We start from the raw sequence: 63,344 nt of genomic DNA, 5'->3' as shown, positions 1-63,344 counted from the left end.
CCATGAGTAAAGCAATATATCTGCAGGACGAAGAGCTCCATCACTCTCACTAGTCAGCCCAACATCAACCTCCTTGCGAGCAGAAATCCCCGACCGATAGCAAATATCCAAAAGGGTATCACGAACAACATTATGTCGATGTTTGATACCCACAATCCCAGCACAAGACACGGCATGATCCCCATAAATTTCCCCGTCGAAAACCCGAGAGCAAGCAGAACACGACGTCGAATCAGAGAACAACGGAATACCCAACCGATAGCAAAGAACCGAACGATAAGTCTTACCGTTCATAGTCTAGCCTAACCCCGAGATAGGGACTGCCCGCAACCAAGCTGAGGAGTGATCCCCCTACTGTGATTACCATAGGGCAACAAGACGTGAAGATAAGGAGTAGGCGGATTCCGCATCAGCAGTAACCTTCGTGAAATATATGTCTGCCAATTTCTTCATGAGTCTGGGGACAGCGATCTCACTAGGGATACGCATAAGGTCGGTCTCCACGGTCCTATTGAAAAGACCAAGAGCATCATCAAAGGCCGGTCCCGGACCATCAACACCTGAAAGCCGAAGAAGCGAATCCTGCAAACCAGAAGACTGCAAACGGGATGCAAGAAAAGCATAATGTCGAACATCACCAGCTGAATAAACACCCAATCCTCCATAAGAATAAGGCAAGGTGGCAAGGCGCCATTGCCAGTCACCGAACCCAGGTCCCGAAGCATTCACGATGCGCTCTAAAGAAGCCCGCAGAGCCATATCAAAAGATAATTGGGCCGCTTCGAAAAGATGCGGCGGACAAGTGCGCATAGCAAAGTAGAGTTTAGAAACTCCAGTACACGCACGAAGAAGCAACAACTCACACTGGGGATCATTAAGCTTGGCTACAACATCCATCAACACAACAGTCTTCGACACACGCTGCGAAACCAACTCCTTACAAAAAGAGGAATCCGTACTGACTGGGCCACCAAGCAACTTAACACCAAGCGTAGGACGAGCAATATCCGTAGGAAAGAGACCCTCTAGACGACTACGTGGGTCCTCCGAAGGCCAGAAAACCTCCGTCTTCTCAACATTAACATGGAGACCTAAACGAGGACCCTCCTCCAAAATCAACTCCAAGACCTGTCCAACCACCAAAGTGTCACCAACGATAGTTCCATCGTCCAAGTACCAAGCCTGAAGAGATAGATCAAATGAGTCTCTAATTCGACACACCAATGGATGTAGAACTAGAGAAAAAAGCAAAGGGCCGAGAGGATCCCCTTGCTGCACACCCTGACAAGACCACAAGGTATGCTCCCCATAATACAACCGCGCTGGAGAAGAGTAGTAGAATTCAACCCAACGCGAAAGAGCAGGACAATGGAGCCGAACCTCACGCAACAAAGCCGATCGATCAACTAAATTGAAAGCATTCTGAAAATCCACCAACAACATAGATAGGCCAACATCGGCCCCACGAGCCTCAACCAACCGATTGACAGCATGGAGAATGGCCTCACCACCTGCTGGAACCCCAACTCCAAACTGAAGACCTCCAAAGTAGTTTCCTAAACGTCGACCAATCAAAGCAGCCCCGACCTTAGAAACAAGGCGCCTCCAAATAGTTCCCACAGCAATAGGCCGAATACCCCCACCAGGCTTAACCAGTGGCGTAAGAGGAGCACTAGCAATGTATCCTCCAAGCTCAGCAGGACACTTTCCAGCAAGAAAGAGATTAACTACCTGAATAATAGCATCCACCAACTCATCAGAAACAGCTACAGCAGCACCACCCAAGCAATCCAAAAGGTGTTGAGCACGCAAGCCATCTCTACCGCATGAAGTACCACGCGGAAAGCCCATAATCTGCTCCAAAACAACAGCGGAGGAAGCAGTAAGGTGATAATCAACAGGGATATCCGGTAAGGTAGGGACCGGAACGGAAGGGTGCTTTGCTTGCAAATCTGCAAGAGTAGCATCATCGTAAGGGACAAGACCTGAGGAAGAAAGAACCCTAACGACAGCAGTGTAGTGACCGTCAGAAATCTTTCTCTTGCATTGCTTAATATTACGCTCCGCCAAATCATGGTCTTCGTCAACATCCAATAGAGGGGGAGACACGCTAGCCAATGTGTCTATGACAAGTTGCTCAGAACCACCCGGCACACCCCAAGAACGAATAGTAGAGGTGATACACTCTTCCTGTTGTCGCCGCCTAACACCGGAGGAACACTCGCGATTACTTCATGGAGAAAAAGTCTTGAGGACACAAAGAGGTAACACGAGCAACTGAACCCAACAAGCGATGTCATCTGGTCTGCAAATCACCTTATCAAGCGCCCCTTTCAGAACTCGTGAAAAACCCAAACGACATTTGGGAGGGATGGATTTCACAGAACGTAACCGCTTAGACCATAAAGCGTTTAGAAGAGCAACATCAAAAGAAAAATGATGTTCTCGAGGTGCATCAGAAGTAGACAGCTCGGAAGTAGGAGTTTGTGGTTTTTGAATACCGTAGAGAGTAAAACGAATAGTACCATCCCCAGAATCAGGTGGGTCCACAAAAACCGTACTAGAACCACTGCCATGTCGACACCTAATACGATGAGTATGCATCTTGAAACATTCTCCACATAGCCAAATTCCCATACGACGAAAGGTCACCTCAGCCGTAGTAAAAACCTGCAAATTGGTAGTAAGGGAATGACGGGTTACATCCCGCACACCAGTACAACAATGACGATCCCGTAAGTGAGTGATCAGAGAAATCCTCACCAGACCACGCCCACCTCCATCCTGGCACCCGCTAAGACACACAAAAGAGCAATGAAACTTCTCCACGAAAGTAGCCATATCAAAGCACTTCAACCAAAAATTAACTCCAACGTACCCACTACCAAAACTGTCGTGGAAACCAAACCAAAAACTGAAACATAACCCCGCCGGGACAGCACCACCACACCGAAACACCACTGAAACAACAACGACCACCCGCAACAACACAACACACCTGCTGCACCAAACGAGGTTGACAAACCCACGCACAACCACGCTGCCCAACTGCACCCTGCCCAACTGCCGAATAACCACCACCGTCACAGCAACACCCCACTGCCGAATAACCACCACCGTCACAGCAACACCCACCACTGATACAGCAACACTTACCACCGTCACAGCAAATACCGCCACAGCAACAGACCGCAACACCTACAAAATAACGTTACAACACCTCCACAACACCCCCACAATGCCGCCACAACAATACCGGCCCAACAACACTTCACCACCGTCAATAACAACACCGTCAATAACAACACCGTCGCATCAAAACCCGTCAATAAACAATTACAAAACCCCTCTGCCGGAATCGCTGAGTTGTGTCGCCGAAACTGCTGAGTTGTGTCGCCGGCAAACCCTTACCGTAGATTGGTCGCACCTTCGGTCGGTGTGTCGTCGGTTGGCCGGTGCCGAGAACCTTGCAGCACCACACGGCCGTCTGCCCTAGTGCACCCGCAATCGAGAGGATTTGCGAGAGGAGTGGGGGCCCAGATTGTATCTCGGCTGCCCACTAATTATTTGTAAAAAAAAAAAAAAAAAAAAAAAAGAGCAAATAAAGTCAAATGCTAATAAAGTCAAATATTTTACAAATAGTTAGTGGAAGCCTAGATACAATCTGGGACCCCACTCCTCTGGCTATAGCAAAACCTTCCCTGGTGAAAATATGAGCAGCAGCACGAGCTCCAATATCCTGTGTCCTAGAAAACTTTTGAATCCGCTTCAACAACGCAACATCATCCTTATCCAGCTCCCCCAAAGAAGAGAAAGAGAACGGAAGAAAGCCATAACCAATGGCCCTGCAACGTGCTTCGTACTTGACCCGCTTCCGAACAGCCGCATCAGTCACAACCCGGCCAGGAGCAAAGCCAGACAACCCAGATTGTGTCAAAGGAGATGATCCTGTCAAGTCAACACACACATCACAGCCCCGATCCCAAGAGTAGAGCAACACGTCTGCTGGTCGGAAAGCTCCATCGTTCACTCCAGATTGACCAATATCAACCTCTTTCCGCGCCGAGATCCTAGACCGATAACAAACATCAACAAGGGTATCTCGAACCACATTATGCCGATGTTTAATACCCACGATGCCATCACATGACACCGCATGATCACCAAAAATGTCTCCCGCAAAGACCATGGAGCAAGCAGAACATGGCGCCGTAACAGAGAACAAATTAAAGGAACCCCCAACCGGTAACACAACACACATCGGTAAGCCTTAGCATTCATCGTCTGTCCTAAACCTGATATGGGGACCGCACGAAGCCAAGCAGAGGTGTGATCTCCCTGATGCGATTTCCACAACGTCGACTGTCGAGAAGATAAAGAGAAGGTGGATTCTGCAGAGGTATTATTATTATTATTATTATTATTATTATTATTATTATTATTATTATTATTATTATTATTCATTTTTATTACTACTAGTTAGTACTATATTTTTTATTATATTTATTTATTTATTATTCATTATTCATTGTTCATTAGTCTTTGTTTAATACGTATTATTTATTTCTTATTACTTATTACTTATTATTTATTTTAATTCAGTAATATCTGGTTCAGTTCAATTCAGTTCAAAATCAAGAACATGGCCTAAGAGGAGGACCTATTATAACTATTATGCCGAAACCAAACAAGGAAAATCCTACTCTAGAAGTGTTCCACTATGCGGTTCCATCTTGGCACCACTTATATATTAACTCATTGAACTTAGGCTTTCGCGTTATGGGTTTATTGGCTCCGGCCACTAATTACACTACAAGAAACCTCCGTCTTTCCGACCGGTAAAAGTAGTCGGTAAAATGGGCAAAATAGACAGTAAAAACTTTTCCGACAGAAAATAGTCGCTAAAGTGTGGCCGGTGCAACCATGGTCGGAATTTGGCAAATTTTTGACTAAGAAGTGGTCGGTAACTTTTACCGACTAAAAAAAGTCGGTAAATTAACGACTACTAAAGTAGTCGTTGATTTGCCGACTACTAAAGTAGTCGATAATTTTATTTTTATTTTTTTCAAAAAATGCAACTAGTAACTGGACATTCCAGTTACCAGTTTCCATTTGAAAATCTACGACTTCCAACCGAACAAAAAAGCAAATATTTTAATCAAATAAAAAAAATAACCACTTTTCATATTATTACAAAACTACCAATACTTATACCAACAACTTAGATCTAATAATAAAAAAAAACTATAATACTTGATCTAATCTAAAAAATTATAAGACAAGATTTTTTTGGAGCTCCTTGTTTGAGATCTTCGATTGCCTCCACCACATAAAAAAATAAAATTCAGAAATATCAAATTAAAAAACGAAAATTAAATAACAAAAACGAAATCAGATAAAAAACATAAAAAACGAAAATTACATAAGAAAAATGAAATCAGATTAAAAAACGAAAATCAAATTAAAAAGCGAAAATCAAAATAAAAAAGATTATGTAAAATTAAAAAACAAAAATCAAAATAAAAAACGAAATCAAAATAAAAAAGAAAATCAAAATAAAAAATATTTTGTCAAATTAAAAACCAAAAATCAAAATAAAAAACGAAAATCAAAATTAAAATTAAAAACAAAATCAAAATAAAAAACGAAAATAAAAACCGAAAATCAGAATGAAAAATATTAATTTTTTAATGGTATTCAGTTATACGTCACAATTTTTTTTGTTTATGTTGCCTAGAGCTATAAAAAAAATTGAAATAATTTAAACTACTACTCCCTGTGTTCTCGAATACGAAGTACTAGCTAGTCTCTTTTGGAATCTTGACACTATTCACAATTGAATGGAATTTTCTAATTTCTTTCCAATACTTAATTCAAACCATATTCATGTGATCTTATTTGGTTTGTCTTAATGTGTAGTTTAACAATATCAAATTTTTATATTTTTCTAACATACGTATTTGGATATATTTACGTTTAAATATTGAGTTGAAACGAGTTGAAAAGTCAAAACATGACTAATATTTAAAAACAGAGAGAGTACCTACCAATTTATTTATTTATTTATTTTCTATATAGTACAAAATACAAAAACTTCTAGCTTAATGTAGCATTAAATAATGCATAAGAGCATCTCCAATGGTTGTAGCTAGGGACTAGCTTGACATTTATAAAAGTTTCAAGCTAGTAGCTACACCATTGGAGTGAAAATAATAAATTAGCTTGGTCAACCTAATTAGCTTAAACAAGCTAATTTGCTTGACAATTAGCTTCAAATGTTGCCAAATAATTAATTGACAAGTGGGATATGTGAGACAAATTTAAATAATAAGTTAGAGCATCTCCAATAGTAAGCTAATTTGATAATTAGCTTGTTATGCCACATAAGATTTCAAGCTATTTTATTGTTTAGCTAATTTGTGCTCCAATGGCTAGCAACTAGCTTATTATTTAAATTTGTCCCACTTGTCCACTTGTCAATTAATTATTTGGCAATTTTGAGAGCTAGTTGTCAAGCAAATTAGCTTGTTTAAGCTAATTTGCTTGGCCAAGCTAATTTATTAGTTTCACTCCAATGGTCTAGCTATTAGCTTGAAACTTTTATAAATTTCAAGCTAGTCACTAGCTACAACCATTGGAGATGCTCTTAGTAGCTAGCCATTGGAGTACAAATTAGCTAAACAATAAAATACCTTTAAATCTCATGTGGTATAACAAGCTAATTGTCAAATTAGTTTACCATTAGAGATGCTCTAATGCACACAATTTGTTCTAATTGAAGTAATAAAAATACAAATTTCATTAATTAATTAAACTATTCAAAAAGTGGCTAGATGGGATACCGGTGATATTTCAGAAATAGTTTGTATGCACTCTTTTCCAAAAAGTATTACGTAGTACTACTTTAGTGCAGACTTGCAATAAATTCATGCTTATCTTTCCCCTAAAAAAAAATTAAACTTTTCAAAAATTTAATCTTCAATTAGGTTTGCTAACTCTTTTTATAAAAAACAATATTAAAATTAAAATATTACATAAAACTAATTAATAATCAGTTCAAATTACATAAAACTAATAAGCAGTTCATGATTTTTATCTAAAACTATGTATTTATACATGTAAATAAGTTTACATGATTTTTATTCAGATCAGCTCTCAAATTATTTAATAAAATGACTTGAGGCATATCGTTACCAATAAGGAAATAACTAGATAGTTTTATATCCCAAAAGTGAAGCAAAAAAGAATTTTTAAAATAACTTCATATCAAGATCTTACACAGTTACACACTTACACATATCGGAAACTTTTGTGTGAGACCGCCTCACAGGAAAGACCGCCTTGTTGGCAGTCTTGCTGGCAGCCATGTTGGCGCATGTGCTGACGTCATGCTGACGTCAGCATGTAATTTTTAAAAAAAAAAAAAAAATTTCAAAAATTTTTTTAAATTTTTTTTTTTCGATTTTTTTGTTTTTTGATTTTTTTTCCAGGTTTAACTAATTGGACTTCAGGCTTAACTAATTGGACTTCAAGCTTAACTAATTGGATTTCAGGCTTAACTAATTTGATTTCAGGCTTAAATTATTATTTTTTTATTCGAATTTTTTAAAAAAAAAATTTGAAAAATATTTTTTTCAATTTTTTTTTTCCAGGCTTAACTAATTGGATTTCCAGGCTTAACTAATTGGATTTCAGGCTTAACTAATTGGACTTTAAGCTTAACTAATTGGACTTCAAGCTTAACTAATTTGATTTCAGGCTTAAATTTTATTTTATTTTTTCGAAATTAAATTTTTTAAATTTTTTGGGTACTAACTAAACTAGTGTAAAACATAACTAAAAGAAATAAAATCATAACAAATTGAATAACAAAATAGTTAATGTATAAAAACAAATAGTTAAACTTATGAGTCGAATAGTTATTAATTTAAAACAAACTTATTATTAACTAAAACTCATAAAATATTAACTAATTAGTTGCAATGCTTAACTAATTGATTTCATTGCTTAACTAATTGGTTTCAGTGCTTAACTAATTGGTTTCGTTGTATAACTAATTAGTTTCATTGCTTAACTAATTGAATCTCAAACTTAACTAATTAGTTTCAGTGGTTAACTTAATTGAATCCAGTGTATAACTAATTGCTTCCAGTGCTTCACTAATTGGTTTCAGTGCTTCACTAATTGGTTTCAATGCTTCACTAATTGCTTGCATGGTTTAACTAATATGTTACATTGCTTAACTAATTTATTACATTGCTTAACTAATTGATTCCGAAACTTAACTTAATAGTTTAATTTTTTAACTAATTGATTCAATTGCTTAACTAATTAGTTTCAATGCTTAAAATTTTATATCTTAACTAAAACTCTGAAATTCGTTATCTAAAACTCAAAAATACATAACTAAAACTCAAAAAATCTTAACTAAAACCAAGAAAATTGTAAGTAAAGCCCTGAATTGAAACTAAAATATACGTAACTAAAACTCAAAAAACTTTCACTAAAACCAAGAAAATCGTAACTAAAACTGATACATTCATAACTAAAACATAGAAAATCAGAAATTTTAAATTAAACTCGAAAATTGTAACTAAAATTAGAAAATATTAACTAAATTTCAGAAAATCTTAACTAAAACTCAGAAATTTAATCTTAACTAAAAGATGATAATTCTTAACTAAAATGAAATAATTCTTAACTAAAACAACAATATTCGTAACTAAAACAAAATCAATTATAACTAAAAGAAGCATTCGAATCGAAATTAACTAATTCTTAACTAAACCATCAACATTCTTAACTAAAAGAACCATATTCTTAACTGAAACAAAAGACCTAAAACTAATTAAATAACAGCAATCAATTGCTCATTCGCGACACCGCAAGTCTTAGCAGCCACCGCAAGGCTTCCATTCTGCATCAATTAGTCCGACTACCACACCAACAACATGAACAACACTGAGCACCAGCAAGTCCCGAGCACCGCAACTTCCAGCACCAGGGTGGCGGCTGTAGCCTCCACGGCAACCACCAGAAGCAACCACCAGCGGCAAATCCTCCTCCTGTCAGAAATTCAAAAATAGAAAAAACCTAAATCAAAAGAGGAAATTAGAAAAACCTAAACAATTCAATCGAAACGAAACATAAACCTAATCAAAACAAAAACAAAATCGCATACATAAAAATCAAAATCCAAAAAATCCGGCAACATGATAATTTCAGATAAATAAAATTAAAATCTACAGATTGTAGAAAATCAAACCTGTTTCCTTCGCCATTTATCATCATAATCGACTTCTACCTTCTTCTCTTTCCTTCGTCGTTCTACTCCTTCTCGAATCTTGATGGCGGCGACGAGATCAAAAATCAGTATGGCCGCGGCGGATCTTGCGGTGGCCTAAAACCTAAAATCATTGAAGCCGCAGCTTTGCGAGGAGGTGACCCGCGCAATGCCTCTAACACCCGCGGCTCAACCCGTGCAACGCCACCAACGCCAACGCGGAAGGCGACGACGGCAAGGACGGACACTTCTCCTTCATCTCTTTCCTTCGCCGCGCAGCTCCTTGCTTCCCTATCCCGTCGGCCACCGACTTCTTACGGCAAGAGAGCGACTCTCCTCCTTCTTTTGATTCCTTCATCGCTATTCTCTATCATTTCGCGCTACTCGCCGGCCACCGTAATATCTCCGCTGGAAAGTGGAGGAGCTCCGCCGCCTGCTTCGTCATTTCCGTCATCAATTTTGATGAGAGTATGGCGGCGTTTAAGGAGAGAGACAGAGAGATTTGGAGGAGAGAGAAAGAAATTAGGGTTTTGAAATGAAAATGGGAAGAAAATGGGTATTTATATTTTCATAAAAAAAAAAGTTTATAGTTCTGCCACGTCAGATTTTACGTGGCATGTTAGGTTGCCATCAAGGCGGTCTTTTTCGTAAGACCGCCTTATACAAAAGTTTGTATACACATATTCAAATTCAACTCAGTTTCAAACGTATTAGCTCTAATATCTGGTAAGCCATAACAAATAAGATCTTACACATAACCTCCTGTCAAAATTAGTGTTATCTCTATTTCAAAATGATATTTACGGTTAGTATTTGCATAAATATTAAGATAAAAAAAATAATGATATAAAATGGATAAATATAATAAAATATGGATAAAGTAAGAGAAATGTGTAAAAACAAGGGTAAGTACGTGTAAGAAAAAAAAATAAAGTACTCCCTCCGTTTCTTTTTGTTTGTTACGTATTCCTTTTAGGGTGTTTCACAATGTTTGTTACGTGGGAGAATATTTCCTTTTATAAACTTATTATACTATTATTTTTTGTGCCAACTTTTAATTTTAATTGGTCCAATTTTTCAACTCATTAAATTTCTTTACAATTTCCCAAGTATGTTAAATTATCAATCTTTGTGCTTTTTCATTATTGGTTCATTTTGATAAATAAAACAATCTTATTAGTTGTTGTAATGATTAGTGGATTGAGCTTTTACTTGGGCTTAAGTTTTTAATAAAAAAGAAAAAGAATTTTTATTATACGTTAATAAACGTGCAAAAGTCCAAACGTAACAAACAAAAAGAAACGAAGGGAGTAGAAGAAATGAAATGGAAAGTTGTAAATATTGTGGGGTAAGAACTAAGAAGCATAAAGTAGTAAAATTTCATGACCAAAATAGTACTTCCTCCATTTTTTAATACTGGCAACGTTTAGACAATTTACACTTATTCACATATTCTAGTATGGGCGGACCTATATGGCCCTGGAGGGGTCCAAAGGGACCCCATTATTTGAACTTTTTTTTGTTAAATTGATATTGAGTTAGTTAATTGCACTTGAATATTTAATACAGTATATTAATAATTAACTTATAATGTAAATAATGAAATGTACTTGTAGCTTAATTAGTGGTTGATTGATTACTTTGCTCCAAGGGATACCCCAGGTTCGAATCCTACTAAGAGGACACTGAACATATTTTTTTCCATTTTCTGCCATTTGTCCTTTGTTGATCCTCTAAATTCTTCATGTTTTTTTGCACCCTTTGTTGGTCGTTTTTTCTTCATCATTCTTCTTTATTCATTTATTCTTATTTTTTATTTTTTTGGATTCATGATTTTGCTTTTACAAAAATACAAAATATTAGTAGTGTTACTTTTTTCTTCGAAATGATTTTGTAATTGACATAGGATATATAATAATTTATTTTATACACTATTTTTTATAGACTTAGGCATAATTATATAATAATGAATACCCCATACATTGAAAATGATATTCCTATTTTTTTTTTGTTAGTGTCGTTTTGTGCAATTTGTTCAGCGACAATTGTAATAAAAAATCTCCTTTAAAGTATGAAAACTTGTCATATACACTGTATTTTTTCCATACACTCTATTTTTTTATTGTTAAGAAATCCAAAAAATAAAGTTTCTAAATCTTCCACATATTTTACTATAGCATTTATAATATTTTAACTACTTAATTTTCAACTTTAACTCCCTAAAATGAGAAAATAAAAGAAATTATTAAGCAAATTATAAATTATTTTGGACATTATGAAACTGAATAAAACAAGATTTGTAAAAAACATTATGAAACAAAATAAAACGAGAATATATTACTATATACTAAAAGAGACACCAGGAATGACACGTGTCATTTCCTGGTGCGATTTTTCCCGCCAAAATATTGTTTATTTTTTTACTTTAAAATAAATAAATTACATTACGTTTTTTTATCAAACTAAGATAAAAATATATTTTAATTACCATAGATGTGTACTGCATAATATACTATTGGAGGAAAGCTAAATCAATATTATTTTTTCCTTTATTATATAATTTTATTTATGTATTATTATAACTTTTTAATCTGAGAAGAAATATAAAAAACATTGATAAATGAACTTCTAATGTTAGTCTACTATTAATAATATAATACATGGTAACTGGTAAGTAAGAATGTTAATTAAAATAATAATACATGGTAAGTTTATTTATCAAGGTTTTACTCAATTCAAAATATGTTGTATTTGACTAACTCGGTTATGCTCGGGTCTTTTCGAAAATTAGTCTTGAGTCATTCGGGTTTGGTTAACGTTGTTAGATCGTTCTACATACAAATAAACGACTATAATTTTTAACTTTGCATAGTAATATCGAAATTTTGTTCATTTGAATATATTTTTTACACAACTTTGAATTTATACTTTTTCATATATCCTTTTTACTCTCACGTTTTCCTAATATCACAAGTCTTTTAATTACTATTAAAATAATAAATTATTTTAGTAGTAGCCGGCCCTAAACTAGTTGTAAAATATAAATTTGAAACGGACTACGTAATATGAAGCTAAATCCAACAACACCCTACTGGTTCGTTAGTACCGTACAAATTATCCCTGGAATCATCACTGTCCAAAGTATGATACTTGTTAGTATCTTGAGAATAGAAGACAATATCCGTCCCTTGGTGCCTTTGGAAGGTAGATTCTGTTTCTCATCTTGGGATCTTTAGTCATTACCGCGTAGCTTGATACACGACTTATAAACATGTTGATTCCTGAGTTTTGATAATGACAAGCTTACACTCTACTGATTGTCGAATTAAGGATTGATAGGAGCAAGTCACTATAAGCTAGGACAAGTACACAACAAGACAAGAAGTGAAGCAGCATGGAGATTAAGTCCAACCTCGTGGAGAATACAAGTCTAAAGAGTATGGACGAATTAAATCATGGGCCGAAAAGAATGAAGCCCAGCAAGTCAATTAGGGTCCAGAAAGGTATAAGATCAGTAGAAGCAAATATTGCTTAGTATGGGAACAGAGTATTTTAAAGAGTCCTAATTAAATCCTGAATCTAAAGAAAATCGGTTTTTGTTTTTCAAAAGATAAACATCAAAGATTAAACCTGATTTTACTATCCTACTTGAAGATATACTCTTAAGGTTTTTAAGTTGATTTGCAACTCTCAGATTAATAAAGATAGGATTTATCTAGAACGCGTTTTTAGAGAAACTGTTTGCGAAAATCTATCTTTCGAAAAGAGTCCTAACTAGTGTAGGATTAGAATATAGGGTAAAAGCCTGGATTCTTATAAATAGACCTTAAGATCTTTACGAAACTTTTATCAGACTTATTTACATCAACCGGAAGCTTTCAGGTATCACCCTTAAAGTTTTAATCTTTAAAAGAAGTCTGTTCCTGTTCCCATATAAGAGCAGTATTTGTTATGTGGTCTTGTATCTAGTATTTAGTGTTAAGTTTAATATTCTTCGATTTCAGTTAAGTGTTGAGTTTTTGTATGATAAGCCTGAGTCAGGCTTACTTGAGCAAGAGAGAAGATCTCATAAGAGATCGGTGAGGAGAAGCAGTTGAGGGACTGTTTCTGTAAGGGAAGGAACAACGAGGGGTTGTTCCTGGTCATCTGTAGTCAGAGGCGACTAACAGATTGTGGCCCGAGTAGATTAGGCTTGCAAAGAAACTGAGTTGTTTTGCCTAATTAGTGAATGTGTTTAAGTCCCCAAAAGGGGCCGTGGTTTTTTCCTCTCTATTGGGCCTAGAGAGTTTTCCACGCTAAATCTCGCTTGCATATTTTATTGTTTCTGTTCCTAGTGGTTTAATTTTTGTAAAACCATAAAATATCAATTCACCCCCCTCTTGAGGATCTGTGTAAAACTAACAAAACAGAATTCGATTCCCCAAGTAATCAATTTCAACCCAACTCTTGGTAGAATCGTTAAATCTGAACACTTGAATCAACCTCTTTCCTGTCTTGTTGATGAACACTGAGTAGACTTCTCCTGTACACTCTAGTAAATAGCTGGAATCAATGTTATCATCATAAACATCCCATCTTGGTTTATGTTCGTCTACCAATCTAAATACTGAGCTCCAAGATATCCGATCCCGACTTGTCTAGGAAATAGAATCCCCCTTTAAGAAAAACAGGAGCACAAGAAGTAGGACAAAACTTGATGTTATAATCTTAATTTATGTTTAAAAAACAAGTATTCCCTGACTCTTTCCCGGCCTGATGGTAACAGAACGTAAAAAAGTTAGGATTATTACCAAACATTCGGGGAAAGTTGGATTCGTTGAGAAGGCAATGCTACTAAATTCCCTCATAGTACTACTACTCTTGACCTTGAAATAAGAGTCCATGACATCGAATGGCGATGAAAGAAAACATCCGGTCACCCTACTGAAGAGATTAAAGAAATGTAAGGATCTCCCATCAAAGACAATGAGTAACCATCCATTCTTGGAGAATTCTATGGTAAAGTGTTCTCCATTCAACGTAACGACGATGGGAGAATGCTACGACTGTAATATATGTAAATCATGTCGACATGGATCTATTAATTTACACAATCCATCCTGATGTTGATAGCGCATCAATAACGGAAGCTCGTTGTTTGTTCTCCATTCAGGTCCAGGGAATGCTGATCGAGTGAAATGTTTTACGACTCGACCCAAAGTTCCAGTACTCAAACAAATGCATACAGTTTTTTGTTAGTAATTCTATTATCTCAAAGGGAAGCTTATTTATATTGAACAAACACTCCTTAATTTGCTTCATTGTGCACAGTGCATATGCTTAATATTAGTCCATTAAGCGGAGCTAGTAATGGCCGGAGATTTATGGTTTTCGACGTCACTAGGTTGAATAAACAAAAGAGGTTAATTTTGTTGCGCTCGCGTAGAATTAACCACCCATGACAGGAACAAATTACCTCCTTGCCGCATAATTCAGGGATGCTTTTAATCAGGGATTTGTCTCTACTCATTGAGTAAAAGGTCTGCAACTGCTTATGCTTTGAATTTCCGTGCTTGTATAAAACCCGCGGTGTTTCGCCCAGAGGAGGAGGTAACACTTTATTCATGTTTTCTTCCGCCATTAATTACCGTACTGTACGAACTAGATTATTTCTCCTTAATACTTTACCACCAAATATATACCAATATATATGTTTAAGGAATCTTACATCATGGAGACGGCAAACAAATAAAAGGCAAATTCTAACTACTCCTAAACTCCTAACATATTAGGTAACTCGCTTAACAAACCAATTTCAACTTAACTAAAATTGAATATGATGTCAAAGTAATTAAATAATCCTTCCTTTCCTAAATAAATCAAAACATCTTTCACGCATTAGATGTACAAAAAATATATTGTACATCAGGATAATATTTACACACTTTTTTTTTTTGTTTTTTTTCCTTCCTCCGCCCCGAAATACTCGCAACAGTTTGACTGGACACGCTTGCCAATGCACAACTTTGACCATCAATATCTTCAATTATATATTATAAAAACTTATAAAATTTTAATATTTTGAAACTATATATTAAGATGAAGCCAACATATATTATATGTTAACACTTATTTTCCTATACTATAAATAAAATAGGGTCAAAGTGAATTATGTGAATAGTACAAAATGTCAAACCATTGCGAGTATTTCAGGACGGAGGGAGTATTATTTTTGTAACTTTAATTCATATGATAAAAAAAAAAGTAGATGGATAAACCTTTTAAAGGGTTAAATGATTAATTTATACATAAAAAGTGATATTTGAAGAAATAATTTTTATCAAAATGAAAAATTTTAACACTAAAAAGATATAACTTTTACATATATAAGGGTAACTTTTACTCCGGTGTACAATATTTATTGTACACCACATGTAAATAAGAATTTTTGCAAATAAATTCTCCGCAAGTAGACCTATCAAAAATCAACTCTACCCGGAAATACTGGGTCTTGAACAAGATTTTGTGATATGTAACCCGATTTTGTCTGAAACCAAACAACCCGAAAAGTAATGGGCAAAACTCGGCTGGACCCTCTTTTTACCAGACCAATTGAAAATCGTTGTATTTATAATAATAATAAATGAGATTATGAAATATAGAAATTTTAAACTCAATAAACACGTTATTGTTATTATTGTTGGTGTAATATGATTTTCATTTGAATTTTACGTCATTTTATGGTTGAATTTGACTAAATATAAATTTGTATATGAAAATTCGTTAATTTGTGCGCATATTTTGTATACTTACTAGTGTGTGGTCCAGGCAATGACACGGTTGCTACATTGACTAGTTAAATTTTTTTATTTTTCTTGATTTTAATATTTGACCAAAATACATGTATTTCATAAAAAAAAAACATACATTAAGTTCGTCAACTACACATAGTTGATGCTTGTGAGACTTACGACAACATGTTTTTTATGTTTGTCCTAAATGGAGTAAAGTCATAACAAGGTAGCCGTACTGGAAGGTGCGGCTGGATCACCTCCTTTTCAGGGAGAGCTAATGCTTGTTGTGTATTTTGGTTTGACACTGCTTCACACCCAAAACGAGGCGAGGAGCGTTTGAGTTAAACTTTTATTATTATTGTTATTCCAAAATAGTCCATAGAAAATAAAATGTCACACAAAAGTTTAGTAGTTTTACCCTTCATGTTAATATTTATTTATAAATTATCGTGAAGATATAAACCACAATTGGTGGTTGGTTAAGATGGTAATGGGAGTTATCATATTTACATGAGGTCTTGAGTTTGAACCTTATTCCGTTGAGAGTAATATGTTAACATAAACGGTTTTTCACAACGTTTTTTAATATATTAGTATAAATTACACAAATTAATAAAAGTATAATACGCGTTTTAAGATCTCTCTACCTGTTGGGTAGATCTGAACTCGAATTTTTTTTTGTTCTTGAACAACCCGAATCCTAAAATAGCGGACACAAATTAACCTAAACCCGGAAGTAATTTTTTATAACCCTACCCGATCGACCAGTTTAATAGGTCTATGTGCAAGTATAAATTTAATTAAGTTCATGTGTTTATTGATAATGCAGCTTTTTTCAACTTATTGACTATCGACAAAAGTGAAAAATTATACAAATATTTTAAGAAAGGAATTAAAGACTACAAGGCCACATTTGTGGTGCTGGTGTGTAATATAATTCCTCTTTCAGTCTTTTGTGTTTAAAAAAAAAGCTGTGTATGATGGCGTCATTTTTTCGTTTTATAATGATCATGTGACACGGCTACGCTTTTTTTTTTATTTTTGATTCAAATGAATACAAGGGTCAAGGGCCTTTAAAATGAAGAAAAAAACACAAAATAATACGAAAATTAATCAAACAATGACTTGACCTAGTGGAAAGGATTCCACCTTCCAATCAAAAGGTTTGGGGTTCTATCGTCACTAGGGTCACTTTGAGTGAGGGTCCCCCTTACCATCCCCCTACTCTTAAAGTGTCTAGTCTACTAACCCGAGCTGGTTGACTCGTGTGGAATTTCTATCTGGTATAGGGATCTTCTTCTTACCTTCAAAATAATTTACGAAAACTATCCTAAGGAGGGGCTAAGCGTGAGAACATTACACCTCTAACATCATCTTTTAACAAGAAGATCAAAAGGACAAGATCAACAATAGTAAAAGCACTTGAATGAGAGACACCCCAACTGGTAAGCCAATCCACCGTTCAATTTCCTTCCCGATAGACATGAATTAGCTTCACTTTCCAACTTGTATCATTAAGCATAGATTGGCATCATTCAAAGCTTGTATGCGGGCTGAATTTCCAGTTGGGTAATGTTCCGGTGTTGAAGTGGATGAAACAATGGGCTTCGAATGAAGGCCCTTTTGTGTGTGTGTGTTGAAGATCTTGTTAGCTCGAATGTGTCGTGTCCACGTCAACCTGCACAATAAACAAGTTACTAGCCTCGGGGGTGTTTCCGAGGAAAGCCCCTCCGATGCCTAAGTAAGAACAATGCTCGGATTCTAGAGAGAGAAGTTCTCTAGAAGAATAGTCTTAGGGCGTGAAATGGACGTACCTTGGTAAGTGAGCCCTGACGGCTTATTTATAGTGTTTGTACAATAAATCCCCTTAGGTTATTTATTGCAAGTGGGCCTTGGGCCTTGGTTGGCGGCTGACTAGCCTTTTGGACTGTAGTGGGTTTGATGTTGTTGTTGTGAGCTCTTGGGCTTTGGACTTAATGACCCAATTGGTATTCAATTGGGAGCCCAAACAACATGCCCCCCCAGACCCGGCCCATTTAGAATTAAATGGGTGGGTTTCCAGCTGTGAGAAGTCCAAAGGTTCTCTCTTTTTTCGAAGAGAAGATGATGCGAGTTCGTGGATGAGTGACAAGTGTGGAGAGCGGAAGTTGGGCGGGTTTTAGGACGTGGCCTATAAATACCGCATCTTTTTCCTCATTTCAAACTTTATTCACTCAAACGTTTTCCATATCTTCAGAATTCCGGCGATTTCTTTGGGTGTTTTCTTCAGATCTTTGCATATTCATCGCGAATTTGCTTCGGGACTTTACTTCGTTCGCTTCATCGGCATTTTCCGTTTCCGGAAAGGTAATTTGTTTTCCGTTTTTGCTTCCTTCTTTTTCTACTCCTTTCTGTGTATCTTCGGCATTCTCTGTTTCGCCATCGCTGGGGGAAGATGGAAGAAGAAATCCGATGTTGTGTCCTCCTCTAGTGATGAGGAGGGTAGGGTTGCTCCCGGGGTTGGTGTTGGAGAGGACTCGGGGAACGAGGTCCGTGCTGAGTCGAGCCAAGGGGCTGGCGTGACGGGTCGTTTTCCTATTCGCTCGCTCTTTCCGAGGCGGTGGGAGGAGGCTGATCCCTTGGGGAGGCTTGCTAGCCTCTACGAGGACAAGTCCGAGATTGCTGGCCCGGATGGAGTGGCAGTTGATGGGAAGTGGCTAGTGGATGCCAAGAAAGGGAGGTATCATCGGCTTGCCGAGGATTTATATGGCATTCAACATGCCTTGGGCTATTGTTGCGAGCTCCCGAAGCAGAAAAATGCGAGGGTGACTCGTACTCCTCCGGAATACGTTCCTGTGTATCTCCACCACTTCGACTACGGGCTTCGGTTCCCTTTGGAGCCGTTCATCGCCCGTGTGCTGGAGGAGTACAACGTCTCATTGTGTCAGTTGACCCCGAAGTTCATGTGCCATATTGTGGGGTATCGCTGGATGTGCGATTACCTCGGCTACGAGCCATCGGTCGAGGTTTTCAAAGAGATGCATGAGCTCGTGAGGAATGCGAATGCCGAGGCTGGTTGGTGGGCCATCAACAATAAGAATAAACGGAAAGGCGAGGATCTTTATATGACCGCTTTTCCGTATGTATCCTCGGTCCATGGGTGGAAAGAACGATGGCTGTTGGTCCGTGTTCCCGTTGATCCAAGGCATCCTCAGTATTTCTCGCCGCCGAAGTGGTTCGTGGAGCCGGACCCCTCGATGTCGCGGGTTTGCCCTGTTGATCGAGAGAATCCTGATCACGCCATGCAGCTGGAGTGGTTTAAAGCCAAGACGGCTCGGGAGCCGATGTATTGGCTTCCGAACCTGCACTATATCACACGGGAGGTCATCCTCGCTGCTGCTGTTCTCAGTAGGATATATGACAGGGGTGAGGTTTTCTTTGCTGAGATCGTGCTTCAGTTGGGGTGTTGGCCTCCCCTTTCTTTCCCCCCTTTGAATCTCATCTTTTCTATCTCTTCTTTTTTGTGTAGATCAAGGCGAGAAGGCTGTTGACCCCGCGGTGCTCGGCTACCAGCTCAACGACGAAGGGGTTCTCGTTCGTTGCCCTCCCTACGATTTCAAAGCGCAGAATCCTCGGCAGCCGAAGCTCGAGGATCACAAGTTCTCGGATCACGCTCTTGCGCATCTGGAAGACGTTCGAGCCGACCCTTGGGATTCTCAGAACCCTGGAGAGGCTGTTCGGAGGCGGACAGTGCTTCCTGAATTGGTAACTACCTCTGATCCGGTAACGCTGATTAGTTCGTTCATTTTGTTTAGACTTCGGCTCTGTGGATTCTTGTGGTCTCGATTTTGACCCTGTCTTCGGTGTCTGTTTTTCTTAGGGACCAGAGGTAACAGCCGTTGCGCCTGTCATTTCCTCTGCTTCGTCTCCTCCATCTTTCGCCGTTCCCGAAGTAAGCGATCTTACATTCGTACTTTGCTTTCCTTCTTCGGCGTTTTGGTCGTTTCTCATCCGCCCCTCTTTTTGTAGGAGTCGAAGAAGCTAAAGAAGAGGAAAGCTTCGGAGAAAGAGACTTCTCCTAAGAAGCACAGAAAGGAGAGGTCTCCTTCGAAGTTGAAGAAGAAAGTTGCTTCTTCGTCGAAGGTAACCCCTAGTCCCGAAGTTCTCGAATTTTTGAGCCGTCGCCCTTATCTGACTGAGGAAACAATTCGGCAGGTTGTAGCTGCGGATCCCAGTCTAGCTGAGGCGGGCGAACGCTACCTTGCTCGGCAGAAGGAAGAGATGGGTCTGCCGCCAAGTCTCAGGAGTAAGCTTCCGCTCCCTGGCCAGAAGCTGCAAAGCGTGGCGATTCTGGTACAGGACGAGCCTGTGAACCAGCCCATGGGCGAAGAGTTTACTACGCCTTCGCCTCTGAAGCCTGAGTTCACTCCAGTGGGGGGGACTGTCGCTAACGTCACTCCGATGGTGGAGATGTTTGAGATGGATCCCCCTTTTGGCTCTGCTGAGGCTGCTGGGTCCGAGGACGCTGCTGCGGTTGGGCAGGGGAATGATCTGCAAGATCCCCCGAAGGTGGTTGTCCACCTTACCTCTTCGAGTACTAAGGAAGGTGGTCCTTCGGCGGCCAAGGGCGCTGATTTCGCGGTTCCCGAAGGTGGGGAGCTCGGCCCTCAACGCGGACTGAAAAGGAAGTTCCGCGAGACTCTAGGCTCCACATCTACTTCGGTATTGGAGCGTCTGGCCTACCCTTCCTTCGACGTGCCGATCAGGAGGGTTCCTCGGAAGGTGAGGGACACCATGCACTAGTAGAAAAAATACCTGTTGAGGGGGGCATTTTGGGCTTATTGAGGCGAACATGGCCCGCTTCAACAGACGTGGCTTCAACAACTCACTGAGCTGTTGAGGCGGGCTTTGTTCGCCTCAACAGGTCATCTGTTGTGGGGGGCTTTCAAAAGCCCGCCTCAACAGCCCAAATCCAAAGGAAAAAAAAAAGGACCTGTTGTGGGGGGCATTACCAAAAGCCCGCCTCAACAGACACCTCTGTTGAGGCTCACTTCTTAAATGCCCCCCACAACAGACCTGTATTTTTGCGCCAATAGCTGTACATTGGCGCCATAAAGTCATATGTTGTTGAGGCGTACATTAAAAGCCCCCTTCAACAACATTAATTTTTTTTTCCAAATTCTTTTAAAATATAAAATAGGTGACAATAGCCAAATCTAGATATATACTCCATTGATGTACACCAATCAACACCAAAATAGCAAAGGTATGAATCTGCTTATCTTTGATAAATAAATCATTACATTAACTTCATTTATATTAACCCAACATAGCAAAGCGTATAGTACGTACGTTTATAATTTTTAAACACCTAGCTAGTCTAACAAATTACAACTAATATTAACAAATAAAGATAAAAGGCTAGAGAGCTAGTCTAACAAATTTCTCTAATCCGGCCACTTACATCCCTTTAGACATTCATTACAAACCTTAATTAAGGCCGTGTTGACTTTCTTCCAATCGACTCGATCCCTGCAAGATGGAAGGAAAATATATATGAGTACCAAAGTTTACACTCACGATATATATCTTTACATTCCACTGAAGCATAAAAAGATGGGAATGTCATTGCCATCGGGAAACCAAGATGAACACGAGACCATCAGGTAGAAAAAATTAGCAAAAATTAGCAGGCAGGAACAACATAAGTAAAAATAAAAGGGATAACTGCCAAACACTCATCTAGTGCTGCAAATTTACTAATAAAAGAACAACTTTTAGCACATAATGCATAATTTGATAGTCTGCGCAAATTTACATCAAAATAAGAATGTAACAGATATCGGTTTTACAAATTCAGATTGCCCTGACATATTCGTTAAAGTTGTCCAGATGTAGACATTGCCGCAACCATCTGATGGTCTTACAACAAGTTTCTCCAACAACATACTCAGAAGTTCTGAAATGAGTGTTGCATGTTCTAATGCTGAGGGGTTTGTTGGGATTCAAGTTTACTAGAAAGCAGTCATCATCAAACTCGAGAAATGAAATAGATGCAAAGAGTCTGTAACTTTAACTGTAACCATATAGTATGACTGGTGCACGAGGTGCTGCTGTTGAAGGATTATTCGGTTGATATTTATCTTTCAGAAAAAATTAACCCACCTGCCCACCAAAGAATCAAAGATGGCGAATAAATACAAGAAAATATATAGATTTTCCATTTTAGTTCTTCACACTTTTGATATTCCCATTAGAAGAGACAACAGATGCCAGAGAAGAAAAAATTGTACAAACAGCATCCATCATCATGTTTATTCACATTCGTTCGAGTTATACAAAAGGTCAACAGTCGGGGGTGGCTCCACCTCGTGCACCAAATACAGCATGTTTTAGCGGTAAGAATCCCAGAAAGTTGAACAAAAACATATCACTCTTAACTAGGTTCATACCCCGTACTTCGTGGCAAATAGCACACAACCATGTCAATCAATAGGGAAAAAACACAAATGAGGTTCAGAAATTATGCGGAGCATCTTTCTTGCGAACTTCATAACCCAGCACAAACTGCCAAGACCCAAGTTTTAAACAGAGAAATATTCTAATTTAGACACAATTGAACAATTATAGAAACAAAGGAGATTTTAGAGATCAGATAATAACATACCTTACACAAATTATTTGGAAGATATTTCTAACCTGTATATCTGCAAGGGAACAAGTGATTCCATCCAAATCTTGAGCATAAACACCAGTTATTTGTGTCCTGTAATAGTATAATCTGCTACTGCTTTATTAGGATTAACAAACTCGTGGAGTTTAACCTGATATATGGACAGATAAACATTGAGAAACTAACCAATAAAGTAGGTGGCACCTCTAAGTCCTGATCTTCTACACATATAACCAAGACTTCCGTTTCATCCTCACAGAGAACCATCTCGCAATCAACAGCCAGCAATATATCTGATGTTGCCACCTTGGACTTGTTACCAAGTTTAAAAACAATCCAGTCCTGTTGACCACAAATTTAATTGTCAATCTCCTTAACGGAATCATCACTGTTACGTGTTAGGTTATGATACATATGACATTTACATAGATCATGCGGAAACAACCATTAACCCAGGAAACATATTATTTACACATAATCATATAGCATAATTAGATGCATACTCTTTGTTGCGTGCCTTCCCTAGCTGCGCCCGAACCGAACAAGAACAAGTCTTTTAGGACTCCAAGTGTCGTCCCTCCGTAGAAAGTCCACAGCACGTCCGGATCCGCCTTAAGATTGACCAACTAGAATCGCCCTTAAGGTACTCAGAAAATTCGGCACTTTTGGGGCAAGATGGGTGTTTGAATTTTCTCTCAAAAAACCTCACTTTTGAATACTTTGAAACTTATGTATAAATTATGACCCCTAGGCCTTTATTTATAGAGTTATGGAAAAGGAATCGTAATCCTAGTAGGATGCGAATTAATTGGAATTAGAATTCTACATGAATTCTACTTAATCAATTTATCCAATAGGAATAGACATTTAATCATACACTGACTCTTGCAGATTCAGGAATCTCGCATGAGCTCAAACTCACACACACACGGCAGCCACAAGGGCTGCCCACGCATGCGAGCAGCAGCCCACGCAGCGCGGCCCACGCATGCGCGGCCTTGTGCGCGCTGGGCTGTGGCGTGCGTGCTTGCTGGGCGATGGCCTGGCTTCGTGCTGGGCCTTCGTCCGGCAGGCCTCGTCCGATGCTAATTCGTACGATACGCTTCCGATTAAATTTCCATTTCCGGAATCTATTTCCGATACGAACAATATTTAATATTTCCGATTCCGGAATTAATTTCCGTTTCGAACAAATATTTAATATTTCCGTTTTCGGAATTATTTTCCGATTCCGGCAATATTTCCGATTCTGACAATATTTCCGTTTCCGGCAATATTTCCGATTCTGGTAATATTTCCATTTCCAATAATATTTTCCGATACGTACCATGTTTCCGTTTCCGGTAACATCTACGACTTGGATAATATTCATATTTCCGATACGATCCATATTTCCGTTTCCGGCAATATCATCGTTTCCGGAGTATTCATTTCTTGCCTGTGACGATCTTAGCTCCCACTGAAACCAAGATCCGTCGGTTCCGAATATTCATAGATGGAGTATTTAATGCCATTAAATACTTGATCCGTTTACGTACTATTTGTGTGACCCTACGGGTTCAGTCAAGAGTAAGCTGTGGATTAATATCATTAATTCCACTTGAACTGAAGCGGCCTCTAGCTAGGCATTCAGCTCACTTGATCTCACTGAATTATTAACTTGTTAATTAATACTGAACCGCATTTATTAGACTTAACATAGAATGCATACTTGGACCAAGGGCATTATTTCCTTCAGTCTCCCACTTGTCCTTAGGGACAAGTGTGCATTTCCTAATTCCTTTGTCGCTCGATGCTTGCTCTTGAACATAAGGTAAGAGTTGTCATCCTTATTATGTCCAGAGGTGTTCCTCGGTTTCAGAGTTCAACTGATCAAATAAACAGATAATCATAGCCTATGATTCATCCGAGCACGGCCATGCATTTCACAGTTTCTAGCTCTCCGAGTGGCCTTGTACAACTTTTAAGCATCTCATCCCGATTTATGGGAGGACAATCCCAATCTTGCGATCTTGAGATTAGACTTCGTTTGATAGGTGATTACCTGAGCGTTGCCTTTATAGCCTCCTTTTACGGTGCGACGGTTGGTCAACGTCAAAGCAACCAGTTCTCAAACAAGTAATCTCAAATCACTCAGGTATTGAGGATTTAGTGTCTAATAATTTAATGAAATTTACTTATGACAGACTTTCATCTCTTACAGTAAAGTTTCATAGGTCTTGTCCGATACTAGTCTTCCCAAAGTAAGTATCTATGCAAATGATTATGACATTGCCATGTCCACATAGTTCAAGAAACAGAACTACTAGTCATCTTGCATTCTAATCGTCTAACGTTTTCTATGCGTCCAATTTTATAGAAAACTCCGACTAGGGACCATTTTCAACCTTTGACATTCAAGTTCACTTGATAGACATTTCTTAGTCACAGGACTGGTCCTGACAGTCTATCTTGAATATATCGTCAAGTTGAAGGGACTCATCATTTAATAAACCACAAATTAAATGGAAAAATGAATTCCTTTCATTTATTGTGAATGATTAACCAATAATGTTTTACAAAGATTTAAACTCTAAAACTTTAAAACATTAAACAGAGACATCAAAGCCATTCTCCAATATGCTTGATTCCCATAGCTGCAGTGTGCGAGTTGTGCTTCGCTTGCGGCAGAGGTTTAGTTAATGGATCTGATATGTTGTCATCAGTTCCAATTTTGCTTATCTCGACTTCTTTTCTTTCAACGAACTCTCGTAGAAGGTGAAATCTACGAAGTACATGCTTGACTCTCTGGTGGTGTCTAGGCTCTTTTGCCTGTGCAATAGCTCCGTTATTATCACAATACAGGGCTATTGGTCCTTTAATGGAGGGGACTACACCAAGTTCTCCTATGAACTTCCTTAGCCATATAGCTTCCTTTGCTGCTTCATGTGCAGCAATGTACTCCGCTTCAGTTGTAGAATCCGCAATGGTGCTTTGCTTAGCACTTTTCCAGCTTACTGCTCCTCCGTTGAGGCAGAAGACAAACCCAGACTGTGATCTGAAATCATCTTTGTCGGTTTGGAAACTTGCGTCCGTATAGCCTTTAACAATTAATTCATCATCTCCACCATAGACCAGGAAGTCATCTTTGTGCCTTTTCAGGTACTTCAGAATATTCTTGGCAGCAGTCCAATGCGCCTCTCCTGGGTCTGACTGGTATCTGCTCGTAGCACTGAGTGCGTACGCAACATCCGGGCGTGTACATATCATAGCATACATTATTGAACCAATCAATGATGCATATGGAATCCCATTCATTCGTCTACGCTCATCAAGTGTTTTTGGGCACTGAGTCTTGCTTAGAGTCATTCCATGAGACATGGGTAGGTAGCCTCGCTTGGAGTCCGCCATCTTGAACCTATCAAGCACCTTATTGATATAAGTGCTTTGACTAAGTCCAATCATCTTTTTAGATCTATCTCTGTAAATCTTGATGCCCAATATGTACTGTGCTTCTCCTAGATCCTTCATCGAAAAACATTTCCCAAGCCAAATCTTGACAGAGTTCAACATAGGAATGTCATTTCCGATAAGCAATATGTCGTCGACATATAATACTAGGAAAGCAATTTTGCTCCCACTGACCTTCTTGTATACACAAGATTCGTCCGCGTTCTTGATGAAACCAAAGTCACTGACTGCTTCATCAAAACGTATATTCCAGCTCCTGGATGCCTGCTTCAATCCGTAGATTGACTTCTTTAGCTTGCATACCTTTTTAGCATTCTTTGGATCCTCAAAACCTTCAGGCTGTGTCATAAACACAGTTTCTGTTAAAACGCCGTTTAAGAAAGCAGTTTTGACATCCATCTGCCATATTTCGTAATCGTAATATGCAGCGATTGCTAATATTATTCGAATAGACTTTAGCATTGCAACTGGTGAAAAGGTTTCATCGTAATCCACACCGTGGACTTGCCTGTAACCTTTCGCAACCAATCTAGCTTTGAAAACTTCAAGTTTCCCATCCTTGTCCTTTTTCAGTTTGAAAACCCATTTGCTTCCAATGGCTTGGTAGCCATCTGGCAAATCGACCAAATCCCATACTTGGTTTTCAGACATGGAGTCTAATTCAGATTGCATGGCTTCTTGCCACTGCTTGGAGCTAGGGCTCGTCATAGCTTGCTTGTAAGTCGCAGGTTCATCACTTTCAAGTAATAGAACGTCATAGCTCTCGTTCGTCAAAATACCTAAGTACCTTTCCGGTTGAGATCTATATCTTTGCGATCTACGCGGGGTAACATTTCTAGATTGACCATGATTCTCACCAGATTCTTCTAAAGATCTCTGAGTTTCATCCTGAATGTCATCTTGAGCATTCTCTAGAGTTTGTTGTTCGACTCGAATTTCTTCGAGGTCTACTTTTCTCCCACTTGTCATTTTGGAAATGTGATCTTTCTCCAAAAAGACACCATCTCGAGCAACAAACACTTTGTTCTCAGATGTATTGTAGAAGTAATACCCCTTTGTTTCCTTTGGATAGCCCACAAGGATACATTTGTCAGATTTTGGATGAAGTTTGTCTGAAATTAATCGTTTGACGTATACTTCACATCCCCAAATCTTAAGAAAAGACACATTTGGAGGCTTTCCAAACCATAATTCGTATGGAGTCTTTTCGACAGCTTTAGACGGAGCTCTATTTATAGTGAGTGCAGCTGTATTTAGTGCATGTCCCCAAAGTTCTAATGGAAGTTCGGCCTGACCCATCATTGACCTGACCATGTCTAGCAAGGTTCTGTTCCTCCGTTCTGACACACCGTTCCATTGTGGTGTTCCAGGAGGAGTCAATTCTGATAGAATTCCACATTCTTTCAGATGGTCATCAAATTCATAGCTCAGATATTCACCGCCTCTATCAGACCGCAGTGCCTTAATCTTCTTGCCTAATTGATTCTCTACTTCACTCTGAAATTCCTTGAATTTGTCAAAGGATTCAGACTTATGCTTCATTAGGTAGACATAACCATACCTACTGAAGTCATCAGTGAAAGTGATAAAGTAGCTGAAACCACCTCTAGCATTTGTACTCATTGGTCCACATACATCTGTATGGATTAAACCCAATAGTTCATTTGCTCTTTCTCCAACTCTAGAGAAAGGTTGCTTTGTCATTTTGCCAAGTAAACATGATTCGCATTTACCATAATCCTCTAAGTCAAATGGTTCTAGAATTCCTTCCCTTTGAAGTCTTTCTAAGCGTTTCAAGTTTATATGGCCTAATCGACAATGCCACAGATAGGTGAGATCTGAATCATCCTTTTTGGCCTTTTTGGTATTTATGTTATATACTTGTTTGTCGTGATCTAATAAATAAAGTCCATTGACTAATCTAGCAGATCCATAAAACATCTCTTTAAAATAAAACGAACAACTATTGTCTTTTATTATAAAGGAAAATCCCTTAGCATCTAAGCAAGAAACTGAAATGATGTTTTTAGTAAGACTTGGAACATGGAAACATTCTTCCAGTTCCAAAACTAGCCCGGAGGGCAACGACAAATAGTAAGTTCCTACAGCTAATGCAGCAATCCGTGCTCCATTTCCCACTCGTAGGTCGACTTCACCCTTGCTTAACTTTCTACTTCTTCTTAGTCCCTGTGGATTGGAACATAAGTGTGAGCCACAACCTGTATCTAATACCCAAGAAGTTGAATTAGCAAGTATACAGTCTATAACGAAAATACCTGAAGATGGAACGACTGTTCCGTTCTTCTGATCTTCCTTTAGCTTCAAGCAATCTCTCTTCCAATGCCCCTTCTTCTTGCAGTAGAAGCATTCGGATTCAGAAGTGGGTTGACTGACCTTCCTCTTTGCAGATTTGGCGCCAGTTTGCTTAGTTGGGCTGGCCTTGTTGCCACCTTTCTTAGCATTCCTCTTCTTTCCAGATTTCTTGAACTTGCCCCCACGCACCATAAGCACATCCTGCTTATCACTTTTGAGCGTCTTTTCAGCGGTCTTCAGCATACCGTGAAGCTCAGTGAGCGTTTTGTCCAGACTATTCATACTGTAGTTCAGTTTGAACTGATCATACCCGCTATGAAGAGAATGGAGGATGGTGTCTATAGCCATTTCCTGAGAAAATTGCTGATCCAGCCGACTCATATTCTCAATGAGTCCAATCATTTTGAGAACATGTGGACTTACGGGCTCGCCTTTCTTAAGCTTGGTCTCAAGAATTTGCCTATGAGTCTCGAATCTTTCGACTCGAGCCAGATCTTGGAACATGTTCTTCAACTCACTGATGATTGTGAAAGCATCTGAGTTGATGAACGTTTTCTGCAGATCCGCACTCATAGTGGCGAGCATTAGACATTTCACATCCTTGTTGGCATCAATCCAACGATTGAGGGCTGCCTGAGTGATCCCGTCGCCTGGAGCTTCGGGCATCGCCTCATCTAGGACATACTCCTTTTCTTCCTGCATAAGAACTATTTGCAAGTTCCTTTGCCAGTCAAGGAAGTTTTTCCCGTTCAACTTCTCCTTTTCGAGAATTGATCGAATGTTGAATGAATTGTTGTTTGCCATATTAAAACTACAATTGAAAAGAATAAACAAATAAATAACCATTCACAGTTTTTCTTAATAAACTTAAATTCTAGCATACATGCATAATTCAATGTTTATTAAGCATTTTATTCAAGTTATGTGTTCCGGCAGGTGTGAATAAAATGATTCCAAGATCCTAAAATCATTGAAGAACTAAGCACAGTTTGTCGACTTAATCCTAGAACATCTTAGGTAAGCAAAAGCCTTTTGCTAATAGTCTAGAAACTATTCTTGGTTGATAGGTACGTCTAAGAACTTATTAGGTAAACCTATCGAATTTGCCACGACATAAAAGGACTCCTTACTTATATCGTTGAGTTTCACCAAAACTAACATGTACTCACAATTATTTGTGTACCTTGCCCCTTTAGGACCAATAAGTAACACCTCGCTGAGCGAAAACTATTACTAGATTGATGTAAAGGATATCCAAGCAAGTGTATATTTTGGCATGGCACCTTTTAACTCAATTTTTAAGTTTGGAACTTAAGGCTCTTACTATGTTGGTTAGATTTTAAGTGAACTAAAATCCTTAATCATGCAACATAATCAAGCTTTTGATCTCATGCATTTTAAGACATATTTAAAGCAATAAATAACTTAAAACATGCATAAGATATTTGTGATCTAGTATGGCCCGACTTCATCTTGAAGCTTTGACTTCAAAGTCCGTCTTGAAAATCTCCGTGGGAGGCACCATTTTCTTCAAATAGGATAAGTTATAACTAATTACAACTATTTGATGGTACGCAGACCATATTTGAATTGAAAAACAACTTTGGTACTTTAGACCAATTACATTCAAATTCATGGTACGCAGACCATATTTTCTATCCTATTTGGGCCATACTAGTCACTTCATAACCTGCAAAACAGTACATATACAATATATACCATTCACCCATTCATTATCATGAATGGCCCACATAGCTGGTTAGTTAAACACATTATGCATCACGTAAACATTTGCAGCAATTAATCAAGGGCACCAATAATCTACCAATTATTCAGTCCTTATTAATTCTAATCGAGTTGTTTTAACCTTAAGGATTTGTAGACCTAATCAAGAGTTTATGACTAAAAAGTGCTCCCACTCAAACCAATAAATTCATATGCTTTACTAATTTTAAACATAAAATTGTATTTCTAGTCTAACCGGAAACATACAAATTTAATTAAAATTTAAAGCTCATATAAACTTATAATTGAATCCAAAATTTAATTTAATTTCAGTCGCATTTGAATTAATTCATGATTTTAATTTTAGTAAAATAATTAGAATAAATTCCATTTATTATAATTATAATATTCAAAATTAAAATCCAAGAAATTAATTCAAATTATTAATTTTAAAATTAATTAAAATTACGTGAACTGAAATTTTCAAATTAAACATTCAACAACGATCTAATCGAAACGCAAACATCCTACGCGTTGCACGCCCATGGGCTGTACGCACACAACCATTGCTGGCCATGTGCGCGCAGCCCATGCGCTCGTTGCATAGCTGCTGCTGTCCCATACGCAAGCCTCCGCACAGCGCCCACCGCACGCGAGCTATCGCTCGCAGCGCGCGCGCGTTACCGCGCTCGCTGGTGCGCGAGATCGCTCGCTGGTGCGCGCGAGCCATCGCTCGCTGGGGCGCTGCATCGCTCGCTGGTGCGCGCGAGCCATCGCTCGCTGGCGCGCGAGATCGCTCGCTGCGCGCGCGCGAGCCATCGCTCGCTGGTGCGCGACATCGCTCGCTGGGCGAGCGACATCGCGCGCTGCGCGCGCGAGCAGTGCTGGGCGCAGCGCTCGTGGCACGCGAGCTTGCGCTCGCTGCGCGCGAGGCTGCGCGCACTTGTGCGAGGCAGCGCGCGTTGTGGCGCAGCTCGCTTGCTGCCCACACGCGACTGCCTTGGCTCGCCCTTCGCCCATGCCCATTCGTTCATTGCTCGTGGCACACGACACAAGGCAGGGCTGCTGCCTTGCGCTCGTGCACTACGCCCTTGCTCATTGCATTCGTGCCGCACGGGCGACGAGCTCCCTTGCTCGTCGTCGCATGCCCGCATTATACAACACCCCTTAAGGGTAACACGAAGCGTCCATTGCTTCGTGCGTGCAAGTTATTTGAACGAATCGCAAGAAAATTTAAAATTTATATTTAAAATTAATGACAAATTAATAAATATTATTAATTTCATAATTTTAGGGCGAAAAAATCGAAAATTTATTATCCAATTGATTTCCGATTGTTATGGATTCAAGTCTAGGTCATAAAAATTTAAAATTTATCGTAAATTTACAATTTTTATGGTGGTTTTTAATCATAGGTTTCTAATTAAATTACAATTAATTATGAAAATCAAATTAATTCTAAATTATTCTAATTTTCAACAAATTAATCATAATTACAAATTAGATTGCATAATTAACAAGACTAGGCATTCAAACTTGTTAAACATATGCAGTAGGTCAATCAAAAATTCAAGATTTATCAACAGGAATCGCAAATATTTAATTTAACATCTTAAATTTACGAAATTTTGCATCCGAAAAACTAAAACCTTCGAAAAGTCATAGTTAGGCTTCGAATTTGAGAATTCTGGGTTCGGCAGAAAAATACTATTTTTGTCAAAATTTTAGAATGCCTTTTACATGCGGAATTGACACAAAAATCACTCAATTCGGATGAGTAATGAAGAAACTGCCGAAAAACTGCGTACATATAATTAAATAAACGCAATTTGCAATTAATTAACAATTACGAAAATTAATCACCCCTTTTAATTCTTGCAAATTTGTAATATTTAACCATGTTCATGCAATTTAGATTATGAAAATAATAAGGGGCTCGTGATACCATTGTTAGGTTATGATACATATGACATTTACATAGATCATGCGGAAACAACCATTAACCCAGGAAACATATTATTTACACATAATCATATAGCATAATTAGATGCATACTCTTTGTTGCGTGCCTTCCCTAGCTGCGCCCGAACCGAACAAGAACAAGTCTTTTAGGACTCCAAGTGTCGTCCCTCCGTAGAAAGTCCACAGCACGTCCGGATCCGCCTTAAGATTGACCAACTAGAATCGCCCTTAAGGTACTCAGAAAATTCGGCACTTTTGGGGCAAGATGGGTGTTTGAATTTTCTCTCAAAAAACCTCACTTTTGAATACTTTGAAACTTATGTATAAATTATGACCCCTAGGCCTTTATTTATAGAGTTATGGAAAAGGAATCGTAATCCTAGTAGGATGCGAATTAATTGGAATTAGAATTCTACATGAATTCTACTTAATCAATTTATCCAATAGGAATAGACATTTAATCATACACTGACTCTTGCAGATTCAGGAATCTCGCATGAGCTCAAACTCACACACACACGGCAGCCACAAGGGCTGCCCACGCATGCGAGCAGCAGCCCACGCAGCGCGGCCCACGCATGCGCGGCCTTGTGCGCGCTGGGCTGTGGCGTGCGTGCTTGCTGGGCGATGGCCTGGCTTCGTGCTGGGCCTTCGTCCGGCAGGCCTCGTCCGATGCTAATTCGTACGATACGCTTCCGATTAAATTTCCATTTCCGGAATCTATTTCCGATACGAACAATATTTAATATTTCCGATTCCGGAATTAATTTCCGTTTCGAACAAATATTTAATATTTCCGTTTTCGGAATTATTTTCCGATTCCGGCAATATTTCCGATTCTGACAATATTTCCGTTTCCGGCAATATTTCCGATTCTGGTAATATTTCCATTTCCAATAATATTTTCCGATACGTACCATGTTTCCGTTTCCGGTAACATCTACGACTTGGATAATATTCATATTTCCGATACGATCCATATTTCCGTTTCCGGCAATATCATCGTTTCCGGAGTATTCATTTCTTGCCTGTGACGATCTTAGCTCCCACTGAAACCAAGATCCGTCGGTTCCGAATATTCATAGATGGAGTATTTAATGCCATTAAATACTTGATCCGTTTACGTACTATTTGTGTGACCCTACGGGTTCAGTCAAGAGTAAGCTGTGGATTAATATCATTAATTCCACTTGAACTGAAGCGGCCTCTAGCTAGGCATTCAGCTCACTTGATCTCACTGAATTATTAACTTGTTAATTAATACTGAACCGCATTTATTAGACTTAACATAGAATGCATACTTGGACCAAGGGCATTATTTCCTTCATTACGTATGACAGCAAAACAAGGAGATTTCAAAAATAGACCTGGTCATATGACGGAAATGAATACTCAATTGGATACTGTGGATGTTCAAGGGTCAAACGAACCAACCTCTACACTGCCACGAAAATACAACACGAGAATTATAATTTTGAAGCTATATATACATTAGTGAATGAATTAAAAGCCACAACTGAAGCTGCCCCCAAAATCTACAGCATGCTACAGATAGGTATCACAATACTCTAAAAAAATATGTGCAAAAGTAGGAATTTGAAGTTATTTGCATCATAGACACATCACGTTAGGTACATTAAAATTCATTCAAAGAAGACAAATAACCCCTTAAAACAAAAATAAAGTTCATTTTGTGAAATGCCAGAGTTTTCGAATTCTCAAACCCTGAATCAAGTGCAGACATAAAACCATAAAATTTACTAAGATTATAGCCCAATATACTTATATACCATATGCTCTTATCTATTGACAGCTAAACCATACTTCTAGTATCTCTAATCGTGTATCTCTAATGAGGTTCAGAAAAATCCGCAAGCACTAAAAAACAGTGGCCTTCACTGTTTTCTTATATAATAATTGATTTTAGATTAACTAAGTCAGTTCAGTTCAGAAATCTCTTATCTAGCAATGGTAGCACAACTCACAAGACAAGTGTTTTAATATTTAATACATTTTTAGTATCACATATGCGCCCCCCCCCCAATAAATTTCTTCTTATTTGTACCTGATATTCACTACTGATTGATTCAATCAGGATAGTGATTATTTGTTTTTCTCATCCCTATCTCTAAATATGTAACTCCATTTATGTCATGGTTGTGAGTTTTGACAGAGTCTGGAAAGTTGGGATTTTGCATCACATCAAGTCAAACACAATCGCATAACAACATATCACATTCAGCACAGTGACAGTTGAGCTATTCCTGTGTATCAATTTAGTTACATATGCAGGACTATATATCAGCTGAAATTAGTTTATTACGGGAAAAAGAGAGTTTTGAAATGAACTTTTAATCTCTGCTGAAGCTCACGGATAACCTATAGTGCCTACAATTTATACACATTAAGCTAAGAACATAATTACATAAGCAAAAAGCACAAGACCATTCAAGACTAAGATAAAGCTGCAGTTCAGACTTCGATAATCAAAAGGAAAAACTAAGGTACGGAATTGAACTAAAAGTTTGACAACAAAACAAGTCAAATTCATAAAACAAGAAAATGAAGCTTGTTCAGAGAGCATAAAATTGGGGCGGGCAAAATCTGAGGACAAAATAACCAAAGTAAATTTACGTAATGAGTACACGATAAATAAACAAAGTAAATTTACGTAATGAGTACATGAAATTCGACTAGATTTGGTTGTTACAACATGTTAAAAGGGTAAAATAACAAAAAAAAAAACGAAGAAAAACACTGATCTATATCTGATATACTATCACTCGCTCTCTCATTTTTAGTGCACTGATAAAAACTATCTCGAATGAACGTTATGAGTATATCCTCCACACTATAACCAAAGGGAAAAAGGGTCAACAACATATAGCATCACTCTAAAGTTTATTCATACCATCACAGATCACACTGAACAGCCTAACCTGACAAATTTACATATGGAAAGGCACAAGGATAATACTCCTAACTTAGAATCTATCAGCAGTCCCCTAATTTGAGTATCTTTAACGAGCTTCATGAATTATGATCATTGGTAGTGGTAAATTACTCCATGCATGAAGACTTGACTATACTTCACCAAACCTGGAATTTGATACATTAGTTATCATCAATTCTAGTTACAAAGACAAGATCAGAATTCGACAATAACTGCATGCATCTGACTGAAGCAAAGTCTGACAAACAAATCTAATGGCAAACAAGTACAAAATAGACAATGGAAGAGAAACTAGTTTTTTGTATAATGCCCCTCGGCAACCAAGCACGACCCAAATTAAAGAAACAATACATGGCACCAACAGGTAATTAAAAATGAAATAAACCAGGAACAAGAGCAAAAAAGATGACTGTACGTACCTCTGTACCCAGGTAAAAGAAGATTGATGTAATCTACTTCTGAATTTTCTTCTCCATTGCTCCACTATCTACTCAGGATACCTCTACTTAAAACAAGACATCTAAAGCAAGAAGTCAATATGTGTTTCCAAAGCATACTTAGGGGGAAAACAAACTTAAATGTGTAGTTTATGCACTCGGACAAACACAAAAAAAATCCAATATTTTGTCTTCACCACAAAAACAATCCAATATTTTGTTTTCACCACAAAAACACTACTTTGAATTAACACTCCCTCCTATGCCAATTCAGACCCTAGGAATACAATCTACAAGACCACAACTCTTCAATGTTATATAAGACACATAAGAACAATAATTGAACATCAGTGAAGGTGGAACATGCTGAAGCATACACTGGCACTGTAACATTAGGCTAAACTTAACTTAGAAAAGCTTATATCATCAAAAATACTTCTTAAGAATCAACATGGAGGGCTTACCACCCCAACTGTTGAAAGTGCAATCGATTCCATCTACACTCTTCATGTTGTTATTCCTTACTACAAACTAGTTCAAAAGAGATGTTACCTAAAAATCATGGCTTAAAATCTAGGAATTATAAATGGAAGGAAAAGAAAACGCCTTGATAAAAAAAAACAGGAGAAATTACTGGGTTGATATTTATCAGGCTACAACACAATCAACTTAACTGCGGAGTATGATGCAACGAATTAATAAAAAAAAAAGGGGGGGGAAAGAGCAGGACTTACGGGTAGGAATAACAGGAGAAATTATTGGGTTGATATTGAGTTCCCGGATAAACATGATGATCCTGAGCCTGCGCCTGCACAACATTAGCATTACTAACTGAAGCTTGTGCCATGCTTCTGCTGGTAACTGAGTTTTCCTGTGTAAATATTTGCATTCCTGGATAGTGGAACGATGTCTGAGATGACAAAGGAGGAGCAAACTGCCGTAGAAAGCCACCACTTTCATGGCTTAGAAATCCACTACTTCTTGGAAATCCAATTGTATGATGACAATGTTTCCCTTCATATGTAGTGATCACTATTCTTGGGCTTCAGAGGAGCGTTCCACCCTTTTTTAAACGGTGCACTTACTGTTCGTGCACCGATAATAGCTCCTGGGAAATCAAATTGTAAAGGGGATATACAAGTTATGGTGATATTTCATACACTGATCGAAACACTATCATTGACCTAGTAACTTCTCATTGTTTGACTGTGATCAATGGCAATTAAGTCTACTACAAGATCACCTCACAATAATTTATGAGACTGGTATGCGTTTTTTATCTTTTATGACCGAGGTAACTTAATTTTCACATTAATAAAATTAATCGATGTGAAAACATCATAAGCAAGCTTGATGAAAACCAATATACTAACATGTACTGTATATACTAGCATGTTAGGATGTTACACATAAGAATCCGATTCTAGAACCTAAATGTACATATTGCAGCTGGATATGAGACAATGATTCTTTCCAGAGAGGCAATTTTGAAATAAGACCATATTAACCATTATGAATTGTTCCATCAAAATAAATTAAAATTTATTAATAGATCGATAAAATGTGCCCAATTAGCAACCTATAACATCAGAACAACCACAAGCTCTAATTTGAACTTGGATTGAGACATTAAGCAGAATTAAAAACAATATATATTCAAAAGAGGACGGCAAAGAAAGGTACAAGGTCCTTCTTGAGATAACCTCACCAGCAACATGACAGATTGACAGCAGTAAAGTGTGTTGGTTCTGGTTATAAGAGAATGATATAAATAAAGGTGAAACAGAACTTCTGGCCTCGCCAGCCATCAAGCTGTGAACAATAAGGGGGAAGCAAAGCTATCATACGATCTTCCCAACAAGGTGCTAAACTTTGTAAATTCCAACCACCAAAGCCACCGAAAAATTGGTAATCGGGATGGTATCGACTAGATTGAACATATTACTAACAATTGAACTAAAAAAATCCCAATTGAACCTATTACTAACAATTAAACTAGAAAAACCACAAATATCAAACCCTAATTTGTAAATTCATCCAATATTGGAACATTAGCCTAAATTTTCTGCATAATCAACTCATTATGCTCAACTAATTGAAGGGAAACTGAATTTTAAGACCAAGCAAAACAAGAATCGATAATAAACTAACCTTGACAAAAGAATAGAAACAGAGTCAACCGAGGTAGGGAAGACGATGGTCAGGGGCGACTACTATGGAAGAGGAGGCGAGGAAGGTGGTGGTAGTGGTGGTGGTGGTGGTGGATCCGCGCGGTGAGAAGCGGTGAGAACTGCCCGGCAGATTGCGTTGGAAGGTACGGAGTACTTGCTTTGTTCGAATAGAGAATGGAAGGGATTGGAATACCTAGCCCACGGTGAGAAGCTGTAGTGTTTCAATTGTTTAAAGCGGATAAAACAAAGCCCGCCCCTTTAGACTAGTATCTAATGAGGCGGGCATAATAAAGCCCCCTTCAACAGGTTTTATTGAAGCGAACTCCATAAAAGCCCGCCCCAATCTGTTAGTAAATTATTTGACCCGCGTTGACTAGATGGTTGTTGAGGCCCACTTATATATGCCCCCCTCAACAAGGGTGCTACATCAGGGGTTTTTTCCACTAGTGATGGCTCGGTTTTCTCGTGCTTCTGTTCTGGGTGAAGACCCCGAGGCACACCCCGAGTCCATGATCGGCCCTAGCGCCGCCAGGGAGAACATGCTTTGGGGCATCCCTAACTGGCGTGTCCCTGGGCAGGAGGCGAACCACCCTACTCAAATGGCTCAGTTCCATTTGAACGAGGTAAGCATCATTTCTTTCTTGTGATTTTTGCTTTTACTCTTCTTTTGTATTCACTGTTCTTTTTCTCATCCTCGTAGGCGCACTTCTGGTCTTCCTTCGCTGCTGAATGTCAGTACTTTGACGAAGTGAGGCTGGCCAGATTTGAGGAGCGCTATGATCATGATGTTCCTCTTCTGGATGAGAAGGCGAACACTCTCCTTGCCGAGCTTGAAGAAGCAAAGGGCTTGGTTGCCGAGTTTACTCGGGAACAGACGGGCACATTCGAGCTGCTCGGCAAGGGGATTCATGATCTGAAGTCGAAGATGGAGGCTGATGCTCGGGAGCACGAGGCCTTGAAGACGGAGAAAGCTGAGGAGAAGGCTCGCTTTGATGCTGCGCTGCAGAGCAAAGATGCTGTCATCCTGAACCTTCGCGAGAGCGCTCAGAAGTTTACGGCTGCTCTTGAACGGATCCCCGTCCTCGAGCACGAAGCTGATGAGCATAAGGCCAAGGTTCGTCAGCTCGAAGCGGAGAAAGCCTTGCTGTACACCGCCGACTAGTGTCGAGACCAATACTGGGAGGGGATCCTTGGTGCTCGTCGGATGTTCGCCAAGCATATGCCTGACTTCAAGTGGACTGAGCATGTGCCTCAGTGGCTCGAGGCCGAGGATAACTTGATGGAATGTCAGGCTGACAGAGACGATGCTGCCAAGGAGCGCGAAGAATCTGCTAAGGCGGAGCAAGCTCGGAAGGTCGCCTCGGAAGGTGATACCACTGCCGGCGCCTCTTCGCGGTCTACTCCTCAGGGACGCGTTGGAGATGTCCCTTAGGAACTCGGGCAGTCGTCTTCCTCAGAGTCGGTCGGTTCCAGTTGAGGGCCTCCGAACTTGCGCTTTATTTTCTCCCTTTTTGCCTCGGTGCTGCGTTGTACTTTAATAATTTCTTTTTGCTTTCCGTTAGTACTTCGGTAGGCCGATGTTTTGTCTGTTGATGGCTGCCGAATTTAGCTTTTTCTTTTGGTCATTTTGTTTTCAATTTTTGAGGACTCCTCGGGCTGTGCCGAGCTTTAGTTGGTATGATTGTACTTGTCCCCCCAAATATTGAATGAAAATGACTTTGCTGTTTCGTACATTACCGAAGTATCTATTTTTTTTGCTTTTGAATCCACCGTTTTGCTAAGTTGTTTCCTCGTTTGCGAGCTCTCCCAATCCGTAGGTTTTCTAAGACTCGTTTCGAGTCTTGCTTAGGTTCTGCGGGTGGATTCGGTAGCTTTGGACTTTAGTCTTTGATTTCCTTGGAGTTTCGCTTCCGAGCTCTTCAGATTCGAGGATCTGTTAGGAGGCTACTCTGAGCTTTTTAACACTTGTTGACGTGTTTAGAGTCTGCTTCTCAGCTCTTCAGATCCGTGGATCTGTTGAGTCTGCTTTTGAGCTCTCTTAATGTTTGTAGACATGTTTAGAGTCTGCTTCTGAGCTCTTCAGATCCGTGGATCTGTTGAGTCTTCTTTTGAGCTCTTTTAATGTCTACTTCTGTTCTTCCGATTTCTTGTGGTTCGGAAACCTGGGCAAGAAATCGCAAGTCTGATTTAGTTATGAGTTTCGGGGATCCGTGGATCTGAGCCGAGCTCTTTATAACTGTTCGAGACTTTTTTGCGAACAGAATGTCCATGGGTACCGCGAATCCGAGGATTCTGGACGGTACCTTGCGGGTTGTTTCGAATTAGCTATTTCTTGGGCCTTTTGACCCCAGGAAATGGCTACTTCGGGTTGATTTTAGCTTCGGATTGATCAGATCCGAAGTTGCATGTATTCGTATAAAAACATAGTGATAGAAAAGTAAAAAGGACACAGGGATATATTTAATGAAACACATGGTGCCAGTGGCTTTCCTCTTCTCATTAAACGACTTACTTGAAGTACAAAAGGAGAGGTGAGATCATACAAAATACTTCTTGAGAACATCGGCATTCCAATGGTTCTTCAAGATTGTTCCATCTAACTGTTTAAGCATAAAGGTGCCAGTCCTCTTTTCAGAGTGGATGATGTATGGTCCTTCCCATGTTGCCGAGAGTTTCCCGTGGATCTTTCCCTTCTGAACTGCAGCAGCATTTCTGAGCACTAGATCACCGACCTTTAGAGGTCTGGCATTGACTCTTTGGTTGTAGTGCTTGCTGACTCTTTGCTGATAGGCTGCGTTGAAAGTTCTGGCTTCGTCCCGAGCCTAATCTATAGATCCAAGGATTCGGACAGGAGTTGGTTGTTGCTTTGCCCATGGATTCCATCATACTTGTTGTATGCTTGGACCCTTAGGCTTTCTGTTCCGATCTCTACAGGGATGACAGCTTTGGAACCTTAAACCAAGTGGAAGGGTGTTTGTCCTGTGGCTTCTTTCTCGGTGGTCCGAAGGGACCAGAGTGTCCCAGGGAGCTCCTCTAGCCATTTGCTTTTTTCGTTCTCAACTCTCTTCTTGAGTGCGTTGAGGATGAGTTTGTTTGCGGCTTCTGCTTGGCCATTGCTCTGAGGATGGCACACTGCTGAGTAGGCGAGGCGGATACCGAACTGTTCACACCATCTTTGGAGTGGTGTGTTGTCGAATTGCTTCCAATGGTCAAAGACCATTAGCCTCGGTATCCCGAACCTTGTGATGATATTTTGCCAAATGAACTTGCGGACCTGTTGCTCCGTGATGGATGAGACTGCCTCGGCCTCGATCCACTTACTGAAGTAGTCGACCCCTAAAATCAGCCACTTTTTCTGATTCACAGCCGAAGGGAAGGGACCGATGATATCCAAACCCCATTGTGCAAATGGTAAGGGGTAGAGTGTTGCTTGCAGGGTTTGGGCTGGCTGGTGGATTGCAGGTGCGAACTTTTGGCATTTCTCACATTTCCTTGTCAGCGCCTTTGCTTCGGAGACCATGGTGGGCCACCAGAATCCGGCCCTTAGTGCCTTGTGTGCCAGTGCCCTGCCTCCGATGTGATTTCCACATATGCCGAGGTGGATTTCCCTTAGGATATAATCGGCATCGGTTGGGCCTACACATTTCAGCAGTGGGGCTGAGAATGACTTCCTCATGAGCTCTCCGTTGGCGTCAATGATGAATCACTGGTTGAACCTTTTCAGCTTCCTTGCTTGCAGCTTGTCTTCGGGAAAGTTCTCCCCTCTCTTTGTACGCAATGACTGCGTCCATCCAGCTCGGTTCTGGACGCACATTGCACACTGTGGGGGGTGGCACGTCAATGCTTCTTTCTTGGTGTACTTCCACATGGACTGACCTGTTTAGGTTGGTGAGCGTTGAGCTTGCAAGTTTGGATAGTGCATCTGCTTGTGCGTTCTGACCTCGGGGGATGAGTATGACTTCGAAGGACCTTAACTTTGACGTTAAGGATTTGATTTTTGCTAGGTAAGCTATCATGCTTGGCCATTTGGTCTCATACTCCCCTCGGATCTGGTTGACTACGAGCTGAGAATCAGTCTTGAGACAAACATGTTCGGCTTCCAGAGATAAGCACAGCTCTATTCCTGCGAGACCGGCCTCGTATTCGGCCTCGTTGTTGGTTGCTTTGAAACCGAACTTTAGGGCGTACTCTATGCTCTTTCCCACTGGGGGTATCAGTACTACTCCGGCTCCCGAGCCGTTCACAGTGGAAGATCCGTCAGTGTAGACCTCCCATGTCTTTTTGGTGTCGTCTAGCATTTCCTGATATGAGCATTCGGCCAAGAAGTCTACGAGCGCCTGCGCTTTGATGGCTGTCCTTGGCTGATACTTGATCCCGAACTCAGATAGCTCGAAAGCCCATGCAGCCAATCTTCCCGATCTCTCTATTTTGTATAGCACTTTCTCCAGTGGTTGGTCAGTTAGCACCACTATTTGATGGGAATCGAAATAGGGTCTCAGTTTCCGAGCTGCTACCACCACCGCGTATGCTACTTTCTCAATGAGCGGGTACCGAGTTTCGGCGTCTGTCAAGGTTCGGATGGTAAAATAGATTGGATGTTGCTTCTTTTCCTCCTCCCGGAGGAGCACTGCGCTCACGGTTCCGGGGCTGACTGCGACGTACAAGTACAGAGTTTCCCCTTCTTTTGGCCTGGCTAGCGTCGGCAGTTGAGCTAAGTGAGCCCTGAGTTGCTGGAATGCGTCTCTTTGCTCTTGTTCCCATGTCAACTCGGGGTCCACTTGAAGGAAATAATGCCCTTGGTCCAAGTATGCATTCTATGTTAAGTCTAATAAATGCGGTTCAGTATTAATTAACAAGTTAATAATTCAGTGAGATCAAGTGAGCTGAATGCCTAGCTAGAGGCCGCTTCAGTTCAAGTGGAATTAATGATATTAATCCACAGCTTACTCTTGACTGAACCCGTAGGGTCACACAAATAGTACGTAAACGGATCAAGTATTTAATGGCATTAAATACTCCATCTATGAATATTCGGAACCGACGGATCTTGGTTTCAGTGGGAGCTAAGATCGTCACAGGCAAGAAATGAATACTCCGGAAACGATGATATTGCCGGAAACGGAAATATGGATCGTATCGGAAATATAAATATTATCCAAGTCGTAGATGTTGCCGGAAACGGAAACATGGTACGTATCGGAAAATATTATCGGAAATGGAAATATTGCCAGAATCGGAAATATTGCCGGAAACGGAAATATTGTCAGAATCGGAAATATTACCGGAATCGGAAAATAATTCCGGAAACGGAAATATTAAATATTTGTTCGAAACGGAAATTAATTCCGGAATCGGAAATATTAAATATTGTTCGTATCGGAAATGAATTCCGGAATCGGAAAATTTAATCGGAAGCGCATCGTACGAATAAGCATCGGACGAGGCCTGCCGGACGAGGCCCAGCACGAAGCCAGGCCATCGCCCAGCAAGCCAAGCGCGCCGCACAAACAGCCACGCCAGGCCCAGCAGGCTGCGCAGCGCGCACAGCGCGCACAGCACGCGCAGCGCGCAGCGCGCGCGGGCGCTGCGTGGGCTGCTGCTCGCGCGCACGCATGGGGGCCCATCGTGGCTGCCGTGCGTGTGTGTGCAAGTGTTTGTGTTCGTGCACGTTTCCTAAAACATGCAGAGTTCGGTTAATGATTAAATTCCTAATTCTATTTGATAAATTAATTAAATTAGAGTTCTTGTAGGATTCTAGGTTTAATTAATTTGTATCTGAATAGGATTCCAATTCCCTTTCCATAACCCTATAAATATGTGGCCTGGGTTCACAATTTATAACGAGTTTTCAAAGTATTCAAAAAGTGAGTTTTTGAGAGAAAATTAAAACACACATCTTGCTCATAAAAGTGCCGAAATTTTCTAGTACCTTAAGGGCGATTCTAGTTGGTCAATCTTAAGGCGGATCCGGACGTGCTGTGGACTATCTACGGAGGGACGACACTTGGAGTCCTAAAGACTTGTTCTTGTTCGGTTCGGGCGCAGCTAGGGAAGGCACGCAACAAAGAGTATGCATCTAATCTATGCTAAATGATTATGTGTAAATAATATGTTTTCCTGGGTTTATGGTTTTTCCGCATGATTTATGAATTGTCATATGTATCATAACCTAACAGTGGTATCACGAGCCCCTTATTATTTTCATAATCTAAATTGCATGAACATGGTTAAATATTACAAATTTGCAAGAATTAAAAGGGGTGATTAATTTTCGTAATTGTTAATTAATTGCAAATTGCGTTTATTTAATTATACGTACGCAGTTTTTCGGCAGTTTCTTCGTTACTCATCCGAATTGAGTGATTTTTGTGTCAATTCCGCATGTAAAAGGCATTCTAAAACCCAGAATTCTCAAATTCGAAGCCTAACTATGACTTTTCGAAGGTTTTAGTTTTTCGAATGCAAAATTTCGTAAATTTAAGATGTTAAATTAAATATTTGCGATTCTTGTTGATAAATCTTGAATTTTTGATTGACCTACTGCATATGTTTAACAAGTTTGAATGCCTAGTCTTGTTAATTATGCAATCTAATTATTAATTATGATTAATTTGTTGAAAATTAGAATAATTTAGAATTAATTTGATTTTCATAATTAATTGTAATTTAATTAGAAACCTATGATTAAAAACCACCATAAAAATTGTAAATTTACGATAAATTTTAAATTTTTATGACCTAGACTTGAATCCATAACAATCGGAAATCAATTGGATAATAAATTTTCGATTTTTCGCCCTAAAATTATGAAATTAATATTATTTATTAATTTGTCATTAATTTTAAATATAAATTTTAAATTTTTATGCGATTCGTTCATATAACTTGCACGCACGAAGCAATGGACGCTTCGTGTTACCCTTAAGGGGTGTTGTATAATGCGGGCATGCGACGACGAGCAAGGGAGCTCGTCGCCCGTGCGGCACGAATGCAATGAGCAAGGGCGTAGTGCACGAGCACAAGGCAGCAGCCCTGCCTTGTGTCGTGTGCCACGACCAATGGACGAATGGGCATGGGCGTAGGGCGAGCCAAGGCAGTCGCGTGTGGGCAGCAAGCGAGCTGCGCCACAACGCGCGCTGCCTCGCACAAGAGCGCGCAGCCTCGCGCGCAGCGAGCGCAAGCTCGCGTGCCACGAGCGCTGCGCCTAGCATTGCTCGCGCGCACAGCGAGCGATGTCGCCCGCCCAGCGAGCGATGTCGCGCGCCCAGCGAGCGATGGCTCGCGCGCCCAGCGAGCGATGTCGCGCGCCCAGCGAGCGATGTCGCGCGCGCACTGCGAGCGATAGCCCGCGTGCGATGAGCGCTGGCGCGCGCAGCGAGCACCAATGCGTGCGGAGGCTTGCGATAGGGATGCAGCAGCTATGCGACGAGCGCATGGGCTGCGCGCACATGGCCAGCAATGGCTGTGTGCGTGCGGCCCATGGGCGTGCAACGCGTAGGGTGTTTGCGTTACGATTAGATCGTTTTGAATGTTTAATTTGAAAATTTCAGTTCACGTAATTTTAATTAATTTTAAAATTAATAATTTAAATTATTTTCTTGGATTTTAATTTTGAATATTATAATTATAATAAATGTTATTTATTCTAATTATTTTACTAAAATTAAAATCATGAATTAATTTAAATACGACTGAAATTAAATTAAACCTTTTGGATTCAATTATAAATTTATATGAGCTTTAAATTTTAATTAAATTTGTATGTTTCCGGTTAGACTAGAAATACATTTTTATGTTTAAAATTGGTAAAGCATATGAATTTATTGGTTTAAGTGGGAGCGCTTTTTAGTCATAAACTCTTGATTAGGTCTACAAATCCTTAAGGTTAAAACAACTTGATTAGAATTAATAAGGACTGAATAATTGGTAGATTATTGGTGCCCTTGATTAATTGCTGCAAATGTTTACGTGATGCATAATGTGTTTTACTAACCAGCTATGTGGGCCATTCATGATAATGAATGGGTGAATGGTATATATTGTATATGTACTGTTTTGCAGGTTATGAAGTGACTAGTATGGCCAAATAGGATAGAAAATATGGTCTGCGTACCATTAATTTGAATGTAATTGGTCTAAAGTACCAAAGTTATTTTTCAATTCAAATATGGTCTGCGAACCATCAAATAGTTGTAATTAGTTATAGCTTATCCTATTTGAAGAAAATGGTGCCTCCCACGGAGATTTTCATGACGGACTTTGAAGTCAAAGCTTCAAGATGAAGTCGGGCCATACTAGATCACAAATATCTTATGCATGTTTTAAGTTATTTATTGTTTTAAATATGTCTTAAAATGCATGAGATCAAAAGCTTGATTATGTTGCATGATTAAGGATTTTAGTTCACTTAAAATCTAACCAACATAGTAAGAGCCTTAAGTTCCAAACTTAAAAATTGAGTTAAAAGGTGCCATGCCAAAATATACACTTGCTTGGATATCCTTTACATCAATCTAGTAATAGTTTTCGCTCAGCGAGGTGTTACTTATTGGTCCTAAAGGGGCAAGGTACACAAATAATTGTGAGTACATGTTAGTTTTGGTGAAACTCAACGATATAAGTAAGGAGTCCTTTTATGTCGTGGCAAAATCGATAGGTTTACCTAATAAGTTCTTAGACGTACCTATCAACCAAGAGTAGTTTCTAGACTATTAGCAAAAGGCTTTTGCTTACCTAAAATGTTTTAGGATTAAGTCGACAAACTGTGCTTAGTTCTTCAATGATTTTAGGATCTTGGAATCATTTTATTCACACCTGCCGGAACAATAAAATCGAATAAAATGCTAATAACTTGTTTGAATTGCATGGTTGCTTTAATTTCAAGTTATTATTCATGATAAATGTTTAGACTTTGCATGCTTCAATGTATGTTTTAATTATTGTTTATAATTAAATATCTTGCACTGCAATAAATCCTTTTAGAAAGGTAACAGTAAATTTCCTCGATTGGTAGTGAATCCAAGAACGATTCACGGAAAAGAGAGAAAGTGAGCAATTTAAAATGTACGTTTCTTATATCGACTTTTATGGTTGTTTTCGAATATCAAAATCGAATGGCAAACCAATTGGTGCTTGTGAATTCAAAATACAATGTAGTTTTGAGATCATAAAGCATTGAGTTTAAACGCTCAGCCTTACCAATGGTTAACAACCTAATATCTTTGTCCATTTATTTCTCGAATGAGTCTAGTCCCTAGACATTCGAATAGATCGATACTTAGAGAACTTTAGAAGCTTCTGGTAAGATCATCTAGTTGAAACAAAATATTCAACATAAATTAAAATGGTAAAGAACCTTGTTGGTGACATTAGACATGTCTAACGAAGTATAAAAGTCAACACTAAAGAATTCAATTCTTAAGACTATAAGAAAGGGTACAAGAAATAGGAAAACGAGGAACAAATGAAAGGAATTTACGATTCCGTTTCTACCTATAAGTTTATGTTTAAAGAGAAGTGACCTAGCAATCAAACTTCCTTGGTATCATATACCGCTTGAGGTTCTTACTTTGGTAATAACTCAAACAATGGAAGCTGGGATACACTAATGACCTACAAGTGGGAAATGAAGCATGGCAATGCTACATTAATTGTAGGGTCATCTAAGTTTGTTTTAAGTCCTTTCAAAGGCTGGAACTTAATGGCTATTTTGTTCCATAATCAGCATACCTAAATTTCTGTATCAAACACAGAAAGACTCACATTCAAAGAAAAACAAAAACAATGTTTGTTTGTTTATTTGAATGAAATGGTCAATTACAGGTTGAGTCAATATGCTTGATTAAAACAAACAACTCTTTAAAGAACTTTACTAGGTTCAAATCAACCCCTTGATTTGAGTTCCACTAATCTTTGGCATTGTTGCTTAGACCATATCAACAAGTTAACATTCATAAGCTCTATTTAGATGGACTTTTTGAAAGTTGGTTGATTTCTAGATCAACTTAAGACAAGGTAGTCTTACTTGTTGAAAGTAACAAAAGATATGAACTATTGTAAGAACGCCTAGACAATAGAGTTCAAAGCTAAAGAAAGATTTTATGACTTTATTATTTCACATGGATTTGAGTGAATATAGGTTTATTTACTCAAATGTGATATAAGTTGAATCTGTTTGGCTAGTTCAAAGATTCAGAAGTATAAAATCCACTTGGTAAGAAATCATAAAGATCTAGGTTAGATCATGTTGATGATTACTTAAATCAAGAATGATCATCAATGATTGTATAGTAAAATTCACAATCTAGCTCCATAAGATATGGCATATCTAAGTTGGAATGATCGAACTCGATTAGTACTTGATTCGATCAATGATGGATCATAAAGACTTTTCCTTTAATTTCTAAAACAAAATGCTCAACTACCACCAAACTAAACCAAATTCGTCAAAGCTATTGAAAAAGTAATTTCGAATATCTTTTCAATTATATATATCTAAAGAGTTGCTAAACTCAGTGGGAGCTTAGTATTTGTTATTCAACAAACTAAGGCCCAAGTCTAGATATATGTTTCATTGTGATTTATTCAAATGAGACACAAGGGTATTGTTTCTACCACGAATTTTTGAGAACATAATGTTTGTTTGCTCGAAATAATGTCCTTTTGGAGATTCGTTTCCAAAATGACAAGTGGGAGAAAATAGACCTCGAAAATCTTCGAGGCGAACAACAAACATAAACGGACATTCCGGAGGCTTTTCGAAGTGCTTCAGAAAATCCGAACTTATTCTGTAAAGACTTTACAAGTGGCTTTAAAGAATAAACATCTCTTAGAAGACTTTACAAGTGCTTCAAGGAGAACAGAATATTCAAAGGACTTTCAAGTGGCTATTGATATTCTATTGTTTGATGTTCTATACCCAAGTAGGCATAGAATTCAAGTCACTGAAACTATGAGATTCTTCTATTAGATAGTGAAGAAACATAGAGATCAGGTCAATGAAGCTATGAGATTCTTCTATTAAATAGTGAAGAAACCTACAACTTGCAGTCAAACTATTATCATGTAGATTAATGAGTTTGTGACTTGTAAGAAAGCTATGACGAAACCTAGATTCCCTAAAATGGTTAGAGGCCATATATAGACTCAAATGTTTTAAATGGTTAGAGGCCATAAAACATACTCAATGTTTTGATGACAAAATTGAAATTTTGTTGATTTGCAAGAATGGGTTCACACCTATTGGTTGCAAGTTTGTTTTAAGGATAAAAACCATCAAACATGGAATTGTGTTCACACACAAAGCTAGATTAGTTGCTAAAGGTTACAAGCAAATTCATGGTGTAAATTGTGTTGAAACCTCATGCATAATCGTAATGCTCAAGTCTATAATTCAAGCAATGATTGCATATTGGTACATATAGCAATTGGATGACAAAACGTATTCCTCAATCAAATGTTGGAATAAACTATGTACATGGTATGTCATAGGATTTGTGGATCCAAATAAATGCTTGAAAGAGAAAGCTAGCTTATAAAATCTAAGTACAGATTTAAGCAAGCAATTGGGAGTTGGAACTGTATTTTAGTGAAGCTAATAAGTATTTTAGTTTCATAAAATGTACATGATTCTTATAGATGTATAAGAAGTTTAGTGGGAGTACATAAAAACTTATTTGGTCCTATGTGTATCACACACATATCTCTCTATTGTGAAATAACATTCAAATGCTAATGACTTAGATTTGAAATTATTCATCAATGATGGACCATGGCGAAACTTAGTACATATTGGGTATTAAGATCTATTTACAAAGATCTTATAATATTGTTTTAGATTAAGTAATGGAATTTACTAAATCAAACACGAAAGTCTCCATTGGAGATATTCGACCCATGTGAATAAATCTAAGTAAAGAATGTTTGAACTATGTATAAGCATTTACTAAGTTAAACATCAAAGAGTCTAAATGAGATTCTTAACCTATATTATATGTCAAAGAATTTAGCTGGATTCAGTATCTACTAAAATTGTATGAGCTAAAGTTACATGAATAGAATTCAATTGGGAATTATTCTGCAAAAGAATTTATCATGTATGATATAATATGAGGATCGCCAAAAACGTATCGTATGACTTTAGGCATGACGAACATATACCAATCTCTATTGATCTAAGTGAAGATCAACTAGATTGAGACCAAGAATACTTATGGTACTTGAAAAGGTACATAGGAATAGTTCTTGATTCAAGGAAATAAAGATACGCTAAATATTGATGCTACACGCATAAACACTGGCAAAGGATCAAGCAAGACCCTTTGGAGTTAACCATTGATAAGGACGAGCTATAGAGCATCGTGTTTTGAAATGGCAACATGGATTGGAGACCATGAGTTGTTGCGTGGGAAATTAAAATATTAATTTCTATGTTCTAAGATATAGTTGGAGAGTCTTCCACATATCTATGAACTGCTTGGATAGGTAAATCCAAACAAAGCATCACTAGCAACCTATGCAGTTGAAGTAAAAGTAATTATTGCCTAAGAAGCAATAAAACAGGGTTGTTTAAAGTTCTTCACTGAACTTGGGTAGATCACCTATCTGCTGGCTTGATGGTTCTTCATTGAAAAATGCGTGGAACCACTCTTGAAGCAAGAAAAACGTCTGCTAACTTAATGGTTCTTCATTGCAAAAAGCGTAGAACCACTAATGTAGTAAGAAAGACTAGATCACATAATAAACAAACTCGAAAAGATCTTATCATCATATCTCAAAGAACATTCGATGAAAAGGATGTTAAGATTGGCAAAGCATGATAACTAAACCTATGCAACAAGTGAGAAGCAACACTCACATTGTCGCACTGGAAATCAAGCATAGCTTTGAATTCCATGAATTGTTTTAGAAAATGGGTTTGAGGCCCATGGTTGTAAAACATTGGGGTTGAACATTTATCATATATGAAATGTATTTTCATATTCCATTTAATCTTGGTTTAGTATTAAATGATGAGTCCCTTCAAATTTGACGAAATATTCAAGATAGACTGTCAGGACCAGTCCTGTGACTAAGAAATGTCTATCAAGTGAACTTGAATGTCAAAGGTTGAAAATGGTCCCTAGTCGGAGTTTTCTATAAAATTGGACGCATAGAAAAACGTTAGACGACTAGAATGCAAGATGACTAGTAGTTCTGTTTCTTGAACTATGTGGACATGGCAATGTCATAATCATTTGCATAGATACTTACTTTGGGAAGACTAGTATCGGACAAGACCTATGAAACTTTACTGTAAGAGATGAAAATCTGTCATAAGTAAATTTCATTAAAATTATTAGACACTAAATCCTCAATACCTGAGTGATTTGAGATTACTTGTTTGAGAACTGGTTGCTTTGACGTTGACCAACCGTCGCACCGTAAAAGGAGGCTATAAAGGCAACGCTCAGGTAATCACCTATCAAACGAAGTCTAATCTCAAGATCGCAAGATTGGGATTGTCCTCCCATAAATCGGGATGAGATGCTTAAAAGTTGTACAAGGCCACTCGGAGAGCTAGAAACTGTGAAATGCATGGCCGTGCTCGGATGAATCATAGGCTATGATTATCTGTTTATTTGATCAGTTGAACTCTGAAACCGAGGAACACCTCTGGACATAATAAGGATGACAACTCTTACCTTATGTTCAAGAGCAAGCATCGAGCGACAAAGGAATTAGGAAATGCACACTTGTCCCTAAGGACAAGTGGGAGACTGAAGGAAATAATGCCCTTGGTCCAAGTATGCATTCTATGTTAAGTCTAATAAATGCGGTTCAGTATTAATTAACAAGTTAATAATTCAGTGAGATCAAGTGAGCTGAATGCCTAGCTAGAGGCCGCTTCAGTTCAAGTGGAATTAATGATATTAATCCACAGCTTACTCTTGACTGAACCCGTAGGGTCACACAAATAGTACGTAAACGGATCAAGTATTTAATGGCATTAAATACTCCATCTATGAATATTCGGAACCGACGGATCTTGGTTTCAGTGGGAGCTAAGATCGTCACAGGCAAGAAATGAATACTCCGGAAACGATGATATTGCCGGAAACGGAAATATGGATCGTATCGGAAATATAAATATTATCCAAGTCGTAGATGTTGCCGGAAACGGAAACATGGTACGTATCGGAAAATATTATCGGAAATGGAAATATTGCCAGAATCGGAAATATTGCCGGAAACGGAAATATTGTCAGAATCGGAAATATTACCGGAATCGGAAAATAATTCCGGAAACGGAAATATTAAATATTTGTTCGAAACGGAAATTAATTCCGGAATCGGAAATATTAAATATTGTTCGTATCGGAAATGAATTCCGGAATCGGAAAATTTAATCGGAAGCGCATCGTACGAATAAGCATCGGACGAGGCCTGCCGGACGAGGCCCAGCACGAAGCCAGGCCATCGCCCAGCAAGCCAAGCGCGCCGCACAAACAGCCACGCCAGGCCCAGCGCAAGGCCAGGCCCAGCAGGCTGCGCAGCGCGCACAGCGCGCACAGCACGCGCAGCGCGCAGCGCGCGCGGGCGCTGCGTGGGCTGCTGCTCGCGCGCACGCATGGGGGCCCATCGTGGCTGCCGTGCGTGTGTGTGCAAGTGTTTGTGTTCGTGCACGTTTCCTAAAACATGCAGAGTTCGGTTAATGATTAAATTCCTAATTCTATTTGATAAATTAATTAAATTAGAGTTCTTGTAGGATTCTAGGTTTAATTAATTTGTATCTGAATAGGATTCCAATTCCCTTTCCATAACCCTATAAATATGTGGCCTGGGTTCACAATTTATAACGAGTTTTCAAAGTATTCAAAAAGTGAGTTTTTGAGAGAAAATTAAAACACACATCTTGCTCATAAAAGTGCCGAAATTTTCTAGTACCTTAAGGGCGATTCTAGTTGGTCAATCTTAAGGCGGATCCGGACGTGCTGTGGACTATCTACGGAGGGACGACACTTGGAGTCCTAAAGACTTGTTCTTGTTCGGTTCGGGCGCAGCTAGGGAAGGCACGCAACAAAGAGTATGCATCTAATCTATGCTAAATGATTATGTGTAAATAATATGTTTTCCTGGGTTTATGGTTTTTCCGCATGATTTATGAATTGTCATATGTATCATAACCTAACACCACTTTCCTCGGGACGCCTTTCTTTTTGATGGGTTCTGCTTCTCCTCCTAGGAGGGTCTTAGGTTTGAGAGCTTTGAAGAAGGGTGCCCCTTTATCCGAAACTTTCGATATGAATCTTGACAGTGCGGCTAACCTGCCTGTTAGCCTTTGCACGTCTCTCTTTGTCCTCGGCTCGGGCAAATCTAGCGCGGCCTGGACCTTGTCCGGGTTCGTGTCTATTCCCCTTTCGCTCACCATGAATCCGAGGAACTTCCCTGACTTTACCCCGAAGACACATTTCTTCGGGTTCAATTTCATGTTGTATTTCCTCAGGTTGGCGAAGGTCTCAGCCAAGTCTTTGATGTGATCTTCTTCTTTCACGCTTTTTACTATGGAATCGTCCACATAAACCTCGACGTTCCTTCCCTTTTGATCGGCGAAGACGTGATCAACTAGTCTTTGGTAGGTGGCTCCGGCATTTTTCAATCCGAAGGGCATAATTCTGTAGTTGAACACTCCCGCGCTTGTGATGAAGGCGGTCTTCGCTCTATCGTCAGGGTGCATGAACACTTGGTGGTAACCTTAAAAGGCGTCCATGAAGCTCAGCAATGCATGACCACTGGTTGAGTCCACTAGCTGATCTATCCTCAGAAGGGGATAGCAATCTTTTGGGCAGGCTCGGTTCAGATCAGTGAAATCGACGCACATGCGCCATGAGCCATTCGCTTTCTTGACCATGACCACATTGGCCAACCACTTGGGGTACATGCATGGCTCTATGAAGCCTGCCTGCAGTTTCTTTACTTCTTCGGCGATAGCTTTGTTTTTCTCCGAGGAGTAGTTTCTTTTCTTTTGTTTGATTGGCCGAGCTTCGGGACTGACATCCAGCTTGTGTTAGATCATCTTCGGATCTATCCCTGGCATGTCAGCCGTCGACCACGCGAAAATGTCTTTGTGATCCCTAAGAAATTGGATCAACTCTATTCGAAGTCCCGAGCCTAGGCCTCTGCCTATTCGGATACTTCTGTCTGAATCATCCTCTAGGGGAATATCTTCCATTTCTTGGTCTGGTTCGGGGGAAAGGGTCTCTGGTCGAGCATCAACCTCTGCGGGCTTTACCAGACTGCTCGGCTCTGCCTTTCTCCTCTTGGCCTCTTTTTCTCCACCTGGGGGAGGGCTCTTCTCATCTTCGTCCTCAGGACTGTCTCCTAGCTTCGGCTTTCGGATGGCCGTGTGACGGGTTGATCTTGCCACCTCTTGGTCGCCTTTTATCCGCTCGGCGAAGCCTGCATCCGAGACGTACATCATCATCTGATGGTATGTGGATGAGACTGCTTGTATTTTGTGGATCATGGTTCGTCCCATGATGACGTTATACACTGAGTCGCAGTCCATCACCAGGAATTCTTCTCGGACGTTTCTCGCCGCCAGGCCTTGGCCGATTGTGACGGGTAGGGTGATCTTTCCTCGTGGAATAGCTGCGGATCCATTGAATCCGATCAATGGGTAGCTGACCTTAGTCAGTGACTCTTCTCCCTCTTCGAGGATGAGCTGCTCGAAACAGTTCCTGAAGATGATATTGACGGCGCTTCCTCCATCGACTAGTACTCTGTGGACATTGTGGTTGTTGAGATCCATTTCGATCACCAACGGGTCGTCATGTTTGTACTAGGTCTCGAGGCAGTCATCAGCAGTGAAGGTCATGTTCGTGGGGGGTAGGCTGGTTCTCCCCAACATTGCTGAAGTTGACTCGGTGGGAGAGAGCTCTTAAGTGTTTCTTGCTGGCGTGGCCGGACCTCTGTCCTCCGAACACCACGAGAATTGGTTTCTTCTTTTACCCCTCGGTCTCATGGACTCTTCTCTGGGCCTGCTCTTGTAGCTTTCCAGATGTTGCTTTCTCTTTTTCTTCCCTCTCCGTTCTACGGTCGAGAAAGTATTGCTTTAGGTAGCCTCGGCGAATGAGGACCTCGATGTTGTCCTTCAGCGAGTTGCATTCCTCAGTGGTATGGCCGAAGTCATCGTGGAACTCACACCACTTGTTCTTGTTCCTACGGAGGGGGTTGGATCTGAGCTTGTCTGGTAGCTTCCACTTTTCATCATCTTTGTGGAGATTGAAAATTTCTCTTCGGGGTATGGCGAGTGGAGTGTAATTGGTGTAATTGGGTTGAAATTCACCCTTTTTCCCATCCTTCTTTGGGCTCGCCTCTCTCGCACCCACCTTCTCTTTCCCCTTTCTCGAGTTGCCCTCGGGCTTACTCTGATTTGCCTTGTTATCTTTCGGATCCGAAGATCCTCTTAGCCTTGCTGCGGCCTTGTTGAACTCTTCTGTTCTGATGAACGCATCTGCCATTTGGAGCACGTCCGCTATCTTGGATGGGTTTTTCATTGCCAGTTTGTCTCGGAATTTTCACTCCCGTAGCGCGTGCTTCAAGGCGAAGATTGCCACGTCTGGCTGCAGGTTCGGGATGTTGGTGGATTCTTTCATGAATCTGGCCATGAAGTCTCGCAGGCTCTCGTCCCTTTCTTGCTGTATAGAAGTTAGCTCGGCAGTGGTTCGTTCTGGGCGATTGTTACTCACGAACTGCACACAGAACCTCTTCTTCAGCTTCTTCCAACTTTTGATCGATCCCTTCGGCAGCGATCTGAACCATTCTCCCGCGACTCCTGTCAGCGTGGTTGGGAAGTATTTGCACCAACAGGCTTCGGAGTAGGGACTCAGAAACATCTGTTGTTCATAGGAGATGACGTGATCCCTCGGATCCGTAATCCCGCTGTATGTCAAGTGTGCTGGCAGCCTTACTTTGGGGATCGTCTCCATGACAATGTCATCCGAGAATGGGGACGATGCTGGAGTCATGATCCTCTTTCCTAGCCTCGCCCTGATACCTTCGCTCTTCGAGTTCCCTCTAAGGGATTGCTCGGGGGCGTGTAGGGGGCTAGGAGTTCGGTCACTTCTCCTTCTCCTTCTCGACTGGCCACTACCTTCGGGTTATCTACTGGACCCATAGGGGCTACCCAGCCTATCATGAACTGAAGGTCGCAGTCTGCTATGGACTGAGTTTCGGATCCGAGTGCGATCACTTGCCCCGCTTTGGAGAGCTTGTGGTGTTGGAGACGGCGTTGCGAACCACTCTGGCTGTTGTGCAGCTCTCTGCTGCGTGTCCCACGTGCTCTCTCTCCACATTGTCATCAGGTGTGTTCCTGACATTGTGGAGAGATCTTGCTCGGGCCTCACATTGTCCTCGTCAGTCGAGGGCATGTTCAGCAAGACCTGTCACCTAGCTCTCCTCGCCTCTCGCCGTGCTGCTGCCTGGGCTTGTTCTTTCTCGTTGAAGAGGAAGTTCTGCATGATGGTCATGGCCGCAGCGAGCTCTTCTCGAAAAGGGAGTGGTCTGCTGGTTGTGGCGGTGGCCCTTGTTGGTTGCGATCTCGCCACTGAGTGCAGCTGTTCCCCCCCATCGGATTCCGAATCTGTTTGGACAAGGACATCTCCCACCTGGCTGTCATTGTTGGGAATTTCCATTTTTTACGTGAAAAGTGAAGTGTTTTTCGGAGCTTTCAAGTGTTATTCCCCACAGACGGCGCCAAATTGTTCCGGTGTTGAAGTGGATGAAACAATGGGCTTCGAATGAAGGCCCTTTTGTGTGTGTGTTGAAGATCTTGCTAGCTCGAATGTGTCGTGTCCACGTCAACCTGCACAATAAACAAGTTACTAGCCTCGGGGGTGTTTCCGAGGAAAGCCCCTCCGATGCCTAAGTAAGAACAATGCTCGGATTCTAGAGAGAGAAGTTCTCTAGAAGAGTTGTCTTAGGGCGTGAAATGGACGTACCTTGGTAAGTGAGCCCTGGCGGCTTATTTATAGTGTTTGTACAATAAATCCCCTTAGGTTATTTATTGCAAGTGGGCCTTGGGCCTTGGTTGGCGGCTGACTAGCCTTTTGGACTGTAGTGGGTTTGATGTTGTTGTTGTGAGCCCTTGGGCTTTGGACTTAATGGCCCAATTGATATTCAATTGGGAGCCCAAACAGGTAATATTCAACTTCCTAGCTAATTCAAGCCCCCTTTTTTAGTTTGGGTAATATTCAAGTTCCTAGCTAATTCAGGCCTTTTTTAGTGCCTTAACTTCAGCTCTAAATAGTAAAGGCAATACAATGGCCAAAATTAGCATGGAACACTGACACAAAACAATCCTTGGTAGTCTCGAATGATCCCCCTACCACCTTCTGGCCCTGGACACCCTTGACACGTACGGCTACACTCTAAGTGTAGGCGTACGGCGTAAACGTATGTATTATGAGATTGTAACACCTTTGCTATCGTATCTATTACATTATACTAAAACAACACCATGAGTGACACGTGATACTTTTCGGTGTAAAATTTTCCCGTCAAAAACATTTTCCTAAAAATATATCAACTTTGTTTCTTTTTATTTTCTGTTTTTTTAACGGTGTATGTATGAAAAAAATATTGGAATATAAAATATGACAATTAATAGATACACATAATAACAATTTACTTAAAATATTTTTTGTAATATTTTAGTCAGATATATCAAATAGAGTTAACATATTAAGCGTATGAAATATGTAATACGTAATGAGACGAAAATTGCATATTTAAATGATTAAATTAGCATGTTTACGATTTTTATTTTTTTTGTAAGTATTTATTTATTAACCAAACTTGTAAATACAAAGGTTAAAAACAACCAATACAGCCTGCAAACACTAAGGCTAAAAACAACCAATACATCCACTAGATACCGAGCTCCAAACCTTGGAGTTTTTTTACAAGTAAAACACCTAACTAAATTTTGAATTTGCCTAATAATACTATCAATAAGAATAGGACATGTTTCATTTATTAATTATGCATTTTTTTTATGAGGAGAAATGCATCGATTAAACATTTTATTAAAAAACATCAAATAATAATTTAAGATGTCTTTATGTGTACACGAGATCTAATCTAGGTAGCTATATGCATATATGCCTATATTCTTAAAGAATAGGTTTATGCGGGGTTATTATTGTTTGGAAAATTTCTTACGCCTAATTGCCTACTCTGTATATATATACTGAGTATATACATTTGTCAAACCTCTAATTGAGAACTTCGAGTTGGTCTTGAAATCAACAAAATAAAATAAAACAGTTGAATCTCATTTAAGAAATTAAGATAGCATATTGGATTTTTGGATTAGTTCTTTCAAGTTTCAATTGAATTCGTTCTAATCGCATGTCTATTGTATTTGACAAATAGCTAGTCAACATTGATAGAAATTAATTTGCTTTCAATAAAACTCTCAATATCGAAATTAAATCAAATTCTGTCAAAGTTAGAATACGGTAGGGGACGGATTTTACTCCTTCGAAATCACTAATTCTCTACGGAGTAGGTTTCCTATAAAACCATCTTACGCATAACACCATTGGTATCAACACCATTGGTATCAACATTCATAAACACAAATATATAATGGCAAAACGTAACTACGAAGAATTACTCCATTAGAATAGAAAGTATAACTATTTGATTGAAAGTGTTATAACTATTTGACCCCAATGCATAACTATATGACTAAAAAGTAAAAGTTTATGGTAATAAGATGGTATTATCCATAAAATCTTCTTGTATAAGTTATTGTATTCTCTATAAACCAATAATATTTATAATTGTATTTTCTAGTTACTCTGAAGACAAGCCTTAAAGATCAAGCTATCATCATTAAGGAGCATACTAATAGGCATGTTACCAATCCCTCGAACTAGAGCTAGCATGATCTCCTTCACCATCAAACGAAATGTCTCGAGACCAATTGAACAACTTCCATCAACCTCGAAACTTTTGAAGATTGAGTCATAATCTTCCTTGACGTCTTCATCAGAATGAGCTTCATCATCCAATGCCAGTATCCAGTTACCAAGTCCTCCCTTGGGGAGGTCTTTGCGTGTGACAACTCCATCGTTATCGACATCGAGCATCTTGAATTTTTCATCACTATATTTGTGAAAAGCCTCAGTGTCTTCTACGAATTTGTTGATCATGGAACCATCTATAATCATAATCATTTTTGCACCAAAGTATGGAACACCTATAAAAAGTCAAACAAAGTTAGTTAAGTACGGAATGTTTTCTAATATTTCTTTCTACTTTAATTAATTAATTTTGTACCCTTTAACACGTACGTTCTATCACTACAAAAATTTGCATCTTTTATGACAACCTAATAACGACGGGTAAAAATTCCGTCGTAAAAGGGCTTTTGCGACAGGAATAACAACCTTCGTGACGGAAAATCCCGTCGTTAATCAACAATTAATGGCCTTTAGCGACGGAATTTCCCGTCATTAATGGTACAATTTCTTGTAGTGTATTATTAAGAAATATGGAGTGCTCCATAATCGTCTTTAATTAATTAAGTTATTGACAAGCATATACTCTGTTAAACATAGTCTCTTAGAAGTTATAAGTAATAAAAGTGACGAGTTGACAATGTCTAACTAGACATGGTCATCGGTTAAATTAACTTCAACTTGTTATCATTTACGACATGGTGTTTTATACTGCATGCTAGAATCAAATAAAAAAAAAAATAAACAATTACTCAAACAAGGGTAGAGGTCTGGCCGGGGAGATAGTTAAGAGAAGAACACTAATGATTATGCTAAGCTCTACACTTATTATTCCGTAAAAAAACACAAGATATTGAACAAATAAACAACAATTTCAAAACAAATTGATCCCTTATATATCATTGTTTATTTTATTTAATTAATTTCTCTCGAAATGAAATAAATAAATTCATACGCGAAATTCTACAAAAGTAGTTTTTTTTAATCAATTTATCAAGAATAAATTACTCAGGCTTAAATTACTAAACAAAGTTTTCACCATAGCCATTAAAAAAAATTACAAAACAACGCAAAAGTGTATGAGAATATTTAAAGTAAATATTTAAAAGTGCTTACCTCAGAAAACCTAGAAAACGAGAGCTCTTGTGTTAGGAACAGAATTGAAATATACGAAGTGGTACTCTATAATTGCTTTTATTTATACCCGTATGTATATATGCGGTAATCCGTATCCAATTCGTATTAAGTTTTAAATAGTTTATGTCTAATTATTTATAACTCTTTAATTAAAAGAAACGAATTTTTTTTTCTTGATTCCAAAGAAAAGGACTACTCCCAAATTACTATTTGACCGCTTCATGTGTCAATATTTTCTTGAACGACAACTTTTCAAATTACACTCCTACTCGCTATATATTTTGAATTCGTGCAGTGCAAAAATCTATACCTAGTCTTATATAATAAAAATAATAACTAGTGTGTGGTATAGTCGATGTCCCGAATGCTATACATTGAATAGTTAAAATTTTAAAATTTTCTTAAACTCAATATTTGATAAAATACATGTATATTATAAAGTGAAAAACATTCATCAAGTTCGTCTACTACACAGACACAGTACGTCGTTTATCATGGGAAATAATTTTTCAATTACACCATCTTACAATTTGTATAGTTTGTTTTCTAGTGGAACTAAGTGATTCAAATTAATAAACACCAAATTAGATATATGCAGCCATGCAACGCATTTATGTAGTTAATGCTTAAGACACTTATGACATTATGTTTACTCATGGTTGTCCTAATTCTATAAATTTTTTTCCAAAATAGTTAATAGAAAATCAAAAGTCACATAAAAATTTAGTTTTTTAGACTTCATTTTAACATTCATTTATAAATTAATGTGAAGAGATAAACCCCATTTGATTGTTGGTTAAGATGGTAATGAGAGTTATCATCCATCCTTAAGGTCTGAAGTTTGAACCTCATTGTACGTATTGATTTTTGGTTGTCCATAATATGACATACCATTTGGTGAGTGAATGATGTGGCGTAAAGGGAAGAGTACTACGTGGCACATAGACGTTTTTCTTAACGCCTTTTAATATATTAGTATAGATGTCAATTTCTCACCTTTTTATCACAAACCTCCAAAACTTCATCATAACAATTACATTAAACATATCATTTGGTGAGTTAATGATGTGACGCAAATGGAAGAGTACTACGTAGCACATAGACGTTTTTCTTAACGTCTTTTAATATATTAGTATAGATGTCAATTTCTCACCTTTTTATCACAAACCTCCAAAACTCCATCGTAACAATTACATTAAATAGTTTTTTTTTACGGTTTTTTCATAAAATAACCCTGAGGTTTCACGGAACGCACCAAATACCCCTCATGTTTTCAAAAAAACATATTGTACCTTTATTTAAACTTAAGTGCACCAAATGCCCCTATTTTTTACCTTCCGTTAGTCCTCCGCTAAGTCATGTTTATAATTCACTAAATACAACTATAAGTAAGCTTATTGCACTATATACCCCTATTTTAAACTTGTTGTACCAAATACCCAATTAGTCATTCCAAGCTAGTGAAGTCGATCTTCCAAGCCTACCAATTGAGAATCTTTCATCTAATATATGGGTCTGAAGGGCTTCTCTGCTTGCAGGATCCTCCTTAAACACAAATGTAGAGTTGGCAATTTCAACCGAATTCGATGGATATCCATCCACCCGATCCAGATTATACGGACGAAAACCCGAAAATAAGCGGATGGTTGACGGATGATGGATGGATTGGATGACGGGTGGGTTGGATATGGATGAAGGTGCATCCAACCCAACACCCGATCCATCAACCTATTACATTAGTTGTATGTTTTAATTTATCATAATTTACTTTCATAATATATTTATTATTGTAAATAAAACTATACTAGACATAAGCGTAACACAAAATATTGCGCGCATTCCCTTACTAGTATAACACAAAGATAAATCTAAAGCTTTGTAAAAGTTACGCAATGGTTTTTCAAAAAGAAAAATAGTCATGTGGACTATATGTGGAGTAATTATTCCTAATTGAAATATGTGTCACTTTAAGTTGTTTTTATATATCTTCAAATTTATTTCACCCGATTCTCACCCGACCCACCCGGATCACCCGTGGATGATGGATGGGTTGGATGTGGATGAAGAATTTTACGGATGATGGATGGGTTGGATGACGGATGAAATGTCATAGATGGATGCGGATTGAGCTTCACCCGATCCAAACCCGATCCATTGCCACCCCTACACAAATGCCTCCAAATTATCTTTGAAACCTCCTGGACTTGTTCCCATTAAACACTATTGATATCTTGCCACAAGATATCAATTAATACAAAAGGTTTTGCTCGCACAAGATGTAAGTACCTTTATTGTACAGTTGTACACTAGCTTAACTTTTACCCAAATTTTTGTAACTTTTACCTTTTCTTTGCACTTTTAATATGTTTTAATTAACTTTTATATTATAAAAAACAAGTTGATAGATAAACATTTTAGAGGGTTAAATGATATTATTTAGAAATAATTATAAAAAAAATCCAACCTTTGTCCGTTCTTCTAAAGGCAGTCCCACATATGAGTAATCTATGAATAATTCAAACTTTAGGGGGTGTCTTCCAAAACCAGTATGTTTTACCTACAACTTAAACAATCAGTTAATTTTATAATTTACAAGTTAGATACGCTATGTGTCGCATCCTGATTGGTTTGTGTTTTTTGATTTTTTTTATAATTAAAAAACCCCTATACTCTTATCTGATTTCCTCCCTTTCTCACCTATCACAACCCTTTCTCTTTCTCTGATCCCCCCCCCCCAACCGCCACAACCTCATTGCATCTCCTCCCCACCCTTTCTCCCTCCTCCTCCTCTCCAACTCCCCCGACACAAGCCTACTGATCGTATCCCAACCACTCCCGCTCGAAATTTCATTATCATTCTCCTTGTTTTTCTCTCATTCTCCGCCGAATCTAGCGACGCCGGCCATACCCCAACCTCCCTACTACTTTGTTCTCGTTCTCATACAGTCACACTCTATTCCTTCATTGTGGTTCTTCCTCTATTTACTCCTTTTTTCTCTCTCTAAAATCCACCCCACTTTTAATATTGTCGTCGCTCAACCGCTTTCATCTCTTAAGACATTAGCATGATTTTTTGATCTCGCCTGATTCCTCCATTATTAAGGCATGCTCAATTTTCATTCTTTACTTTAATTTTCATTGCAATTTTATGTTCCTGGGCAATTTTTCCTGGGATTTTATTTTCAATTTTTTGATGTTCTGGGACTTTTTTCAATTATTTTTCAATGTGTGTGTTTTTAGTTTTTCTGCGTTTACTTTTTTCTTCAATTTTTCTATTTTTTAAATCAAAATTCCAAGTTTTGGTGGGTGTTGTATTTCTTTGAATGAACTGAATTGAACAACTGGAATCCATCAAATTATTTTTTATAGGGAAACAATGAGAAGGAGAAAATGTAATAAATGATGAAGGTGGAGAAAGCTATATGGGGATTGGATATTGATGAAATTCAATTGTCGATGTTGTGTCTATGTTTACAATTT

The 63,344-nt window shown here is 39.0% G+C and overlaps 1 protein-coding gene and 2 long non-coding RNA genes across 3 annotated transcripts; all 3 read right to left on the bottom strand.

Annotated features, from left to right (window-relative positions):
• Window positions 1–21,348: 21,348 nt before the first annotated feature.
• Window positions 21,349–33,622, bottom strand: LOC130460116 (uncharacterized). The gene is made up of 3 exons (XR_008920052.1): window positions 33,526–33,622; window positions 22,895–23,050; window positions 21,349–22,816 (listed from the first exon to the last, which is right to left on the bottom strand). It is a non-coding gene; the product is annotated as an uncharacterized lncRNA (long non-coding RNA).
• A 1,232-nt stretch (window positions 33,623–34,854) lies between these two features.
• LOC130459869 (uncharacterized) lies at window positions 34,855–36,974 on the bottom strand. The gene is made up of 3 exons (XR_008919576.1): window positions 36,283–36,974; window positions 35,531–35,631; window positions 34,855–35,257 (listed from the first exon to the last, which is right to left on the bottom strand). It is a non-coding gene; the product is annotated as an uncharacterized lncRNA (long non-coding RNA).
• A 21,414-nt stretch (window positions 36,975–58,388) lies between these two features.
• LOC110787930 (uncharacterized) lies at window positions 58,389–59,915 on the bottom strand. Its single transcript, XM_021992565.2, has 2 exons — window positions 59,844–59,915; window positions 58,389–58,966 (listed from the first exon to the last, which is right to left on the bottom strand). The coding sequence occupies exon 2, from the start codon at window positions 58,941–58,943 to the stop codon at window positions 58,557–58,559; it is 387 nt and encodes a 128-aa protein (XP_021848257.1). The 5' UTR covers window positions 58,944–58,966; window positions 59,844–59,915; the 3' UTR covers window positions 58,389–58,556.
• Window positions 59,916–63,344: the final 3,429 nt, after the last annotated feature.

The sequence above is a fragment of the Spinacia oleracea genome, chromosome 4 (genome assembly GCF_020520425.1).
Source record: "Spinacia oleracea cultivar Varoflay chromosome 4, BTI_SOV_V1, whole genome shotgun sequence".
NCBI classification, from domain to species: Eukaryota; Viridiplantae; Streptophyta; class Magnoliopsida; order Caryophyllales; family Amaranthaceae; genus Spinacia; species Spinacia oleracea.
Note: the sequence above shows the minus strand (reverse complement) of the source record. Positions and strands in the feature narration are given on the sequence as shown.

Excerpts from the sequence above, each read along its gene's own strand:
- LOC110787930 (XM_021992565.2), bottom strand. The coding sequence starts at position 58,943 with ATGATTATGATTATAGATGGTTCCATGATCAACAAATTCGTAGAAGAC.